The sequence below is a fragment of the Orycteropus afer genome, unplaced genomic scaffold (genome assembly GCF_000298275.1).
Source record: "Orycteropus afer afer isolate SDZICR_OR568_19922 unplaced genomic scaffold, OryAfe1.0 scaffold00001, whole genome shotgun sequence".
NCBI classification, from domain to species: domain Eukaryota; kingdom Metazoa; phylum Chordata; class Mammalia; order Tubulidentata; family Orycteropodidae; genus Orycteropus; species Orycteropus afer.
Window position 1 is genome coordinate 6,111,038 of NW_006921588.1, and position 72,089 is coordinate 6,183,126.

General features: G+C 37.6%; 1 protein-coding gene across 1 annotated transcript; it reads right to left on the reverse strand.

The window, feature by feature from the left end:
- Positions 1-760: 760 nt before the first annotated feature.
- WDR75 (WD repeat domain 75) lies at positions 761-31,376 on the reverse strand. The gene is made up of 21 exons (XM_007954670.2): positions 31,291-31,376; positions 26,638-26,767; positions 24,519-24,584; positions 23,573-23,663; positions 22,657-22,781; positions 20,724-20,794; positions 19,627-19,746; positions 17,999-18,087; positions 14,038-14,196; positions 13,101-13,160; positions 12,894-13,009; positions 11,277-11,452; positions 10,100-10,257; positions 9,453-9,633; positions 8,334-8,428; positions 6,946-7,041; positions 6,144-6,313; positions 5,110-5,169; positions 1,850-1,996; positions 1,373-1,464; positions 761-965 (listed from the first exon to the last, which is right to left on the reverse strand). The coding sequence occupies exons 1-21, from the start codon at positions 31,374-31,376 to the stop codon at positions 761-763; spliced, it is 2,493 nt and encodes an 830-aa protein (XP_007952861.1).
- Positions 31,377-72,089: the final 40,713 nt, after the last annotated feature.

The following is a 72,089-nucleotide window of genomic DNA, read 5'->3' on the forward strand; positions in this document are numbered from 1 at the left end:
ATCTATTAACAGTGCTATAACAAATAATCCCAATGTACCGACCTTAGGTGGACAGTGACTCAAAAGGCATTTACAGCAATTTTGTGAACATTCATTGAGCTGTATTCTTATCATTTGTGCACTTTACTGTCTGTGTTAACTGCTTAATATAAAATTTATAGAAGTATATCAGGCAACTGGAAAACGCAAAATGCTAATTAGTTAAGATACAACAACTTCACTACTTTAAAATAATATAGAAGGGATTTAGATTTCTTTCCAGTTGCAACAAGACTTTGACTTAGTATTAATAACCATAAAATGGAGAGTAACACTATTTCTTACCTCCTAAGGCTGCTGCAATCATTTTATTTACTAGTAGTTTATACAAGTCTATAAACAATTTCCTATCAAATTCCTGTCAAATTTTGGAAACTATTTGCTGTCAGATATCATCAAAAAAAAAGCTTTTGATTTTCAAAACTTCCCGTATCTCAGAATTGCAGATAACAGTACAGCAACTCTATTATATCATATATGAAAAAAATACCTATTTTATAAGATGATGTGTGATTCAAAATGAAAATGAGATGATGTATATATGAACACACCTACTAAACCGTGAAGCATGATTCAAAGGATAAGTTATTAAAAAAGTTAAGACTGTTGATAATATTTAATATTTTATATTGAGAACAGAAATAACATTAAAATAGATGTCTTTGGAGTATCAACACATAATAAAAAACAAAGTGCAAGACCCTCCCTTCATGAAAAATGCTTAAAGAGCTGCTATCCAGCTGTAGTCTACTTTCCTTAATTTTCTCAGTTCTTTTTCTTCTGATTTTGACAACTGATGTAAAATATCTTCACCCAAATCTATGGTATCTGTATCCTGGATCTTTTCAGTAAAATCATTTTCTTCATCTGAATCATCACTCTTTCTTTCTTCTTCCATATCTACATCATCAGGAATTTCTTCAGCACTTAGACAAAACAGAACAAAATTTAAGTATTTACTATTTAAAAATATATTTCTAAACAGCAAATTTCTAATTGAAGACACCTTGTGGAAATATAATCATGTAGACAAAGTATATGAAACATCTATTAAATGCTCTTTACAAACTATGGGTTATTATAAAGGAGTAGATGAATTTATAGGGAGTTTGAATTACAGACTGAATCCTTAGAACACATACACAAAAGACTGGATACTTATTTGCAATATATATTATTCTATTTAATACTTTTATATCCTTTAATTACATTTAAAAACTGGAATTAAAGAAAATATAGTGGGGAAAATATTCTAATAAAGGATAAGAAAACACACCTAAATCATCTTGTTTTCTAAACACAGAACATGTAAACATATTTTCAGATGTTTTACCTCTTAGTCTCCTTAGATAGCAGTAATGAGTTTATAAACATGGAACACAGAAAAGAAGCAGATGGCAGTACATGGGCTGGAGTGTGAAGAAGCTAGAATACAAATAGAAAAACAGGGTTGTATTTAAAAAGGTTGCCCTCAGCACAATCCGCTTCAAGTATCCTTACCAAGTACCTATTATTCTAAGTAACAAGAGCCAAACACAAAAGGCTTTCCCCAGAGAAAAACAAAATCAAAGACAAATTTCCACCTTCCTAAATTTATGAAAACAACTAACCCCTCCTCCTCACCCCAGGTCTAGGCCAAAACAACCCCCCAACTCTAGGGTTGCGCTATTTGCTTTGGGCATTAACGTTGCAAAGTATACAAATGAGCATTTCAGAGTTATCTGATTCAGACAGATTGTATAAAGACTAACTTAAAGGCGCTTTGATACATTAACTCTATTCTACACTGTTTGCCTTAATAGTTACTTACCTCACTAATTGCAGGTATGTTTTCTGTTAAGGGTAGCTGTACTAACTCATTCCCCGAAGAATCATTTAATGTTTCATCCTGCTGTTGTCTGTGCTTTCCCAATATGAAATAAAATGGGGTTGTTGGAAGACTTTCTTCTGCTAATAGCTGTAAGAATTAAGACAAAGGAAAATTATTTCAATACAAAGGTAGAACTTCTTTAAACAATATGTACTGTACAGCCATAAAATGTCAGGGATGGAAGGAACATTAGAAACTATCTAGTATCATCCTCTCATTTTATAGGTAAAAGAACTAAAGCCTAGCATCCTACTTAACTATGGGAAAAGCAATGCAGTGGACAGTTAGATAACAGAAAAATGTACGATATGCACGTATCACCACTTCCTTTGCAAATCCTACAAAATTACAGTAAAGGCTTTTCAAGAAGGAATAAAACCACAATGATAAAGAGAATGAGAGAAAGGCTTATACATAATTACCCCAGAGATGTTCTCAATAAAACAGCCCAGATAGATAATGGAGGCCAGAGGAGATATGTTTCATCTAGGCAAAAACTTCCAAAACTGCTTTTTGGGCTATTAAAAGACTAGGTAGCATAGTGCCTAAGGCACTTGACTGCTAACCAGAAGGCTGGCGGTTCAAACCCACCAGCCACTCCTCGGAAGGAAGGTTGGGCAATCCTACTTCCGTAGTGATACTGCCTCAGAAACCCAAGGAGGGGTCGCTATGAGTCGGGGCCGACTCGACGGCAAATAACAACAACAACAACAACAACAAAAGACTAGGTAGCCAAGAATCATCCAACTCTGATGAACATCCCTAATAATGGAAGACAAACATCAAGACAGACTGAAGACAAGCAAACACTAAAGTGATGGAAACGGATTATGTAAGGGGGGGGGAAACATACACACATATACACATACACACACAAAGACACATGTGTCTGTGTGTCGGTATAAGGAGCTCTGGAAGTGTAGTGGATAAGGCATTTGGCTGCTAACCAGAAAAGGTCAGTGGTTCAACTCCACCAGCCACTCCCTGGAGGAATACAGGGCAATCTACTTCCGTAAAGATTTACAGGCTTGGAAACCCAATGGAGGTTGCTGTGAGTCAGAACTGACTCATATCAGAACAATGACAATGAGTTTGGTTTGGTTCTTGGGGGATATGTGTATACACACATACATACATACAGTGATAAAAATTAGGAAATCTTCCAGAAAATAATCAGGGAGGACAAAAAAAGGAGGAAGAATAGTATTAGAGCACTACTCTAGGAGGTTTAACACTAAATAATAGGAAACAGATCAGAGAAAACATAGTCAAGGAAGTAACTTAAGAACTATTTCTAGAAAATTTTCTAAGACATGCACTTCCAGACAGAAAGGGCCCAATGAAGGCTCAGCACAACAGATGAAAAATAGTCACAAGGCAAACAATTATGAAATATCAGAACACCAAGAACAAAGAAAATTCTTCCTTACCTCTCTGCTCAAAACCGTCTAACAGGTTCCACATTTCACTTACAAGAAGTATTAGTCTTTTCAGCAGCCCTATCTTGACTATCCCCTCATTAAAATTATAAGCTGTACCCCCATATTCTCTTTTCCTTTACTTCCTACCTTCCATAATTATCACCTTCTAAAATATTACAAATTTTACTTATTATTTAATGCTTGGTGTTTACTGTCTGTATCTTTTGGCTAGACGGTAAACACAAGTTTACAGACTTGACTCTTTTATTTGTTGATGTACCTACGTGTCTAGAACAGTCCCTGGCATACAACAGCTGAGCAAACAAAGTAATTCTGAATGAATTCACCGAGTTTTAACAGGAAAACAAACATACCAGGTTATAAACAAAAAGATTAAGAATAAAATGGTATCAGACCTCCAGCAACATTGGAAGTGATAAAATAATGGGAAAAAACTTTCTAAGTTCTGAGAAAATTATTTTCATCCTAGAACTTTATACCCAACCAATCAAGTGGGAGAATAAAATAAAAACACTTCCAAACACGCCATGTCTTAAATTTACCTCCTATGCACTAAGAATGCTTCATCAAAGCAAGGGAGTATCTGGAAAAAGAGGAAAACTATGGGATCTAACACAATGGAGGTAAAATGAATGCTGAAGGTGCAGGCAGACCCTAAGGTGACTAATGTGTAGGTTGACAAAGAAACTAGTTTAGACTAAAAGAAGTCAGAGGGTTCTTGGAAATGTACATATATATATATACATACACGTATTTTTTACTTTTCTTGTGGTGAAAACATAAACACCAAAACATTCACCAATGTAACTTCCACATCTACTGGGAAGTATTTTTTTTAAAAGGAGATCTGGTGGCATAGTGCCTAAGGCATTTGGCTGCTAACCACAAGGCTGGCTGTTCAAATCCACCAGCCACTCCTTGGAAGGAAGACTGGGCAATCTACTTCCATAGAGGTACTGCCTCGGAAACCCGAGGAGAGGTTGCTATGAGTTGGGATTGACTTGACAGCAGTGAGTTTGAGAGTTGGTTTTGATATTTTTAAGACTTGAAAATACCTAACATGTTTGAAAATACTGAGAAGAGACTGACATAACTTGGGTAGAGTTTAGGGTTGAATTAGGTGAGAAGTACACAGAAAACTAAGTAAACGAAAAAATAAGATAATCATTAACTCCAGAGAAAGCAAAATGTTGGCTACAAAAGGAAAAATAATCTGTGTATTACTACATAACTCTGCTATGAACAGTGTTTACATGGTTTTAAGAAGTACTGACCTGAGATATATTTATATTAGAATGCTGGGGGCCAGGAAGGTATGCATGTGTCCTATGTGTGTGTGTTGTGTGTGGGGAAGTGTGTGATGGGGGGTATGGCGGTGATGGGGAAGGTGATGGTGTGTAAAACCTCAACTTTAATAGATGAAAAGTTAACATGTTTCTTAGTGATGGGGGAGTTAATTAAAAACTCTAACTGAAAGAGTGGAAAGGATTATTTTAATGCTAACTGAGGAGTGTTGGAACTGATGTTGGAGACAAGTTTTCCCTAAAAAGCCCTGTAGAATGATTTGACTCTAAATTACAAGCATATACTACTGATAAGGCAAATTAACAGGCGAGTCTATTTATCTAAGTATATGGATTTTAATTCCATTGTAGGGCCAGGTGAAACATTCTTCTCATAGTTGAGTTCTAAACAATATCCTTATCTTTGTGGGGAGGCAATGCAGTCTGCACCACTAGAGGCTGAAACACAGCATACCTGTTTGCTTGTTGGTGTGAGTTTCTCTTCTGGAGACTTTGCACTGAATGTCAATAAACTCTGAAAAGAGAGATCAAATAATGATGCAAAAGAAAAATTATAGATTGTAAATATAAAGGAAGTGTTTATAAGTTAGAAGTTAAGGTGGTCCCTTTTTCTTTTTGAGATGTATGTATACATATTTTTCCTACAGAAAAATAATAAAAATTTTAACACACAGTATTAACTACTGTGAAAGTTAAAAAGGAGCTCTGGTGGCACAGTGGTTAAAACACTGCTGCTAACCAAAAAGGTCAGCAGTTTGAACCCATGAGGTATTCTGTGGGAGAAAGATGAAGCAGTTTGCTTCCATAAAGATTTATAGCCTTGGAATCCCTATGGGGCAGTTCTACTCTGTCCTATAGAGTCACTAGGAGTTGGAATCAACTCGATGGCAGTGGTAAGAGTGAAAGGCTGTGTCCCGAGAAATCATATTTAGGAATGGGTAGTGAAATAAAATTTAATCCACCATTTTCTTTATGGTAAATCAAATACCAAAATAAATAAATAAAGAGATAAATAAATAAATAATAAGATCCACGCTACTGAATATAATTTTAAGTATATCTAGTTTTTTTTTTTTTTTTTGATGCCACTAGTGTAAGCAATACTTAAAGAGCCTCAAAAATGTGTCAGGGAAGTCCCCAGTATGACATAAATCGTTAATAAGCTTAGCTGCTGACACAAAGATTTGTGGTCCAAGTAGACCCAGAAGTGTCTCAGAAGCCAGCCCTGGTGATACACTTCTGAAAATCCACTGAAAGCCCTGGCGAGTGCATTCTTCTCTGATACACAGGGGTCCCCAAGAACTGGAATCAACCCCACAGCAACTGGCGATTACACCAGTACTGCTGCATAGCATACCTGACAACTTTTCTGTGTGTGAATCCTTTAATGAAGTCCTTCCACCTGTCATGGGACAACTAGTACCCCCCAATATGAAAGCAACTAAAAATTATACATACAGAGTGACTGCCTTAAGAGGACTAGGCTACCTGTGATTTTGTTAGGAAGTAAAACTGGGATCTGTTCAGCCACTGGTAAGCTTCTGAGGTGAATGATTCTGGGACATCTCGTGGAACAAACACTCCCCAGTGAACTTCCTCTCTGGAGATAGTCTTTTGAATATACAATGGTCTTGGCTCACTAGGTTTAAATACAAACACTGAAGGGAAAAACAAACATACATTTAATATTTTGCCTCCAAAGGTTAGTTCTAGTCTCAGATTAGCAGACAGCACTAATCCTAGGACTTACCCCATTGAGCAAACAGCCCAGGTCTTGATTGTTTTAGGTTTTGAGACAAGTATCTACAGGGTACCTACTATGTGCCAAGCAAGTTAGGTATGAGGGCTAGAAAGAAAAGAAGAATCTCTGCTCTAGAGATCAGGGCCCACTGCAGAAGACAGCCACTGAAACATAATAGTGTTTTCAAGTATCAGAACAGAGATATGAAGAAAGTGCTTCAAGAGCACAGAGAAGGAATGATTAACGTTTCTTGGGGAAACTGGGAATGTTTTAAAAATGAGAACATTCTCTTGGATTTTGAAGGCTAATTTGGAATTGACCTGTGGAAAAATAACAGATGTATTAGAGCTCTTCTAGAACCGGGTATAAATGTACACATAATAAGGTATTGGAGTAAGATATCAAAAAGGAAGGCAGTGCCTCAAGCAAAATGGCTTTAAATGAACATCTGATTTAAAAACCAGTTCCTCTTAAACTGTATTTAAGATTTTAAAAAGAAAATTTAGGTAACAGATCTCCTCTCGCTAACAAAGTATGGTCTGTACTTACAATCTGATCCCACTGAAGACTGAGCGATTGCAGCAATATTCTCTGAATTAGGATCAGTCTCCATCACTTTAACATTCAATTTTGTACTCCACTCCACTGGAAAAAGAAACGTGATTCTTCACTTTTAAGGAAAAGGCTTCCTAAAAGCTTTTCTAAGCTTGTCTTTTAAAGTGATAAAACTTCTTTACTCAATTTTTGCTATATATTGTTCCTGATATATCACTTAACTTTTAGACAGTCTGGAACGTTTATATGGAATCTTAAGGATCTCTGGTGATGCAGTGGTTAAGCACTCAGCTGGCAACCAAAAGATCAGCAGTTCCAACATACGAGCCGCTCCATGGGAGAAAGACACGGCGACTGCTCATGTAAAGATCTACAGCCTTGGAAACCCCATGGGGCAGTTCTACTCTATCCTATAGGTCTGCTATGAGTCAGAATTGAGTCGATGGCACTGGGCTTGGTTTTTCTTTTTTTTTTTTTGTATTCTGAATCTTTATTGGGATGATTATTTCTATTATTTCTAGGAAAAGAGAATATATATTTCCAATTAACACTTAGGAGCTCTGGTGGCATAGTGCCTAAGGCATTTGACCGCTAATTGGAAGGCTGGCCATTCAACCCACCAGCCACTCCGGGGAAGGAAGGTTGGGCAACCTACTTCCACAGGGATACTGCCTTGGAAACCCAAGGAGGGGTCACTATGAGTTGGGATTGACTTGACGGTAATGAGTGAACTAACACGTAGGGACACATTTAAATCACCCGTGGAAGGCTGTACTGAAGTGAGTGTCAGGAAAAAAAAAAATAAAGGGGAACTTTAGTACTCCTTCACACACAACTAACTAGTTATTTCACTGATACTACTGTGTGGTTTTACTATATGGCTGCTAAACGTGGGTAAAATGTTAAATAGTCACTGTACAGAACATAAAAAAGTTCTCGTAAATACCCATTACCATGCAACTACCATGTCTTCCAGATCAAATGAGTAAAAAGACGTTAAGTCCATCTTTGTTAGGACTGTGGCAGGCTACATTCAAGTTTTAAGCTGCTAAGGATACTGCAGGTTAATATGCATGATATATTAACAGAAGCATTTCCCAAAGTGTTATTTTGATCAAAGTGCCATCCACTATTCAGCTGTGTGACTTCAGAAAGGAAGGCAGATATGTAGGACAAAAAATAAAAAAGTCATGCATTGACAATTATGCCTTGTAGAAGTCTAGCATTTCAAACTCTGGTGGTATAATGTGTCATGTGAAAAACTACATACACTCTAGATGGAGATGTGAAGATGTATGATCTGGAAGCCTCGAAATACCAAAGTTTAACAGCAACCCTGTATGTGCTTTGCCAAGTTACTTTAGAGTAAAAAAATATCTTACATTCACAACTGAGCAGATTCCAACAGCAAAGGAAGTCATTCTCAGTAGCACCAAGAAGATATTTAGAGCACGTCAATCGCCCAAAGCAAAGGTGCCTAGATTAAAATCACAAAGTTAATAGTTCCAGCACTTTTAGTTAAAAAGAACTACAGATGATTATTTTGAGGAAAATAGATTTAATGATCAATTCTTTTCTCTAATGTTAGGGAATATACTGATTCAAAAACCAAACCAAACTCATTGCTGCTGAGTCGGATCTGACTCATAGAGATACCTCCCTTGGGTTTCTGAGGCGGCATCACTACAGAAGTAGATTGCCCAACCTTCCTTCTGCTTAGAAAATGAAATTGAGGTCACTTGACCAAAAGCCTGTATTATGCTTATTTATCCACAAAAGAAAAAATTTGTAACTTGGATTCTGAAGAAAATTTTACAAAGTAAATTCAGAATTCATCATTTGGGAATCAGAAATAATTTCAATAGCCACTTGCTTGAGGTCAGTTAGAAATGATTTCAAATGCCCAGTTATTTGTCGTAAGATGGAAGATGTTGGTGATACCTTTCTTTGCCCTTCACAGAGCTTATCATAGATATGCTTGACACATAGATGAGCATTATTTGGATCCACTGGGGCTTATATGGGAGCTCTGGTGGTGTAGTGCCTAAGGCATTTAACTGCTAACACAAAGTCTGGCGGTTTAAACTCACCAGCCACTCCTCAGAAGGAAGACTGGGCAAACTCCTCCATAGAGATACCATCTTGGAAACCCAAGGAGGGGTTGCTATGAGTTGGGACTGATTTGATGGCAGTGAATTTTTGAGTTCAAAAGCTATTATTATGCAGCATTATGGCAAAGCATCCACAGCCATAAAAATATTAACTGCAAAGAAAAAGTTCTGTTGATTAAGAATCAAAACGTTCATTCCAGTCTCAGAAATGGGTAAATCACAGCACATGGTTAATGTACCCAGAAATTTAAGCTTTCCAGCATTTTGGTTAGTTGTTTCCCTCACCAACCAATAGGTACTTTGGAGAAAGAATAAATTCTATTACTAAAGTTTATGTAGAAAGACTTTTGCTAAAAAAAAAGACTGCACATTTCCCAATTAGTCACCTACCTTATTTTCCCAGCTCGTTGGCAAAATGTACACTTAAGTTCCCATGTCTCTGAGTCCCATATTGTGACTATTTCCTCAAAACTAACCGCAAGTAAAGAGCCGTCCTCAGAGAAACAACAGTTAGTTGCTTGGTATTTGTGATAGCTGCCAACAAAGTCACAGGTCCAACCAAAAGCTTTTCCTGTGAAAATATAAACCATAAAGCTCAGAAACAGTGTCAGTATTAGACAATATTATAGGGAAGTTATAAGCAATAAGGATTAAGAAACAAAACCACAGAAGGCTACTCCCCAGAACTTCAAGTTAGAAAGCAAGTTTGATGAATTCGAGTTTCATGCCCTGTCCTGGAGACCTTGACCTCCCTCTAGTGGAATAGTGAAAAGATTAATGGCAAAAGCCCTTTTTACCAAACCCTCACAAACCGAGATAAGTGACACATGAGTGCCATTAAAAGTATAAATTTTTTTGGAAAATAAAGGTATATAAAAATGTAAACTCTTAATCTATTAAAATGAGACAGTATCTTACAGAATTAATTTTAGAAACTGTCCTTCCAGAATTGATACAATTTTTGAAAGAGATAAATACAAATCTATCAGTTCTTAAAACCATGTATCATTTACACATAGTATACTTAAATAACTTACTGTATATATCAGAATCATCTGTTAATATCCATACTTTGAAATGACCATCTTTACTAGCTGTAACCAAGGTGGGGTTCTCAGACTTTTCTGCCTTGCAGAAACAAAGAGCTGTGATGTGGTCTTCATGTGGCATGCCGACCCTTGTGTTAAGAACAAACCTAGTAAGAAGAAAAACACAAATTTATTCCTACGTCAGGTCAGCAGGACATACGGCCATATGTGTAAGCTTTATTGCTATCATCTGGAATGACAAGCAATTGAGTGCTCTATCTATAGTGGCCACAGAGCAGAGTTCTAATACATTATCTCTGTCCCCTTGAGATTGACAAAATCTCTCAAAGCTTATTTCTAGCTTAATAGGGCACAACAGTGAATGAGATTTGATCTATGCTAGCACTGTGTTCTTAAAAGGACAGTAGGGTAGGATAGTGAACCAATTTAGAAAAAGCAGACTATGGAGTCAGAATGACTTGGGTTCGAGTCCTTGCTCTACCACTTATAAGAGAGGTGATGTGAAAAATCACCTAATCTCTTTGGGCTAGTTGCCACCTGCAAAATATATATAATGGTGGTTATTTTACAGTGATCTTGTGAAGGTTAATAAGATAATGAGGACAAAAGCACTAGGCCTAGTTTTTGGCACATATCAAGAACATGATAAATGGTGACTAACCAGAAGGCTGGTGGTTCAAACCCACCAGCCACTCCTCGGAAGGAAGGTTGGGCAACCTACTTCTGTAGTGATGCTGCCTCAGAAATCCAAGGAGGGATCGCTATGAGTTGGATATGACTCTATGGCAATGGATTTGGTTTGGTTTTTATAGTCATGGTACAAAAAATCTAGTGGGTCCTTTGCTAACCAAAACATACTTAATACATCTACCTACCAGTCCTACTTTTCTACAGAAGAAAATATAACATTAGTAGAAGAGCAAGGGCATTAGCACATTTGAACTTTTCCATGTGAAGGAGATGACACAGTGGCCAGGAGAACACCAATGCATTCTCAGAGCAGAAAGCTTAAAGGATTTATGAGAAGAGTTCACATTTCCCCACTTCTCTGAATCTCAGACTTAACAATCTAAATGAAATGTCCTAAAAACTGACAACTAAAACCACAAAATAGAAAGTCAAATACTTCATACTTTGAAATTAGTATTTATAAAAGCAGGATTACCCTTGTGTTTTCTTATTATATGCCCACAGTTTCATTTGCAATTCAAGCTCAGTTTCCTTTTCTTGTCGTTGTTCCACCGTTGCAAGCCAGTTGCCTTGGCAGTCAAATGCTGCCTTTGTCAGCTCAATTTGGATCAGGTCAGAATCATTGATATATTCTTGCTGTATGATATCTAACTAATGATTAAAAACACAGAAACAAAATGCTTACTAATGTAAATACAAAAAGTGTCCAAGCAATAATTAAGCACATCCAAGAGAATTTCTAGAATCTATCATAATGTATTTTCCAAACTAGGAAAAAAATGAATGGTTCCTTATGACATTAAAATTGCCAATAAAAAAGCATATTATATAATATCAATCAGGTGGTGATTATTCTTCAACAACTTGGAGTTTGGTGGCATAGTGCCTAAGGCATCTGACTGCTAACCAGAAGGCTGGCGGTTCAAACCCACCAGCCACCACCCTCGGAAGGAAGACTGGGCAATCTACTTTCGTAGAAATACTGCCTCAGAAACCCAAGGAGGGGTTGCTATGAGTAGGAATCGACTCGAAGGCAGTGAGTCTGGTTTTTTATGACTCATTTATAAAGTAAATGAAATAGAAGCTTTCACTTATAATGTTTTCTTGATTCTCAGAACAAAGAACTTCATGTAAAATATCAAGGCTAGATTCTAGAAACAAAGGAGAAATAAAACCTACACTTTTTAACACATGAAAAAAATTGCTTATTGTTGTTAAGCAGGCCAGCGTTTTATTTATGGTTGTTTATCTTATTTCTTTAACTATCTATTAAACATATATTAGGGAGCTCTGGTAGCATAGTGGCTAAGACACTTGCCTGCTAACCAGACGGCTGGTGGTTCAAACCCACCAGCCACTCCTCGGAAGGAAGGTTGGGCAATCCTACTTCCGTAGTGATACTGCCTCGGAAACCCAAGGAGGGGTCGCTATGAGTCAGGTATGACTCGACGGCACATAACAACAACAACAACAAACATATATTAAGTGCCTATTATTTCCTGGCATTAAACTAGATGTGAGTGTATGAAGACCAGTAAGAAAAGCTTCCTGCTTTAAGGGGTTTAAAAATGATGGAAAGAGATAAAGTGTTACATTGCTATGACAGAAATATGGAAAGGGTACTGTTGGGTAGAAAGGAAAAAATGAGAATAGTATATTTATCAGGATTATAAAAGCATTCCTTTTTAATCTACATTGAAAATTCTATTTCCATTATGTGATAATGACACTGTTTCACCACAGAGAGTGGTGCTGCCAATTCATATTCTTACATCCTTATCTTTGTGACTCAAAGGCACAGATGTGTGTAACAACTAATAGTGCAGGCTAAAACAAAATACGTAGAAATAGAGAGTAAGTGCAGCAGCCTGAGAGAGACAGTGGCTAACATGTGTAGCCTAAACTGCAACCTTGGCCTCTTCAGCACTAGGCTGTGAACAACTGAATCTGTAAACAGATAACATTGATGATGATGAAATAAACATAGGCCAAGGTTCTTATTCTAGAAGCTACCAGATAAGTAACGTGACCCCAGCAGTGCTGTGAAGAACTTCCATTAGTTTTAAAGTTAGTCAAGCGATCAAAATCTTACATTGTATAACTGTTTATCACTCTGGAGAGAATAAAACTGCAGGTGGCCAGGTTTTCCATTCAAAACCAAAGCGCTAGTTCTTGGATCAATCAACAAACCGGTAAAGATATTCCTGTCTATAACAGAAATGACAAACAATAGTTGAAATCAGAGAAGGAGTCACTATTAAAATGTATGCGATACCAAATCCACTGGGTTCCATAATACCTTTCACTAGGCCTTGAATTATGGCGGAAGCCTCAAGGTTTCGGTGAATGACTATGATCTCTGCGGACAAAACAAAATATTTAAACATAAACAGGACAGAACCTCAAGAAGAAAACACCACTTGCATTTATGTCATTCCGAAATACACTATAATAAAAAACCACCCAGCAAGCTCAATTAACTGCGAGTGTTACTGGAAAATCAAGAACATATTTTGTGATTTGCTAGGTGTGGGGCTGCAGTGGAAGGGAGCCTTCTGTTGGGGTCTTTCACAGCTGCATTATTTATTATATTATTATATGTTATTATATATTTATTATATATTTTAGTGTTAATGCAGGAACTACACACCCTAAGAGAGGTGATTAGATAATTTACTTTGAGATGATTTATATCACTAATGTATTGTTCAGTTATTTTCTTTTTTGAACAGAAAGGAGGCAATGGGCTACGGTATTCACAAAGAGCCCTGGTCTAGGCTGACTAGTAACAAGATGAGCAAAGAGCTTCAGAGGAAAACACGACAGGTTCTATTTCTCCCAAAACCCACAGAATCCCCACACTGACAGCTAAGATAACACGCTTTGACAATATCTTGAAAATGTCATTATATTTACAAAAGCACAACTATCTACTTCAAAACCTTCTTTTTACTACCCCACACCATTCCAGATGAAGATTTAAAAAATCCAAGTGGTATAACAATAACTAAATGCACTTAGACCCACATTTGCATATAAACAATCTTGAAAATGTTCAGTTCTGGTGGCATTTGGGGATAGAAAAGGGTGGAGAAGAGAAAAGAGACAGAAGGAATAAAATCCATGCTGCTTTTTATTATTTTTAGATCTTTTTGTTTTCCATTCACTCTAGATGTTAACTAATGGCATGTGTACAACTGATACACTCTCACAATTTTTTAAAAAAGGAGACTTACTATTATCAGAGTGAGACGTGCAGAACAAATCCCCAGCAGGTGAGACTGAGATATGTTCAATAGTTGCTCCCAAACGGGGGAGAAACTCTTTATTTTTCTCTGTTGCGTCACGCCACTCTACCAGCACAGATTCACGGCCACCGCTCAGCAGACTGGTGCCTTCTCATCCATCAAAATGAATTAGAAGGACAGTGTTGGGGGAAAAAAAACAGAAAAACACAAAACAAAACAAAACAAAACACGATTAACACTTATTTTTATTACCATGTTAAAGAAAGAAACTATTCTGAAAAATAAGTAGTGGGCTCAGGTCTTTTCATATATTTCCATGACAAATAATTTCATGGGCTAAACAATAGAAAAATAATGCTGGGGCAGAAAATAAACAAAACCCCACCATATGCTGCTTATGAGAGAGACAGTTTAAATATAAGTATACAAAAAGGTCAAACGTGAAAGCATAGCGAGAACCATCACATCAACACCAAAGAAAAGGAGAATGGTTTGGCAAAATAGCACAGGCTTTAAAGCAAAAGGATTACTTGTGATGAAGGACAGTGTTTCATAACAATTATAATGACAGAGTCCATCTGTTGGAAAGAAACTACCTCTTTACACTTGCATGTACCTAATTGTATAAACTTAAAATATAGAAAACAAAAATGGATATAACTAAAGGGAGAAATACAAAAATACATAATCACAGTTGGAAATTTTAATATACCTTTCTCAGTAATAATTAGAACAAGAAGATTAAAAGACTAATAAAGATTTATAAGATCTGAACAACACAAGTTGTTAGAAAACCTAATTTTACACAAACATCAAACCCAAAATAAGAGAATACATTTTTTCTTCTTGTGTGCATATGGAAATTTACCAACCTTGACTATATGCTGGGCTAAAAGCACTTAAGTCTTAAAAGATTTCAAAAAACTCTGATTATACTGAGTATGTTCTTCAATCATGGAAGAATTCAGCTAGAGATCAGTAACAAAAAGATAATAAGGAACTCTCCAAATGTTTGGGAATTATGTAATGCACTTCTAAGCAACCTCTGAGCCCAAACAGAAAAGTACAATGAGATCACAAAATATTTTAAATTAAAAACATATGACAAAATTTGTGGAATGTAACTAAAGCTTTGTTTGGAGGGAAATTTAAAGCTTTAAAAGCAAAACAGAAAAGAACAAAGGCTGAAAATCAACGACATAAGTATCTCTCTTAAGTTAGAACAACAACAACAACAAAAACAAAACACAACAACAACAACAACAAAATTAAGTCCAGAAAAGTAATGGGAATAATTAAGGGTGAAATTAAAAAAAAAACAACAAAAATCATTAGTTAACATAGCCAAAAAGATGTCTCTGAAAAATCTAATAAAAAATTTCTGCCAGAAAACAGAGGATGCAAAAATAACAAGTATCAGGATTTCTACAAACACTATCATAAAGTCCTACAGATGACATACTGTAGAAAAACTGCAACTAATAAACACAGAAGGAACTAACTATAAAAACAGAAAATAACTTTTGCAACAAAGTTTTAATTAATTTGGATAAGAATCATCAATGGATGCTAAGATCACTGGGCTGGATATTAGGATATCAAGACAATCTCAAAGTATCACTCTATAAATTATTATTCAGGTAATAAGGTTACTTGTTAATTAAAGGAAAAAAAGGAACTTGTTTATTGGAGAAATCAGGCAGACATCACCTTAACTGAGTGATTGAACTTAACATGAGAATGATGGGACAAACTGATATGGGTTCCATTCTGGATGCACTGAGAAAGTCACATTATTATCTGTGTATGTAGTATTCCTCCCAAGACATGAAGTATCAATATACCTACAACTGATTCTCCCATAGTTCAGACAAAGGAGAGAAGTGGGAATGGAAAGAAAGAGAAGAAAGAAGGAAGAAAAGAGCATGCAAGCAAATGAACCAGAGAAACAGAGAAGTCAATCGTGACTTTAGATGAAGGCTACATGGGAAGGGCTTTTTCTTCTACTATCTGGAAGAGTGTACAATTGGTTTGTTTTTTCCTTAACTGTTTGGAAGAATTTGTCAGTGAAATCTATGGACCTAGAGGATGTTTATTTGTTTTGTGGAAAATTTTTAAATAAATGTTTCCAGATTTGTTTTTAACAGATACTGATTATATTTTCTATTATGCTTTGGATCTGTTTTGACAGGTCATGATTTTTCAGAAATTTGCCTATTTCATATAAATTATTGAGATAAAGTTGTTCATGTTATTCTTTTTTCCAATACAAGCCTTTATTTTGAAAATGTTCAAACATGCAACAATAGTACAATATGCATATCCGTATCTTTTTCTCTGCTGTGGCCTCTGCCAAATTAATGACTGAATTGATATCTATTATTTGACTATATCTTTCCGTGATTTGTTGTGCTTATCAGTCCTCACCGAGATGGACTGACACAGTGGCTGCGACGATGGGCTCAGGTATAGCAAGGATTGTGAGGCTGGCATAGGATCAGGCAGTGTTTCGCTCTGTTGTACATAGGGCTGCTATGAGTTGGAGCCGATTAGATGGCACCTAACAACAACAACATCAGTCTTGTCTACCTCTTCTCACACTATATAGTAGTCACAGCTTTCTGTAGCAACCTTACCTTTCAGCACTAGGATGTAAGACTGGAGAGGACAGAAGAAATGACCAAGGCTAGAAGAGAATGAAGATACTGCCTGGCACACCTATGTATGTACATATAGCAATGCACACACTCACAGTTTAATTTTTTTGAAGCAGAGAAGCTAAAAGAATAGTAGGCATGTTTTATTACCGAGATAATTCTCTTCATTCCCTTTCCATTCGTAATTCCCATATGCCACACTTACACTGTCACTCAACTCTTAGTTAGGCTGCGTCCCATCCTCACATACTTGTCATTGCTCCTCAAACCCAAAGCACAAGTAGGATGAAAATGCCTCCTATTTCCAAAGGTGCTAAGAAGTTAAACTCATGTAACACTGTCTAGAGCACATGGCACCATTTAAGACTTCTCCTGGCAATCTCTGGGAAGACAGAGAAAGAAAAACCACTTTTTTCTGCCTTCTCACTTAGACCAAGCACACAGTCTCTCTGGCATGTAGCTTCTTTTTTTTCAGAAGCTGCCATAGTATACCGATCTAATTCTCACCACCTGGCAGTGAGGGCGCTAAAAGAAGCACGTTTCCTTTGACTGTGTTCTCCCTGGCATTCAGAGGAGGGGGAGGAAGAGGAAGGAGGTAGGGAAACCTCCCGGAAGTCACCTCACCTATGCTTTTCTGCATTGTTCTGAGAATAAATTTCTGTTCAAACAATAAAAAAATAAAAAGACAAACTGTACTTCCTATTTTTGCTCAATACCACTGTTTTCAAGGATGCATTTTCACTCATGATAGCCAGCTTAAATGGATCAAAGGTCTAAATTAATTTAAAATACTCAGGGTTGGATATGGCAATCTAGCAGTCAAGAACATGAGTTCTGGATTCAGAAATCTACGTTCAAATCCTACTTACTAGCCATGTGATCTCAGCCAAGTGAGTCTCCAACTCCAAAGCTCACTTCCTTCTATAAAGTGAGAATGAGTCCTCTTTCATAGGTTCAAGGATTAAATGAGTTAATGGGTAAAGCACTAGCACAGTTCTTTGCCCCTGAGAGACCAGCTGCAATTATTAACAAGTACTCAGCAGGGGAGACACATTTAAAAAGTAATATAATTTAATTAGGTCCTTTATGTTAAAAGAGACTTTATCACAGGTGTACATTTTGCAACTTGAGCACTTCGAAACCTAAAGTACATGACATTTTGTACAACAAAGTCCAAAATACAGGGCTGATGTGTGCTTATAATTCATGTGGTCCATTCAACTCTAAATCCTTCAAACTGTAAACCCAGTGAATGAAAATATTTGATTCATATACTTTAAACCTGCACTTACCCGTTACTGAAAAAGCCAAATCCATGACCATATCGTGGTGCCAATGTAAACATGTATATGTGTATTTCTTGTCATCATCAAAATTCCTCCTAGTGGACAAAACCAAAATTTTTAATTAGACTAAACACGTAAGTTGGAACTCTGGGTAACATAGTGCCTAAGGCACTTGACTGCTAACCAGAAGGCTGGAGGTTCAAACCCACCAGCCACTCCTCAGAAGGAAGATGGGGCAATCGACTTCCATAGTGATACTGCCTCGGCAACCCAAGGAGGGGTCACCATGAGTCGGGTCCAACTTGATGGCACATAACAACAACAACAAAACAAAAGCATACCAAATACTGCAATAAACTATAGTATCAAGTTTACTGGTTTAAATGTGCTAGTTGTACATTTTCTATTTTAACCTCAGTCATTTCTACAAATAAACTATCTATGGTATACTTTGTTATGTTGTTAGAAGGGACCATTCCCTAGAGAAGGCTATCGTGCTTGGTAAAGGGGAGGGTCAATGAAAAAGGGGAAGGCCCTCAATGAAATGGATTGACACAGTGGCTGCAACGATGGGCTCAGGTACAATAAGAATTGTGAGGCTGGCACAGGACCACAAAGTGTTTTGTTCTGCTATGCATAGGGCTGCTATGAGTTGGAGACTACTCGATGGCACCTAACAACAATTGCATACTAGTCAGATATTCACTACAGTACTCTTTCCCTTTTAGTAAAGGCTGACAAACAGTCTCCTTCATTATAACGTTTACAGCAAAGTGATTGTTCACTTCCCCCCATGTTATGGATTGAACTGTGTCCCCTGGGGTTGTAATCCCACTTAGGAATGGGTTGTCTTTGCCATGTTCATGAGGCAGGATTAGTGCAGGGTATGCACTGAGTCAATCTCTTTTGAGATATAAAAGACATTATTGTATTTTATGCAAAAAACACATTACATGTGTTTTTTTGCAAACCACACAATTTTCTTCTACATTAATTTCCTACACCTTTGTTGTTGTTGTTATGTGCCATCAAGTCGGACCCGACTCATAGCGACCCCTCCTTGGGTTTCAGAGGCAGTATCACTACGGAAGTAGATTGTCCCATCTTCCTTCCGAGGAGTGGCTGTGACCTTTATGTTATAGGCATGTGCATGTTATTTATGCAGGCATGCTATATGTGAAAAAATATGGTAAACAAGCAAGCAGAAATGGGGGAAGGGAGAAGCTAAGTCACATGAAAACTGCTTAGGAGCAGAAACTCAGAAGAGAAAAGGACTTTTCTCCAGAACCCACAGAGACAGAAAGCCGCCCTCTAATGCTGGCACCCTGAATTCAGACTTCTAGCCTCCCACACTGTGAGAAAATGTTTGTTAAAGCCATTCCTCACGGTATTTCTATGCTAGGAGCACTAGATAACTAAGGCACTCCACAAGCCCAACTTAGAAAATAGTAACTACATGGAATGGACAACATAAACATAAAAGAAAGGCACGGTGCCAGCAAAGCCTAATTTCTATTTCCAAAGATGGCATTTCCGTACTCTCCTTTTCACTGCATCCAGAGGAAGCCCTGTACTGCAGGACTAAAATAAAACAGCATACAAATGATCACCACAGTCACCATGAATTAACTGACCAGAGACGAATTTTGCCGTCCCTGTGACCAGAGGCGATGCAGTCTTCCTTCGGGTGGCATGCTACACACGTAAAATCATTCTTTGCGTGTTTCTTGTTTTTTGATGATGATAAAGTAAACCTAGGAGACGGAAAAAAGTCCCTTCATTATCAGAGTCCCCTATAAGGGGTGATGTGGCTAAGGAAAAGGGAATTCTCATTCTTATCAATAAAAATGGGAGAGCTCTCAGAATTCACTAAACAGCTAACGTGGGATTTTTTAAAAAAGAAAACGTTGTTTAAAAATCAAAAAGTAACTGTAGAAACTGGCCTATGGAGGTCATTGACATTTAAGAACAAAAGAGAGAGAGAGAGAGAGAGAGAGAGAGAGAGAAAGAGTGCTTTAATGGTTTTTTGGGACAGGCAACATTTGTTCAAATTTCTTGTTGAAGTACATTTTACCATGAAATATGAACAAGCCTAAGAAATTGTATCTGAGACAACTAACTAACTGGCTAATATGTCTAAAACGAAGGAATGGACCCACTGCGATTATAATATCCAGACTATTTTTTATTCTTAGGCTAAGTACTTGGCAATCTTCTAACTCTGAAGAAGTCAGAATCCTTACACTGCAAAGAATACTGAATGCCCACGTTGGCAGCAGAACAGGGTGGAGACACAGGCTTAGCAGTAGTCTCTGTATACCATCTTCTTTAGCCTTACAACTCTACTCAAAAGCAGCTATTATCCCCACTTTAAATCTATTTGGAGGTACAGTGGAGTTCAAATGGACTAAATCACACTCATTTTGAACAGGTATCCAAAGGCCTGTATTAATTCCTATACCCATAAAAATGGGTATCAGAATTACCTGGAGAAGTCTTTTGAAACTATATCCAATTTTGACAGTAAGTATGTACACCAGGTACAGAGGGGCTGGGAAATGTTCCCATCTTTTTGTACCTAACGATTCCCCAACCTCTACCCACTGCAGATTAAAACTATACCTCTGCACCTCGAAGTGTCACAATCTTAACATGAAACTAGGAAACAGGTTGGATCACAAGTATGAAACAAACCTAAATACAATAAAGCTGAACAAAAAGGAATTCTTACCTTGATGTTGTTTTCTTTTTGAAAAAATAAACAGACAAGTAAAAGTCCCGTGCTGCTGCAACATACTCTCCCTGGTGTTCAAAGAGAAGATATTGGGACACTTGTTAAACTAGAGCTAAAAGAGGAACCACTATTACCACAAAAGGTAACAAAGTACTAGTACTAGTACTAGATTTAGCAGATTATAAATGATATATTATGGCTAGGAAAAGGATAATGTACTTTTAAAATGATAAAAAATCAAAAGGTGAACTTTGATTCTAAATCCTAAATTAAGCTCTAGCTTTAAGTATAATTTTAAACAAATTTTCATTAAGGTGTAATTTATATATATTAAAATGCAGTATTTGACATGTGTATACCCACACAGCCATCACTACGACCATGACTTCACCTAATAAAAGTTCCATGTGTCCCTTTCTAGTTTTCCCCTTGTGCACTTTCCCTTGCAACCATTATTATTATTATTATTATTATCACCACCATAGCTTATTATCTGTTCTTATGAACAGGGTGACATATTTTGTGTCTGGATTCTTTAGTTCAACATCATATTTTTGAGCTTCATCCATGCTATTGTATGTGTTGGCAGTTTGTTCCTTTTTATTGTTGAGCGGCATTCCACTGAATGAACGTGAATGATGATTTGTTTATTCTTATCATCATAAGAGTTATTCTCATTTTGGAGCTACTAGGAATAATAATCATTCTTGTTCAAGTCATTTTCTGGACATATTTTTATTTCTCTACCTAGGAATAGAACTGCTGAGTCATACAAAAGGGATACATTTTATGTTGCTCTATATCCTTGTCAACACTTGGTATTGTCAGTCTTTGTAATTTTAATTGTGCTAGTGGATATGACATGGTATTTCAATGTGGTTTTAATTTGAACTTACCTGATGACTCGTATACTGAAAAAAGATAATAATGTTTAAATGTTACTAATGTTAAACAGTCTTTGAGAAATTAACCCATTTTAGAACAAAGACAAACAATGCTATAAAACTTAAGACTAAACACATGGCACCACAATGATACGTGGGGACTTTTGATCACGTCTGATTTAAAAATAGTAAAATAAGTGATTATAGGGGATGGCTAAGTAAATCATGGTATGTTGATAAAATGGAACAGTACACAGTTATTATTTCTGAAGAACATTTAAGTATACACTTATATTGTAATTTTAAATAGAAAAAAACAAATCAGGGAAAAAAGCCTTCAGATCTTAATTCAGTTTGGGAAAAGTTATTTCACATATGTGTAAGAAAAAGACTCATGAGCTCTGGTGGCACAGTGGTTAAACACTTTAGCTAACCGACAGGTCAGCAATTTGAACCCAATAGCCACTTCGTGTGAGAAAGATGTGACAGGCAGCTTCTGTAAAGATTACAGCTTTGGAAATCACATGGGGTGGTACTCTGTCTTAAAAGGTTGCTGTGAGTAGGAACCAATGTGACAGCACTGAGTTTTAAGAAAAAGACTAGGAGATTCTTCATATATCATCACTGGTGAGACTACAGATTTTATTTCCTTACTATATTTTTCTGTAATCTCCGTATTTCTATAATAGGCATCTTACTCTGCATAAAGGGGCTGTATTTTCCAATGGCAAGTCGTCTAAAATAAAAAGACTGGGTTTTATGTGGGACAGGCTGAAAAATATAGTACAAATGCAAAAATACTGATTTTTGAAGGGGGGAAATTAGAGGGTTTAAAACTGAAATAGGCTAGAATATATAAAATTAGGATGGTCCTAGAAAATCTATACCATATATACATGCTAAAACAATGAAACAGATTTTTTAATTACTAACAAAAATACAGTAAATGAAGGAAATATTAAAAGAATTTAAATAAAATTCTCAGACGATGGACTGCAGGAAAGAGATTTTAAGAACAAAGAAGAAACCAACAAAACAAAATTTACCTCATTTCCAAAGGCAATGCACTTGGGTGACTGGTTTATATAATCCAAAACAAAGGATACCTCCTTAGCTTCTATTTCCTGGCTTGATGACTTTGGTAGCTTCACTGAAACCAACTGAAATACATCTAGCCAAAAGAAGCTATATTAATATAAATCTTCTTCCGAAAAAGTGAAAATATACATATACTTATAGAAATAAGTGTTATCAGTACTCTAAAATTCATTTAATGCCAGAATAATTCTAACCTATCTTAAACAAAAAGTGCCTAAAACTGGACTTTATATTTGAATATACTAGTTTCAAGCGGAAGTTTACTCTTACAACTCATTACAGACATACCCTATGCATATGTAGAAAGCAGCTTGTGCCTCACTGGTGTACTTGTACATTCTGAAGTACTAAACTGTGTATTAAAATGGAGATGGAACATGAGTACGGGTAAACTGAGCAACCAAAAGCAACCAATCACTTGACAACTTTTAGAAATACTCAAACAACATTCACAGATAAATCTCCTTTTCTATAATATTGACATGCTCTATTCTTTACATCCCTTAAAAAAATCTCTTCTTTGACTCCATAATGAATATAAATTTCTGTAAAACATTGATCTATTTTTTCCTGTTTTGTAACCTGGTTTTTATGTCCTCTAACTTACTGATTTTTCTAGTATTCTCACTCACATAAAAGTTACATGCCAAACTCTGAATTCTTGATTTTTCTCTTTAGTCTTTCCTCACTGTTGCCCACTGAAGTAATGACATGGCTATCTATCTCAATACTTAGAACAAATCCTTGAGTAATCTTTGATGCTTCTCAAATCTCACATCAAATCACCGGCAAATTCTGTTGGTTGTACTTTCAAAATTTATCTACTCAGTGACAATTAGAAAAAATAAGTTAATTATACTACACCTGGTTTTTCTTTATTTATTGTAACAAACACAGAATCCTCAGCATGAGCAACAGTAAAGAGGGCATGAAGTTTATGTCCAACGACGAAAGTCTGAAAGACAAGAAACCATCATCCTGATTATTGCTTGTTTCCTCCCACCCCCCACTAAATCATCCATTTCCCTAAGGGCAGTATTTTTGTTTTGCTCATGGCTGTATCCCCTATATCAGAATAGAGTCTGAAGACACTCAACAGATATTTATTGAATAACTGTTCCAGGTTAATACACATAGTCTGATTCTTTTAAATAGTTGTACAGTATTTTATTGAATGAATGTATCATATTTTTAACCAGTCTCCTACCAACTGACACCAAGGTTACATTTAATTTTTTTCTTCTATCATAGAGAATGTTGCAGGACTATATATATTTGCCATTATTTTAATGAGAGATTCTTATTAGTGAGCTTGCTGGAGCAAAAGGGTGGGTACTTAATTATACTTACTCTCATTGATTTTGGATGAAAGGGATTTATCTAGTGATTTAACCAATCACTAGATATTTTTTCAACCTGTGATTTGCCTAATCTGATAGAACGAAAGCTATGTCATTTATTTTATTTTACATTTCATTAATAAAATACTTCTTCATGTTATTGGCTATTTGTATTTTTTCCTGTGGATTATATATTCAAATCATATACTAAGTTTTCTACTAGGTTATTACTATTATTACTATTATTTTTTTAAAAGGCATAATAGCCCATGCAGATATTTTCATCTAGTTTTATTAACTGCCTTCTTCTGGTTAGAAGTTTTATATTTTTTCTTTATGGTGCTTAATTCACAGCGTGCTTAGGAAGGCTAGCCAGCGATTAGACATGATAGAAGGAAACAATGTGTCTGTTATTAAAGTACGCTGCCATTTCTTTTCACACAAGGAAAAGTGAAGATCAATCCACATACCTTTATCAAAATGCCATCTAAATAGTCCCACAGCTTAATTGTGCCATCCAAGGAACAAGAATACAGCTAAAAGGGTAAAAATGGTAAAAAATTAATAAAATAATAATAATAAACAGATTAATAAAATAGAAATCTAACATGCTATCAATTAATGATGATGTAGAATACATATTCTGCTCATGAATTCATTGTAGAGATTGAAGTTTTCTGCAAAATAATCTATCGCAACCCTCTGGAGAAAGCAGATTCATCAATTTCAAGCTTTTAACTAAAATTGAAGGGAAAAAAAAGTCAACCCTCTATCTTCAACAAAATGGTAAGGTATTAAATTATGAAAAGCATTCAACTATTGCTATTGCTCTCACAGCCCAGTCCCTTATCAGGGTTAGGGTTAGGGTTAGGATTAGGGAAATACTTTTCTCTTCCATGAGTATTAAAGGAATAGCTTCTCAAATGTCTGGGAAGGACTTTTTCAAAAACTTAATTTCTAATCCATCAAGGACCAAGATTTTCATAAAACAGGACAGAAACGACGATGTGGTTAGATGCTGTTATGGCAAAGCCAAAGTGCCATATAATTCAGGACACTCACTCTACACTTACCTCACCACAGGCCGATAACCAAAAGCTTGTAGCACTGTTCTAGGTACCACACTTCGGTAAAACCAGAAAGTCTTAGTAACATGTATTTTATTTTTGTCCCAGTGTATTTAGTTTAACTAAGGCCAGTCTAGATTTTGTTGCTGTTATTGGGAAAACACTTAGCTTATATTGTCCATAATAAATTTTAAGCTCTTTGAAGGAAAGTGACAGTTTTAAGATCTCTGCAAATGGTAACATGGCTTCAAAGTATAGAAATTAAAAATGCTGGAGTAAGAAAGTACTTATCCAAATAAAATAATTATATCACATAAAAAATATGTATCATAGTTACTAGATATAATAGGAGAAGAATCGACGTGGATCAGAAAAATATATAACCACTATCAAAACAATGGTTAATACACAAATAGTCCTAAATACATAGAATACCTGCTTCCGTCACCACTTTACCACTAAAACTGCTCTCCTATTTAGCTTTCAGGCAAATGAAACATATCTTTTATGCAACGTATATATGAGTTTTTTTGTTCTGCTACACAACTTGGTAACAGAGACTTCACAAATTTCAATTTTAACAATAGGGTATTTTTGCTATGAGAGTTTTATCAAACCCTCAGAGGACATCAAAGATAAAAAGGGTGCTCAGAACCTGTGAAGAGTTAGGTGAGTTTTTAATCATGTTAACTTATCTCCAAGAGTAATTTATTTAATTTTAGAAGGAAAAGCTCAGTGTCACTTTCTGCTCTATTTCCTCTGAGATAACACAATGCAAATCCAATCTTATGCTATAACTTCTAGGTTGGCTGCAACTTAGTCAAGAAATACGGGACTTAGTCAAAAACCAGAGCAAGAGCAAAAAATTGTTGAGATAACTCTTTTGTGGCCTTATGGAAACTTAAGAACAGAATTCTATTTCGTTATTCTTGAATTCTGAGAAGCAAGGGCTGCTTTGTGGAGGGGAGTGGGAAGATCTGGATAAAACTAGATCTCTAAGTTTGTCTTGATCCACTAACTGAAGAACTATCAACTAAAGGACACTTTCTTGTCCAGACAACGGCCTAAGATTAGGTAACATCTGAATTAACCCTAATGAGCCTCATCTCTAAAAGGCTAGATCTATCACATTAATAATCTAGGCCAACATATCATGAAATGTGTTCCTCAACTAATCCCTCAAGATACTCTGAAGAAATCAAAGAGTTCAGAAGTCAAGTAAGTTTCAGAAACACCAGTATCACTTTTAGATATTCACAATGCATATGAAGGGACCAGATAAATTCTGTAAGTAACAAATGTATTTAACTGTTCTTAACCTTAAATCTCAGAAACTCATACAGCCACAGATCCCTTCTTCCAAGTAATACTTATTAGCATAAGTGACTCAGAGAACACAACACGGGTAAAGGACTTCTAGGCTTTGACCTTATAAAAAATAAGTGAAAAACATCCTGACTCAGAAATCAACATGGTTATTTCCTTGCTCACCACCTGAGAAGTTCACCTCAAAGTATCACACCTGCAGATGGTTGTTGGGGTTGGGCTGGACCCCGGTCACCAGTTTGCTGTGTCCATGCAGTATGTGCACACATTCCTCTGTAGCTGTGCTATAGACTTTAACAAAGTCCCCAGAGACACAGAAGATGTACCTGGAAAACAGAAGGAAAAGTAAGGTTCATTTACACTACGGATACTATCATCTTTCTGTCTATGATAAAAAGGAAAACACGCAACAGAAGTTTCTTTCAAGCAATGAAAGGTTTATGTGCTGTTCCAGGCTGCGGGGATACCTGAGACTGATTATTTCACTGACCCAGAAGAGCAGTTTACAGGCACAGGCGGCAGAGAAACATCCTGCAAAAACAGCCAACTTAACCAAGTTTTCTGCTCACTGAATATATGCAGACACTGTGTTATGTGTTCACTGTGTTATGTGTGTTAGTATCAATTATTACTCTTCAGCGGTTCTGCCTCTAACAACAGTGTCTTCCCAGGTCCCCCAATTTGCCATTGATTATCAGAAACGTCAGCTAACAAACGCTAAGTCCGGGGCTCTGCTCGATTTGGCTCCCCCAGGTCTCTTTTGTACACAGAGTTCTGAGCAAGACCAGAAATAGGGTCAAGGTAATAATGTCATGGCAGCAGCACTTTAGAGAAATTATTACAGCAGCATTATCTAGAATTATCTGCAAAGGGAAAGTAGAGTTGGAGAAATTATCTTTGCAGTAATTTAGGAAGATAAAAAGGCAACATAGGAATTAAAAGGCAAGAACCACCCACTGTTTGAGTTTTCTATACTGTAGTAACCATAATGTTACAATGCATAAAACCATGTAACTCTGGGATGTGTAGGATGTGACGGGAGCAGTACTGGACTGGGGATCAGAAACACCTGCTAGGGAATGCCAGGGACTTCCCCGTACAACCACATCTCCACCCTCATCAAGCAGGCAAAAGAGAGTTTTAGGTCTAGTTCTAAAAGTACCTAGTGGCCAAGATGAAGCTGCTACAATTCCATAATTCTGTTGCTTTATTTACTATTTCAGCTTTCTGGATAAGCTCCTTGAGGTAAAATACAAAATTACCCTAAAGGTAGCCTAAGAGTTTTAGATAATGGATCTTTAAAAAATCCTTGATGACTTGACTACAACCCTGTGACTTTGCTCAAAGAATCTCTGGGTGGTAAAATGGTTACCATATGTGGATGCTAACTGAAAGGTTGGAGGTTATGAGTCCACCCAGAGGCTTTCCGGAAGGTGGCCCTGGTGACCTACTGCCGAAAAATCAGCCATTGAAAGTCATCTGGACACGGACCAAAGAAGAATGAAGAAAACCAAAGATGCAAGGAAATAATTAGTTCAAAGGACTGATGGACCATGTGAACCTCAGCCTCCATGACTCTGAAACCACAGAACTAGGTGGTGCCTGGCTGACACTTGCTGACCCCTCTGAGAGGTATCACCAATAGGAGGTCCTAGATAAGAGTGGGAGAAAAATGTGGAACAAAACTCAAAATCATTAAAAGGCTCTGAGACTGGTAGAACCCCTGAGACTATGGTCCTTAAATACCCTTCAAGCCTGGAACTGAACTCATCCATGACTCAACTTTCAGCCAAATGACAGACAGGCCTATAAGGTGAATAGTACCAAGGAGGTAGTCACTCAGAACAGTCGACCATATGAGATCAAACAAAAAGGCAGCATTTGCCCAGGAAGAAAGTTCAGAAGGCTGGAAGGGATAGGAAGTAAGGATGAAGGGAAAAGGGAAATGGTGAACACAGGTATAAAGTGGGAAGAGTGCTTTCACATTGTGGGGACTGCAATCAGTGTCACGAATCAAAATGTGTGTGAACTATTGAATGGAAAACCAATTTGCTCTGTAAACTGTCATGTAAATCACAAAAAGTTAAAAACAAACAACCAAAAAAACACAACCTTACAGAACACAGTTGTCTGAAACACATGAGGTTGCCATGTGTCAGCAAAAACTTGATGCTAAGTGGTTTAATTTGCTGGAGAACTGCTTTCATGATTTGTTCTATACAGGCAACAAAGGAGCCCTGGTGGCACAGTGGTTAAGTGCTTGGCTGCTAACCAAAAGGTTAGTGTTTGGAACTCACAAGCTCCTCTGGAGGACAACAATGTGGCCGTCTGTTTCCGTGAAGATTGCAGCCTTGGAAATCCTATGAGGCAGTTCCGCTCTGTTCTACTGGGCCATTATCAGTTGGAATTGACTCAAAGGCAATGGGTAAATAGATAACAACAAAAAATCTGTATCCCTAAATTTCTCCAACTTCAGTCCCGAATTTCTCCCTGATTACCAGCTATGCTGAAGGAACTCTGGTGGCATAGTGGGTAAGGCATTTGGCTGAGAACCAGAAGGTCAGCAGTTCAAGCCCACCAGCTGGTCTGTGGAAGGAAGATGGGGTGATCTACTTCTGTAAAGATTTACAGCCTTGAAAACCCAATGGGTGTCACTGTAACTCGGAATCGACTCCATGGCAGTGAGTTTGGTTTTTTCAGTTTTACTAATAGGCCCCAAACTGAGCTCAACATCTCTGTTAAACCTAATCACAGAATCACTCCAAAAACCTTTCTCTTCCCTCCATTCTCAATGATGTTATCTTAGTTCAGGCCAAAATGACTTTTTGCGTGGATGCCTGCGCTAGCCTTCTAACCCTTGGTCTTTACTCTTTCAGACTCTTCTTCTACCCTATACCCTATGCTGCAATTACACTGACAATACATGCATGACCTCCCATCCCCAAACCAAGCTCTTCCCTTTGTTGGAATGCCCTCCTCCAATGTCACTGGTGGGGCAAATGCCTGTCAGTCATGCAACATCTTATTACTTGAGGGGCACTTTCACATGACTCCTTCTTCTTGGCCATTCCTGTGCCTTGTCTATCCATCTCTCTACTCTCCAACACATATAGTGTAACATATAGTTTTCAAAGAAACACAATCATGTTACACTCCTCCCCTTTACTGATTAGAATGAAAAACAAAACAAAGAAATTCTGGTTTTGGACCAAACAACACCAACCAAGAACTGGCTCCAAGTTCTCTTTCCAACTTCATCATCTCCCACTGGTTCTCTTCACCACACCTACTAGCTACTTGCATCACAGGCTGTTCAACAAAAATATGCCTCTACCCTTCTTGCTTGTGCTGGTCCCTACTTGGTATTCCTTCTATCCATTCTTCAGTCTAAATACTACCCACCACTCCAGATCTAGCCTAAATGTCACCTCCTCAGGAACCACCATTTTCCCAGTATGAAGCACTCTCCCCTTCTTAGGAGCTTACACAGTACCACAGCATGAACTATCTCTTACTCATCATCCTTTTTCCTCACTCAACTGTAAGATCCCCGAGAGTTGGATCAATATTTGAACTCTCTTAGCTTTTGTCATCTCAGCCTGTTACAATAGTAACAGGAATAATTTTGTTATAATAGTAACAAATAATTTTGGAATAAGAACCAAAATATTAAAGTGAACTGTATGGCTTAGCGAATGAAATACACAACAGACCTCACAATAAGTAACCTGCAGAAACAGTACACCAGAGAACAAACTGGATTTCTGCATGTTAATCGAAAGTGGCAAAACTTTGGCAAGCTTGTAAAGCCTCAGTCTTCTAACTCATGAATATCGACAAAATCCTTTTGAACTTTAAAAAACAAGGATTCATTTTTGTTTTTACATTTTGAAGGGAATTCATAAAAGCTCCTTCAATCGTGATTCAACATCTATCTGCCATATACTCATATACAAGATATTGTGGGGGATACAAAATTTCCTAGTATACTATTTCTATTCTTCTAAGACAGGGCTTAGTGTCAAACTATCATTAAATTATTTGCAAAACTTTTTATTATTACAGTGTCACCTCTAGATGACGATAACATAACAATAATGATGATCGTAACTGACAGACATCAATCCATTATTAAATGCCAGGCACTGTTTTAGAAGCTTTACAAGTATTAAGGCATTCAATCCTCTCAATAACCCTATGAGATGGGTTAGTAAGTATTACTCGTTTTACAAACGAGGTGACTGAAGCAGGAATTATTAAACTTGTCAAGGTCACAGAATGGACGAACTGGTTTCACTCAGGCAGTTGTTGCGTTTAATTAATTTTTATTGCCGCACAGAATCTAACTAACAACAGTTTTCACACAAAGCTCTCAAAAGGTTGCCAAGGTACCTTATTATTTTTTCTTTATCCCGAGGTGACGCATGGGAAAATGGAATCTTTAAAGGTTCAGTAATCCCAAGACACGATTCTATCCCAAACAGTAAGAATACTCCTGGTGGCATAACAAGATCAGTGGCATGCATACACATCGAAGCCCTGACCATATTCCCGTCATCCTAACGTCGATTAACACGTGGGCCCGCCCTTGCACTTCTCAACCTACCCGCAAGCAAACTGTCCAGGAGTGGGAAGGCGTGCCCATGCCCGCAGTGCTACAAGACTTCTCGAGCCGCGCACCGGCACCAGCACCTGTACCTCTCGTTCGTGCCCTGGGGTCTCGCGTGCATGCGTCCCTTCCCCAGCGCGCCAATCAGTGGGCTGGCGAATTCAGATGCGCCTCTGATAGTTCTCTCCCCGCTACGCCCGCGGATTTACATCCCCCAACACTGCCGAAAAGGTCTCATACTTAGAATCTGCAGAGAACACCGCTCTTCTAAAGTTCAACTCGCTGCCGCCACAACGAACCACGCGGAGACTCTCCTCCTCCTCCATCTTAGCATCAGACGCCGGGTCTCCGGATCACCGGCCCCGCCCCAAACTTCCTGTTAGCAGCCGCCGGCTCCTATAGAGCTTCTCTAGGCCTGAACCTCTATGATTGCACCCAGCGCCTGTGTCGCCATCTTTTGTTTGGGCAAGGTCAAAGTAGGACATATGTAAGAAATGTAAAACACAGAGACAGACAATAAAATTATGTTAGATATTTCCACACTATTACTTAGTACAGACATATTTCTCTCCAGCCTTGTTAATCCGACTCTATAGCTTTCTCCGTTAGAAGGGAAATGTGGCGCACAATGCGTCGCGTGACCTGTAGTCTTCCCACCGTACCACTCTTTTTTGTAACTGTGACTTGGTCACTTGGAGATGATGCGATCGTCCTGTGCCACCTAGTTCTTGGCCGTGAGGTTGGACTCCTGGGTGGAAAAGTAGTTTTCTACTTCTTGTCCTCCTGTATGTGCCTGTCGTTAGCTGGCACTTTGTCATCTTCTCTGAGCACCGCTTACCTTTACAATTTCTACAGCTCCGAGGGTCTTGCTTTTACCTTTCCAAACCTCTGACTCGGAGATCTAGTGCATCACATCCTTTTCCTTCTCCATCACTGTAGCTACTGGAGCAGATCAGACCTGCCTCGCTCTGGCCAACCTCTTCGTTCACTGCTCGCTATTTGCTGTTGGCTATTTTGTAATCTCCCCCGTTAGTCCCAGGTGCCTATGGGTTAGGATCCGCTGTATCGGAGGATGTTGATTTTTCTCCAATTCCTTTTTCAGAAAAATTATAGTGAAAATATACAAACCATATGCTATCTCAACAATTTCTAATGTACAATTCAGTAACGCTGATTACATTCTTTAAGTTGTGCAATCATTCTCGCTATCTTTTTGCAAATCATTCCACCACTATTAATATAACCTCTGTGCCCCCTAAGCAAAAACTCCTTTCCTCCCTTCCACCCCTGGTAACCATTAAAACAAACAAACCCTTCCACCCCTGGTAACCATCAAAACAAGAAAACCAACCGAGCACATTGCAGTGGAGTGGATTCTGACTCATAGCCACTCCCATTGGGATTCTGAGACAGTAAGATCTTTAGGGAAATAGACTGCCATGTCTTCCTTCCGTGCAGTGGCTGGCAGGTTTGAACCACCAGCCTTCTGTTTAGCAGTCAAATGCCTTAGGCACTGTGCCACCAGAGCTCTTTACTACTACTACTACTAAGAAATAGGTTTCTGTATATTTGCTTATTTCAAATAAGTGAGATCATAAACTATTTGTCCCTTTGTGACTGACTTTTTTCACTCAGCATGATATTTTCAAGGTTCATTCATATTATGGCATGAATCAGGACCTCATTTCTCTTTATGTCTGATCAGTGTTCCTGTGTATATACCATATTGGTTTATCCATTTCCATCTTTTGGCTACTGTGAAAACTCTGCAAGAAACCTATAGTCCTGTACCAGTTTCTTTTGCGTTTCTGCCTTCATTTTTTTGGATATATACCTAGAATTACGATTGTGGTGTTGTTGTTAGGTGCCGTTGAGTCGTTTCCGACTCATAGTGACCCCATGCACAGCAGCATGAAACACCGCACAATCCTGCGCCAGCTCTATGATCCCTGCTATACTTGAGCCCATTGTCACAGCCACCATGTCAATCCAGCTCGTTGAAGGCCTTCCCCTCTTTCTCCACCCTCCACCTTACCAAGCATGACATCCTTCTCCAGGGAATGATCCCTTCCGACAACATGACCAAGTAGGTGAGAATTATGATTATCAGTCATATAATAACTCTATGCTCAACTTTTGAGGAACCGCCAAACTGTTTTCTACAATAACTACCATTTGACATTCTGACCAGCAACAGATGAAGGTTCAGTTCCTTTTTATAATGCTTTGTGTATCATTTTCATGGTGATTATGTTTGTGTGTCAACTTAGCTGGGCCTGGTTGAGTGGCTGGGCAGCTGGACATAGTGTTCCCCATGATGAGACTGGTCATCCACTCCATGGTGGAATCTACTGTGAGCAGCTGAGGAGCTGCCTTAGGGATGTGGTCAGTTTCCCATATATAAGTAGCAACTTCGAGAATGGTCTCTAGCTTATGGCATGCTTGAACCCTACACGTGGCCGTGTCATTACTCAGCAACCTGCTATGTCCTGCTGACCTTGGGACTTACAATGGACTTGAATTACTGTCCTGCCGTGTGGTTTGGTAACATCAGAACTGTGCCATTTTATTTGTCAACCTTGGGCTTGTTAGCCTCAGCAGCCAGTAGCTAGCTGCCTGAGTGAAGAGATGCCTGTAGCTTCAGTGGGCCGGGAGCAAGAGGCAGAGCTGAAGCCCAAGGTCGAGGGGCTTTCACACAGCCCCTAGAGCCTGGCATTGTGAAATTGGACTTAAAGTCTTCACGTTGTAAGAATAAACTCCTGTTTGTTAAGGCCATCCCATTCGTGGTATATTCTTGTCAGAGGGGCACTGGATATCCAGAACAATTTTCATGATCCCTATATTATGAGAGAATGCCTATCTCTAATCACTCATTTCTTCAGTAAATATTTACCAATCCGCTCTGTTCCAACTTGTGCTATTCCTAAGGGTAAGGAGCTACTGGCAGTTTAACTTGAACAGAAGTGGATAGCTGCCTTTACATTTCTTTCCTTGACATGGTGAAATTTGCTACCTCCCTTCAGTGTGTTTGGAGGCAAATAATTCTTTTAAGTGTCTTCTACGTGTGAAATACTACGCAAGACAGAAGTGATCCCTCTCCTGTATTATATACTGCAGTAGAGAAATAGATGATAATAATGTTTACAAATAAAATAATTACAGATTGTGTATCGAAGAAAAGAAAATAGTAATATGAGAGAACAGTTTTCCCGAGAGAGAGATTTACTTTAGGTTTAAAATAATGAATATGTGTTTGTTAAAGTTGTATAGATTCAAACCCAAACCCAAACTTTCTTCCGTTTAGTCAAGTTTGATTCATAGAATCCCTGTAGGACAGAGTAGAACTGCCTCAGGGTTTCCAAGGGTGGAAATCTTTATGGAAGCTTGCTGCCACATCTTTCCACCCCCACCCCCCCCGAGAGCCACTGGTGGGTTCAAACCACTGACCTTTTCGGTTAGCAGCCTAACATTTAACCACTGCACCACCAGGGCTCCTCACAGGTTTAAGAAATGCTGTTTTAAAGTCAATGTTAGTAAGGATTTTCTGTGAAATAATTCAAAACAGAGCTATGTAATTTGAATGGCCCCAGTGCATTCTATGCCCCAACTTAAGAGTTATTATCTCCTTACTTTTAACAGTTCAGTGAGCTTGAACTGTTTTTTCCAGATACTCTTCTAGGTCTACATAGACCTTAAAGTTATTTTTCAATGGAATGTATTACATTTTGCTTTCGTTCCATATATGTGCTTTCACTTCAGTACATGCAGAGCTTTTAAATGACTTTTAAATGACTTCATGGTATTCCATAGGGTAAATTTGCTATAATTTGTTAAATCATTCTCTCAAAGGTGTTCTTTCAGTCATTTCCAATTTTTGTTTTCAAGGTGGAAATAGTGCTATAGGACATAAATATTTGTGACAGCATTGCTGTAGGAGAGAGTTAAGGTACTGAGCTTAAAGGGGTCTGCATTTTTTTATTTCGAGATGATATTTTGTAGAATTGAGACACGTGTTACTATAGAAACCAGCAGGAATATCTATTGGCAGCCTAAAAAGGGAAATACTTACCTTAGTTCTTTCATCTAAAGTTTTTTTGAAAATTCATAGAGAGAGGAAGTATTATAATTAAGAAGACATCAGAAGGAAAAAGGATTTTTAGCATGTGATGAAATGGTATAAGGAAAGAGAAATTTAAGAGCAAGAATTGAGAGGTAGCAAGGGCTGGACAATCCAATTAAAATTTTTAGATTGTATTGTGGAAGTTTTGCTGTGTCAAGAATTATCAAGTATCTTGAATGATTTGCAATTTTTATTCCAAATAATGAATTTTGCTTCTTAAATCTACAATTGTCTTTCATGTACTCACATTGTACATCTATCTTTGTTGACTGGCACTTTGTTGATTAAAACACAAGCAAAATTTTCTAAATATTTTGAGAAGTGGTAATGATTGATATAACACTGAGGATTACAAAAGGTGGGTAGACGTTTTCTCTGCATATAGACTATAACATACCTCTGTAACCGTTCCACAGAAGAGAGTATGAAAAATTCGGCTTACCTCCTGAGAAGGGAAGCTGAGCATCCTTGGCAAGTTACTTTCTGGTGCTTTATTTGAGCAGAGAAGGCTTCTTGTTTGGGGATTCTAATTGTATCTTCAGAACCTCAGATCTCAATTTGAGAGGCTAGGCAATAGGGAATGACTTCATAAAGCTAAAAAAACAAACAAACAAAAACAAAGTGAAAATGACTTGCAGCACCTACTGATGAAGATTAAAGACTACAGTCTGCAGTACTGATTATGCCTCAGTATAAAGAAAATGAAGATTCTCACAACTGGACCAATAAGCAGCATCAGGATAAATGGAGAAAAGATTGAAGTTGTCGAAGATTTCTTATTACTTGTTTCCGTAATCAACACCGATAGAAACAGCAGTCAAGAAATCAGATGACATCTTGCACTGGGCAAATCTGCTGCAAAAGACCTCTTGAAAGTGCTGAAGAGCAAAGATGTCTCTTTGGAGACTAAGGTGTGCCTAACCCAAGCTGTGATCTTTTTAATTGCCTTGTATGCAAGTGAGAGCTGGACAATGAATAAGGAAGACCAAAGAAAAGTTGATGCTTTTGAGTTGTGTTGGTGAAGAATACTGAAAGTACCTTGGACTACCAGAAGAACTAACAAGTCTGTCCTGGAATAAGTGAAGCTGGAATGCTTCTTGGAAGTGAGTATGGCTAGACTTTGTCTCACCTACTTTGGTCATGTTTTCAGAAGGGACCATTTCTGGAGAAGGATATTATGCTTGGTAAAGTGGAGAGTCATTGTAAAAGGGGAAGGCCCTCAACGAGATGGATTGACACAGTAGCTGCAATAGTGGGTGCAGGTATAGAAAGGATTGTGTGGCTGACACCAGACTGGGCAGCATTTCATTTTGTTGTATATAGGGTCTTTATGAGTCAGAGTCAACTTGACAGCACCTAACAACACAACAGGATTAGGGGCAAAATGTTGGTTATTGTTTTACACCTCTAACTTTTAGGGAAATTTGTTATGCAGTATTGGATAATGGAATCAAGAATTGAAATAATTCTAAAAGACAAGGAAGTATTGGATCATAATTGATGGAGCATTTTTTTTAAATGCTATGTAAAGTAATGATATCACTACAGTTGACTTAAATGACTTAGAATCTATAAAATACATTTTTTCAATTTCCTCAGAGCAAAAATTTCCCTCAGACCTTTAAGCCAAAGGTCAGAAAGATGGCCAGAAGACATAGGCTTGTGGGTAAGGGACAGAAATCTTTAGGCTCAACACCAAGATCTTTGATTGTGATCACTACTCTGTATTGATTTTGGATCCTTTTCTTTAGCCAGTATTCCAAGACTTGTTGGGAAGAGGTCAGGAAAGCCTAACAGAGAGATTGTGTAATAACATATTTCCTCAGTGACTAGCAAGTTTCTATAATCAATCAAGTCCCTTGAGTGATAAAACTTTAACAGTATATGATACAGCTTTAATTTTTTTTTCTTCAAACCTGTTAAGTAAACTTGATGCTTATCTCACACACATTGTAGGCATTGTAGTTAAAACAAAACAAAAACAAAAACAAAACCCACTGCCATAGAATTGATTCCAGTTCATAGAGACCCTCATTGTGTTTCTGAGGCGGTAAATCTTTACGAAAGTAGATTGTCCAGCCTTCCCTCCTCGGAGTGGCTGGTGGGTTTGAACTGTCAGCCTCTGGCGAGCAGTCAAATGCCTTAGGCGTCACACCACCAGAGCTCCTTTGGCATTGTTCCCATATTTATAAACTTCTCTCCCCTTTTTGCATGTTTAATTTATGCATGATCTGAGATGCTTCACCTGAGTGAGCTTTGAGCCTAATTCCTTTAGTACCACTTTTGCATTCTGGAAATATGTACCTTTTTCATTATTCCCTGTTGCCACACTTGAAGTAGGCATTTGGGAGACTTCTCTTTAGGGGGCAATAGATCTTCAGCCATCAAGTCAAACCCGACTCATAGTGACCCCTCCTTGGGTTTCTGAGGCAGTATCACTACAGAAGTAGGATTGCCCAACCTTCCTTCCGAGGAGCTCTTTTAGCATAGTGGCTAAGTCACTTGCCTGCTAACCAGATGGCTGGCGGTTCAAACCCACCAGCCACTCCTTGGAAGGAAGGTTGGGCAATCCTACTTCAGTAGTGATACTGCCTCAGAAACCCAAGGAGGGGTCACTATGAGTTGGGGCCGACTCGACGGCACATAACAAACAATAAGATCTTCAGCAACTCACTTCAGGTTGGTATGGTTTCATTCAGGGACTTGGGGATTAGCTAAATGTTAAACTGTCATAGGCTGTTTTTGGCCAGGCTTAGATTTTTGTTTAACAAGACTCATAAACATTTAGAGCTTTTTAGACAATTTGCTCTTGGTCAGTTCCATGCTAAGGTAGTATGGGACACTGAAGATAAATCATCATGTTTATTGTAGTGCCTCAAAAATTTATTATCTGGTTACTATTTGCTGTGTAACAAATTACCTCAAAACTTAGTGGTATTAAACAACTACTATTTTATTTTAGGGAGCTCTGGTGGCGTAGTGCCTAAGGCATTTGACTGCTAACCAGAAGGCTGGCAGTTCAAACTCACCAGCCACTCCTCAGAAGGAAGGTTGGGCAATCTACTTCCATAGAGATACCACCTCGGAAACCCAAGGAGGGGTTGCTATGAGTTGAATTGACTCGATGGCAGCTAGTTTGTATTTTTTTTGTATTTTATTTTACTCATATTTTTTGAGGATCAGGAATTCAAGAAAGGCTTGACCAGATAATTCATACTTGGTATATTTCATGTCATTTTGAGGACTAAAATGTGCCTAATCCAAGCTTTGGTGTTTTCAGTTACCTCATATGCATGTGAAAGCTGGACAATGAATAAGGAAGATTGAAGAATTAATGCATTTGAACTATGATGTTGGTGAAGAATATTGAATATACCTTGGACTGCCAGAAGAATGAACACGTTTGTCTTGGAAGAACTATAGCCAGAATGCTCCTTAGAAGCGACGATGACAAGACTTTATTTTATGTGCTTTGGACATATTTTTCAGGAGGAATCAGTCCTTAGAGAAGGACATGATGCTTGGTAAAGTCAAGGATGAGGGAGAAAGAGGAAGATGCTCAACAAGATGAATTGATACACAGTGGCGTGAACAATGGACTCAAATTTAGCAATGATTGTGAGGATGGTGCAGGATTGGGCAGTGTTTTGTTGTTGTGCAAGGGGTTGTTATGATTTGAAACCGACTTGACAGCACCTAACAACAACATTTCATGCATTTGTTGTCATTTGTTGGCTGGGGCCGCAGTTATTTGAAGGCTTCACTTAACTGAACTTCCAAAATGGCTCACTCATGCTTGGCAGTTGATGCTAATTATCAGCTTCAAGCTCAGCTGGATTTATCAACCAGCGCTCTTGCACTTGGCCTTTCTAACATGGCTGTCGCAGGGTTGTTGGAATTCTTATATGGTGACTGACATCCCCCAGATAGAGTGTCTCAAGAGAATCAAACAAAAGGTTCATGGTCTTTTATGTTCTAGAGAAGTCGTGAGTTTCAAGAGAAGGGGTATATGACTCTTCCTCTCAACAAGAGGAGTGGTGAGATTACATCATGGAAGAGCATGTGGAATCAGAGATAATGTTGATACCATTTTTGGAAAATAAAGTCTTTCACAATCCACAACCTTACATAGAAAGCCTAATCTTTTACAAAGATTTTCCTCCTCATTTTGGAAAATTCTAATCTCATCACGTTATGTGTTGCTCGTAAGGTCACTTTTTGTCTGGAGTATACAGGACTAAGAAAAATGAAGGTTGGTATGAGTTGCAATAGACTTTTTAAAAATATATAAATTATATAAAAGACTCTACATTTTTAAGGTGTTTAATGGTATCTTCATACCAGAAGCCTGAGCTGATAATGGTTGCTTCAGAAATACGAAAAAATACTATTTTAAAACTTAAACTTCAACTGCAAAATTATGGACCTACCACATGGTGGTAGCAAAGGTACATTATTATTTTTGCAGTCTTTGACTTATATTTAAGGAGCCCTGGTTGGCCAATGCTTAAGCTAGGCTGCTAACCAAGAGGTTGGGGGTTTGGACTCACCAGCCTCTCTGCTACAAAAAGCTATGGTAGTCTACTTTCATAAAAGATGACAGCTTCTGTCTTATAGGATTGCTAAGGTGTCAGAAGTGACTTAATGGCAATGATTTTTTTTTTTTAAACCAGAAATTATAATGATTATGTTAACAGATTGATAATTACTTTTAATGTCAAATTAATAAGTAGTTTTGGTTAGCAGTATGTTGCAGAACAAGCATTTCTTAATATAAAGAATTGCAAAAATATCTATGGATCTTTGTCTTCATATACAAAAACTTCTCTTGAATCTCAAATTACTAGAACTTGTCTCTATTATTATTGTAATCAGATTCCTCTTTCTTCACTATTGTATCCCTTTCTACTATAAAAGTTTCATAAGTATTAGGATCCAGTTCTGTGACATTTGATTTTGAGACTTGGGTCACTGGTGGCTCGCAGGATATTATGCTGTGCAGAATGTGAACCTATACAAATTCCAACTGTTAAAAGGACACAGTCCTTTTGCAGACAGGCTTCTTCTTAGGCATGATGCCTAAATTTAATTTCCATGTGTAAAGTCATACTTAAAGTATGTAAACTGAAACAGATGTTGGGACTCTCAGAATGCATTTGGTGCACGAAGGAACAGTTCCCCAGCCTCGTCTTCCATCTCCTCTTTATTTTGAAAACCTTTCTGAATAGAAAGGGCCTCCGGAGAGCCCTGCAGTGTCTTTGACCCCATTAGCTTCTAGCAATTCACTCCTGGGAAACAGTTGCTTCAAATAAATGTTAGATTTTGCTTTAAACTTCTTCCTTAATGACCATATAACTTCTTTCATTTCCTGTAAGATCCAAGCTTTGGTTAACTATTCTTTAATTAGGAAGCTATTATCACTAATAATGCAAGTTTTCTTTTCTTCAATCTTACTGATACTATCATTTAAATAATAAGTCTAAACTTTTATTTTCTTATAGATTATCAGTAATAAAGCCAGATGTTTGTGCAACACCTATGTACCTTCTCATTGATGGGGTTCCAGATATTAGAGTACAATGTCAATATGTGATGTGGAATATTCTGAAAGTCTTCCAATACCTGAATCATGTTGGTGATAGTACATAGAGTTTTAATCATGTGAATATTTGTGCTTGCTATAATTTTCCTGCAAAAGAGAGGAAGATTTATTAGAATTAACATCTAACTACTTTGTTTTCTCCTTCTTTCCTCCCTTCCTTTCTCCTTTCAAAGATATTTGTTGAGGGCCTACCTCAGGTATTATAAAAATTCACTGCTATCAAGTTGATCACCAGTCATGGTGATCCCCATTGGGTTTCTGAGGCTGTAAATCTTTACGGATGTAGATTGGTTCATCTTCCTTCTGCAGAGAGAAAGAAAATTTCTCTGACAGCACACGAGAGCTAGCTCATAACTCTGAGGAGCTGAAGATTTTACAGAAGAGGTGGTGTTTGAACTAGCCTAGACTCTCTCAAGGAGCTCTGGTAGCATAGTGTCTAAGGCACTTGACTGCTAACCAGAAGGCTGGCGGTTCAAACCCACCAGCCACTCCTCGGAAGGAAGATGAGGCAATCTACTTCTGTAGTGATACTGCCTTGGAAACCCAAGGAGGGGTTGCTATGAGTCGGTCCGACTCGACGACATATAACAACAACAAACAACAGACTCTCTCGAGACAGTGAAGGGGAAGTCACATTTTCAAGGCAGCAGAATGGAATGAGCACAAACATGATGGGTTCGTGGCACATGAAAGGATATGGAATTGTTTTTTAACAGATATATGGAGGGGTAGTGATTAGATGATGTGAACAAGAAGGAGGGGTGAGGCCAGATTTAGTCATGCTTTAGGTTTTTGAAATATGAATGCACACATTTCTTTAAAAATTAATACTTACAGTTTTAAACTTCTTTGATTTATATTACTTCAATGAAATAGATGTATGACCATTTTCTTGCATAGTAAAAATTTAGCTCAATAAATAACTGATGTTTTTAAAGTAAGTGAGTTACTTTATGAATGTATTAGTATGATACATCAATTGACCAAAAATTTAGGCAATCCTATGCATTAGATACATAACTTTATACATAATTAGATACATAAATTTACTGTAGCGTAGTGCCTAAGGCACTTGACTGCTAACCAGAAGGCTAGTGGTTCAAACCCACCAGCCAGTCCTTGGAAGGAAGGTTGGGCAATCTATTTCCGTAGTGATACTGCCTCAGAAACTCAAGGTGGGGTCGCTATGAGTTGGGTCCAACTCGATGGCACATAACAACAACAATAAACATCAAAAAGTCAACTTGAATTTGTCTTTATATTTAATCCTTCAAGTCCATAGATATTTTAGTTTCTAGATTAAGAAGCAAAGCTTTAGTAAAAAATGCTACCAATATGTGATAATATTGTATTAGTCAAGGTTCTCTAGGGAAACAGAAATGTAAGTCTATCTACTGTCTGTCTATTTATCTAGACAAAGAGAGAAAGAGGGAGGGACAGAGAGAGAAAGAGAGAGAGAGTGAAAGAGAGATTGATTTTAAGCAATTGGCTCATATCAAAATCTGTCAGTCAGATGACAGGCTACAAATTCCTATGGTCTCTGTCCTCAAATCCCTAGATCAGGCAACAGGAAGAGTGAAGAGTAGAGGATTTCTGACAAGATGTCTATTTATATTCTAGAGGCAGGGATACACACTAGGGAAAACTTTTTTTTCCTTAGAGCTTTGATCTGATTGGCCAAACTCAACCTACATTATAGAGGGTAATCTTCTTTACTTAAGGCTAACTGATTTAATCACATATAATTTCTTCCTAGCAGCACCTAGACTAGTGTTTGATCAAACAACTGGGCATCTAAACTGAAAAACCAAACCTTGTTGCTGTCCAGTTGATTCTTACTCATAGCAACCCTGTAGGACAGAGTAAAACTGCCATATAGGGTTTCCAAGGTTGTAATTTTTATTCGTAAAGTGGATGGAAGAAATGACAAGATAAAAGACCTGAACAGAAGACTTCAAAGAGCAGCTTGAGAAGACAAAGTCAATTATTATGATGAAAAGTGTGAAGACCTGGAGTTAAAAAAAATGGAAGAACACACTCAGCAGTTCTCAAGCTGAAAGAACTGAAGAGAAAATTTAAGCCTCAAGTTGTAATATTGAAGGATTCTATGGACAAAATAGTGAATGATGCAGGAAACATCAAAAGAAGATGGAAAGAATACGTAGAGTCACTGTGCAAAAAAGAATCAATCGATCAATCGATGTTCATCTATTTCAGCAGGTGGCATATGATCAAGAACTAATGTTATTGAAGGAAGAAGTTGAAGCTGTGTTGAAGGATTTGGCAAAAAACAAGGCTCCAGGAATTGACAGAATACCCATTGAGATGTTTCAGCAAATGAATGCTGCAGTGGAGGCACTTACTTGTCTATGCCAAGTATTGGAAGACAGCTACCTGGTCAACTGACTGGAAGAGATCTGTATTTGTGCCCATTTCAAAGAAAGATGATCCATCAGAATGTGGAAATTATTGAGCAATATCATTAACATCACATGTAAGTATAATTTTGCTGAAGAAAATTCAAAAGTGGTTGCAGCAATATACTGACTGGGAACTTCCAGAAATGCAAGCTGGATTCAGAAGAGGATGTAGAATGGGGGATATCATTGCTGATATCAGACAGATCTTGGCCGAAAGCAGAGAATACCAGAAAGATGTTTACTTGTGTTTTATTGATTATGCAGAAGGAATTGACTATGTGGGTTATAACAAATTATTATTGTGAAGAATGGGAATTCCAGAACACTTCATTGTGCTCATGAGGAACCTGTGCATAGACCAGTAGGCTTTCATTCAAATAGAACAAGGAGATACTACATGGTTTAAAATCAGGAAGGGTATGCATTATGGTTGTATCCTTTCATCATACTTTTTCAATCTGTATGCTGAGCAAATAATCCAAGAAGTTGGACTCTATGAAGGACAATGTGGTACTGGGATTGGAGGAAGACTTATTAACAACCTGTGATATGCAGACAATGCAACCTTGCTTGCTGAAAGTGAAGATGACATGAAGTAATTATGGATGAAGATTAAAGACTACAGTCTGCCACATGGATTACACCTTGACATAAGGAAAATGAAAATCCTCTCAACTGGATCAATAAGCAGCATCACAATAGAGAAAAGATTGAAGCTGTCAAAGATTTCTTTTTACTTGCATCCACAATCAACACCAATGGAAGTAGCAGCAAAGAAACCAGACATTGTATTGCACTGGGCAAATCTGCTGCAAAATACTTCTTTAAAGTGTTGAAGAGCAAAGATGTCACTGTGAAGACTAAGGTGCATCTAACCCAAGCCATGGTATTTTCAATTGCTTCATATACATGCGAAAAGTGGACAATGAATAAAGAAGACTGAAGATTAGTTGATGCCTTTGAATTTTGTTAACAAAGAGAACCGAAAACACCATGAACTGCCAGAAGAACAAATAAATCTGTCTTGGATGAAGTGCAGCTGGAATGCTCCTTGGAAGCAAAAATGGCCAGACGTTGTCTCACCTACTTCAGTCATGGAGAAGAATATCATATTTGGTAAAGTGGAGGGTCAGCAAAAAAGGGGAAGACCCTCAACAAGATGGATTGACACAGTAGCTGCAATGATGGGCTCAGGTGTAGCAAGGATTGTGAGGCTGGCACAGGACCAGACAGTGTTTCTTTCTGTTGTATATATAAGGTTGTTATGAGTCAGAGCCTACTTGACAGCATCCAACAACAATAATCTTTATGGAAGAAGACTGTCACATCTTTCTCCATGGAGTGGCTGGTGTTTGAACTACTGACCTTTCAGTTAGCAGCTGAGTGCATAACAACCAGGCTCTGCAAATGACAGCTGTAGTTATTAAATTTAACAGAAATAATTCAATTATCTGGACAGCATTTTCCTTGCAAAGTGAAAACCAGCTTCGAAACATATTTGGAGAAACTTATGCCCAAAAAATAAATTATGAAATGGAACCACCAACAGGGAACTACCTACCACCTGTTTATGCAGGTAATGCATGCATTATACATTTTTTGCAAACCCTGCAACTTCCTCACATATTCTTTTCCTGTGCAGGGGTATACATATTACATGCATGTGTGCATTATTTACATAGGTGGATTATTTGAGGAAAATATGGTAATGAGAAAGTTTACACATTGTGAAGAATGGAACCAATGTCACTGAACAACTTGTGTAGAAATTGTTGAATGGAACCTAAACTGCTGTGTAAAACTTCACCAAAAACACAATAAAATATTGTTTGAAAAAGTTCTGTGTTGTTTTGTCTAGCTTTTAGAATCTCTGATGAATAAGTTTCAGTAACTCTCTTCTTTTATTTGAATACACAGTATCATTTTTCTGTTTTATAAATGTGAGTTAAATATCACTGCTTCTGGTTTTGATATTTGTTTTATTCTCAGGTAATATATCTTGCAGTTTTGACAGTAAAGTCTTGGTTATATGGAAAAAATGGTAAGTCATTTGTTGGGACATATGTGGATGTGTTCAAAAAATGTTGGAGCAGATTTGGCTTGGTGGTATTTTATATATCTTAAAAAATTGAGTCAGAATATAACATACTTCTAAATGAAAAGGAAAGCATTCATATTGCATTCTTCCATTTAATGCCTGATATTGAAGTACTAACTCTATTTTTTTCAGACTGAATTATAATTATAAAATGAACAGATTCTAGTGCTCTACTTTCCATTTTAAAGTTTCTATCAAACGGTGGTTTTGAGAATGTGTAGAAAACTATTATAACATTCTTTAGATTTTCTAGTCAGCCTGAGTGAGTTCATAAATAAACAACACAGCTTCAGTAATTTTATTTATGAAAACCACTTGAAAAAATCATTGGTTAATAATCATTTTACAAGTAATCCAATTTTATAAAGGGATATTATAAAGGTTGTGTTTTTTCAAAACATTAAGTATTATTCAGAATTAAATGAATAATTCTTAAGGAATTAAAAAGTAGTTTTAGCTTCAATATCTGAAATTATCGGAAGTTTTCCACATTCCCTCCCCAATTTGAAGTAGAAATTTAACTCTCCTTTTTAAGGTTTCTCAGAGAAAGTATACAGGAGAAACTAGATATAATTTTCTTGTTTCATTAACTCATAATGGAACACTGTAGAACAATGCTAATCGAGCAATCACAATTGCATTTCTGATTGACTAGGATTAAGACTATGTACAAATTAATAAATTGTGTTGATGTTTTTGTGTGCCATAGTTTATTTCAACTCCTAGAGACCCTATAGGACAGAGTAGAACTCCTCCTAGGGTTTCCAAAGCTATAATCTTTATGGAACCAGACTGAAAAAATTGGCCACTGAAAATATCATAAGTAGCAGTGAAACACTGTCTGATGCAGTGCCAGAAGATGAGCCTTTCAAGTTGGAAAGCATGAAAAATATGACTGGTGAAGGAATGCCTCCTCAAAGTAGAGTCTACCTTGGTGTAGATGGAATAAAGCTTGCAGGACTTTCATTTGCTGATGTGGCACAACTCAAAATGAGAAAAGCTGCAAACATCCATTAATAATCAGAATATGGAATGTATGAAATATGAATATGCAAAACTTGGAAGTGGTAATAAAGGAAATGAAATGCATAAAGATCAATGTCTTAAGTGTTCGTGAGCTGAAATGGACTGGTATTGACCATTTTGAATCAGACAGTCATAAGGTCTGCTATGCCAGCAATGACAAATTGAAGAGGAATGGCATCACATTCATAAACAAAAAGAATATTTCAGGATGTATCTTGAAGTACAATGCTATCAGTGATAGGATAATATCTACACACCTACAAAGAAGACCAGTTAATACTACTATTATTAAATTTATGCACCAGCTACTAAAGACAAAGATGAGGAAATTGAAGATTTTTACCAGCTTCTGCAGTCTGAAATAGACCAAATATGCTGTCAGGGTGCATTTTACTTTCCATTTTAAAGTTTCTATCAAACGGTGGTTTTGAGAATGCATAGAAAACTATTATAACATTCTTTAGATTTTCTAGTCAGCCTGAGTGATTTCATAAATAAACAACACAGCTTCAGTAATTTTATTTATGAAAACCACTTGAAAAAAATCATTGGTTAATAATCATTTTACAAGTAATCCAATTTTATAAAGAGATATTATATTGATAATTACTGGAGATTAGAATGTGAAAGTTAGAAACAAAGAAGAAGGATTGGTAGTGGGAAAATATGTCCTTGGTGTTAGAAATGACATGGGAGACCACATGACAGAATTTTGCAGGAGCAATGACTTATTCATTGCAATACTTTTTTCAACAACATAATGACAACTATACATGTGGACCTTAGCAGATGGAATATACAGAAATCAAATTGACTGCATCAGTGGAAGGAGGCAATGGAGAAGCTCAAAATCATCAGTCAGAACAGGGCCAGGAGTTGACTGTGGAACAGACCAGCAATTGCTTATATGCAAAATCAAGGTGAAGCTGAAGAAAATTAAAACAAATCCACAAGAGCCAAAATATGACCATGTGTATATCCTACCTGAATTTAGAGATCACATGAAGAATAGATTTGATGCATTGAACACTAATGACCGAAGACAAGACTAGTTGTGGGATGACATCAAGAACAACATAAATGAAAAAAGCAAAAGGTCATTGAGAAGACAGGAAAGGATGAAAAGACCAAAATGGATGTCAGAAGATACTCTGAAACTTGCCTTTGAATGAAGAGTAGCTAAAGTGAATGGAAGAAATGATGAAGTAAAAGAGCTGAACAGAAGAGTTCAAAGGGTGGCTTGAGCAGACAAAGTAAAGTATTATAATTAACTGTGCAAAGACCTGGAATTAGAAAACCAAAAGAAAGGCAAGAACATGCTTGGAATTTCTCAAGTTGAAAGAACTGAAGAAAAGAATTCAAGCCTTGAGTGGCAATATCCAAGGATTTCATGGGCAAAATTTTTAATGATGCAGGAATCATCAATAGAAGGTGGAAGGAATACACAGTCACTGTGCCAAAAGAATTGGTTGACGTTCAACATTTCAGGAGGTAGTATATGATCAAGAACCAATGGTATTGAAGTAAGATGTCCAAGCTGCACTGAAGAGAATGATGAAAAACAAAGCTTCAGGAACTGATGGAATACCCATTGAGATGTATAATAGTTAAATTTGTGTGTCAACTTGGTTGAGCCTGGTTGAGTGGCTGGGCAGCTGTATATAGTATTCCCATGATAAGACTGGTAATGAACTCCATGGTAGAATCTATTGTGAGCAGTTGAGTAGCTGCTTTATGAATGTGGTCTGCTTCCTGTATATAAGGAGAAGCTTTGGGGAAACGATCTCTAGCTTTTGGCACACTTGACTGCTGCATGTAGCCGTGTCGATGTTCAGCAGCCAGCCATGCTCTGTCGATCCTGGGACTTTCAATGGACTTGAATCAATGGCTTGCTGTGTGGTTTGGTTAACATCAGAACTGTGCCATTTTATTTGTCTACCTTGGGCTTGTTAGCCTCAGCATCCAGTAGCTGCCTGAGTGAAGAGTTGCCCCTAGCTTCAGTGGGCCAGGAGCAAGAGGCAGAGCTGAAGCCCAAGACTGAGGGGCTTTCACACAGCCCCTAGAGCCTGGTACTTTGAACTCAGACTTAAAGCCTCCAAACCGTAAGAGAATAAACTTCTGTTTCTTCAAGCCATCCCATTTGTGGTATATTCTTGTCAGAGTAGCACTAGGTAACCAGAGCAAGATATTTCAACAAACAGATGCAACATTAGGTGCTCACTTGTTTATGTTAAGAAACTTGGAAGACAGTTACATGACCAAACGACTGGAAGAGGTCCATATTTGCGCCCATTCCAAAAACTGGTGATCCAACAGAATATGGAAAGTTTCAAATAATATCATTAATATTACATGCAAGTAAAATTTTGCTGAGGATAATTCAAAAATAGTTGTAGCAGTACATTGATAGAGAACTGCCAGAAATTCAAGCCAGATTCAGAAGGGGGAGTGGAATAACAGATATCGATGCTGATGTCAGATCTATCCTGGCTGAAAGCAAAGAATACCAGAAAGATGTTTACCTGTGTTTTATTGACTAGGCAAAGTATTTGACTGTGTGGATCATAACAAATTATAGATCGCATTGCTAAAAATGGGACTTTCAGAGCACTTAATTGTGCTCATGAGGAATCTGTACATAGACCAAGAAGGAGTGGTTCGAACAGAACAAGGGGGATACTTCATGGTTTAAAACTAAGGAAGGTGTGTGTCAGGGTTTTATCCTTTTACCTTACTTATTCAATTTGTAAGCTGAGCAAATAATACAAGAAGTGGGACTATATGAAGAGAATGTGGCATCAGGGTTGGAGGAAGATTCATTAACAACCAGTGATAATACAGCCTTGGTTGCAGAAAGTGAAGATGACTTAAAGCACTTACTAATGAAGATCAAAGACTACAGTCTTCTGTATGGAATACACCTCAACATAAGGAAACAAAAATCTGCACAACTGAACCAATGAGCAATATCATGACGAATGGAGAAAAGTTTGAAGTTGTCAAGGATTTCATTTCATTGGATTCTATAATCAACACCCATGGAAATAGCTGTCAGGAAACCAGAGGACACATTGCATCAAGCAATCTGTTGAAAAAGACATCTTTAAAGTGTTAAAGAGCAAAGATGTCACTTTGAAGACTAAAGTGGTCTTTTCAATCACCTCATATGCATGTAAAAGCTGGACAATGAATAAGGAAGACAGAAGAATAATTGATATATTTGAATTGTGGTGTTGGCAAAGAATACTGAAAATATCATGGACTGCCAGAGAAAAGAACAAATCTGTCTTGGAAGAAGTACAGGCAGAATGGTTCTTATAAGTGAGAATGGCCAGATTTCGTCTCATGTACTTTGGTCCTATTGTCAGAAGGGACCAGTCCCTGGAGAAGGGTAACATGCTTGGTAAAGTAGAGGGTCAGTGAAAAGGAGAAGACATTTAATGAGAAGGCATTGTTTCATTCTGTTGTACATAGGTTCACTATAAGTCAAAGCCCACTTAGTGGCATCTAACAAGTCACAGATATTTTTTTAAGAGTCTGATATGAATGTAGGGTACCAACTTTATTTTCATATTAATGCTATTTATGCCTCTTTAACATCATACCATCTGAATGACAACAGGAAAAGTATGCATATGGCCTGACATTATAGTTTATATACAATGGGCAATATGTTAATATCTGGGAGATTGAATTAATTTACCTTCAGATTCAGCTATAGCATCTGATATCATTATAATTCAGTATTGTTTTTACTTAGGTTTATAAAACCATTGTCCTTTAGTTAGAACAATAGCTTTCAGACTTTGAAATGCATCCCCTGTGTTAAATAATTGGCTAAATAATACAGCAAAATTGCTTTACAACTCCAGACATTAGAGTGTATTAAGTCCTGGTCTATAAATCAAACACATGAATTTGGGTGAAGGTTGGCCAAGTAAACAGAGCAAGTCAACCCAATCTTGGTTCAAACAGCCTTAAATGATGCACTCTACTTTCACCATCAAAAATACTACATCCTCACATAGTACTGGATTGCCATGAACACCAAACACCAGGCTACAGATAAACGTATAAACACCTGAGAGGATCAGATGGGGGTCTGTGAACAGGAGTATATGCTAGACCAAGGATAGATTCAGCTGAGGCTAATCTTGCACAGATACCGGTGATACAAAATACCTGCAATCCTTACAGAAACAATAGAAGACAGACATAGAGTGATTCCTCATCCTACATTGGTGAGTAGTGACTGGGGTCTTAAAAGCTTTCAAGCGACCATCTAAGATGCAGCTAATGGTCTCCTGTCATCAGAAGGGAAGAAGAGTTAAAAAAAAAAACCCTAAGAGCATTTGGAAGCAATCAGCCCTAGGACATGATGGCCCTTGAGACCAGAAGAACTAGATGGTTCCCAGCTACCAATGCCAACCACTCAGGAAAGAATCACATCTGGAGATCTTGGCCAGAGTGGGAGGAAAAACGTGGAACAAAATCCCAAAACTCAATAATGACCAGAATCACAGGTTAGATGGAGTCTGGTGAGACCTCCCAATACTATGGTCCTGGGATACATTCTGGGCCTGGAATAAAGCTCACTCCCAGGGGCTGGCTCTCAGCCCAATAGAAAACAAGATGTATATGCAGACCACTCAACCCAGGGTGACGCACCCAGATACTCTATGGAAATGCATCCCTTGGAGCAATCGACCACGGGGCACCGGAGAGGCAACATTCGCATGGAGGAAATGCAGGACAAACAGGAGTGTACAACTATGAGGGGCATGGGGTGTGGGGAGGGTTACTAGGCAGGGAGGGGAGGAGACTGGGATAGGGCTGGGCATGGTAAATAGGGAGTGAAACTAAATGTACATGTGTTGTTGAATGTAAAACAAATTCTTAAAAAAAAGTACTACATCTTCAGTAAAAGAGCTTTAATCTGCCACAAGATCTGGAGTTTAAATTGCTATAGTACTGGAAAGGCAACCGTAATATTTTTCTTTTCCCAGAAAATGAAAAACAGAGAAATCCTCATTTCCTGACTACATGTCAATTGTTCCAAATGCCTTAAAGTAAAGAAAATGGAGCCTGGATTTGTTCAGTTCAATAGTACTGGTAAACACATGTCTTGCTGCAGTATTTCTGCAAGTTAATTTATTTGTTGCTTTAGAAAGAAGTTGTTTCCATCAAAACTATGTCTCCTGGTAGGTGATTCATAAACAAGGGAGCTGGAAAGGGAATCAGTCTCTTGTGCCTATTTACATTCTTAATCATACACAGCTGCTGAGTTGATAGAGGATTTTGGATTTTCAAGGCAGGAAGAGTCTTATCGTTTGGTATTAAAACATTAGATCACGGTCACATTAAGCAATGCCAAGTACCACAATGATTTAGAAAACTAAGTTTTCTAAAGAAGAAGGTGGATATCTCTTTCAATGCACGGTGAACCTCTTTTTAGGTATTGGGAACTCAGCTTTTAGCACGTTTTTAAAACATTACTTTTGATGGAAACCAGCTGTAGCTATGTTTTAAGTGATATAAACACTCCCTTCCTCCTCCTTCTTATTCTTACACTTTCCAGGCTCAAAGTAAAAGATTTAAACTTTGAAGTTTCTTCTTGTGCACTTCCTACAACCATTTACCTTTTTAACTAAATAGCACTTTATAAGAAAACTTTTTCAGAGATGGAGTTTGAACATTTATTTGAAGCAAAGACTCTAAACATGGTTGAAAAAAAATAACCTTTTTTTTTTTTTTTTAAAAAAAATTGTATAAGCTTAAAAAACCCTATTATAGTATAGCTAAAAACTCTTCAAATCAGGAAATGCATTTCCTGCTTGGGAAGAACTTGGCCACAGACAGTATAAATCGTTGTAGTTAGGTGCCGTTGAGTGGTCTCCATCCCAGCAACCCTCCGTACAGCAGAACGAACACTACCCAGTCCTGTGCCAGCCTCACAATCCTTGCTATACTTGAGCCCATTGTTGTAGCCACTGTGTCAATCCATCTTGTTGAGGGCCGTCCCCTTTTTCATTGACCATCTGCTTTACCAAGCATGATATCTTTCTCCAGGGAATGGTCCCTTCTGACAACATGACCAAAGTAGGTAAGATGAAGTTTGGCCATTCCTGCCTCCAAGGAGCATTCTGGCTACACTTTGTCCAGGACAGATTTGTTAGTTCTTTTAGCAGTCCATGGTACTTTCAGCTTTCTTTGCCAACACCACAACTCAAAAGCATCAACTCTTCTTCAGTCTTCCTTATTCATTGTCCAGTTCTCACATGCATATGATGCAATTTAAAATACCATGGCTTATGTCAGGCATACCTTAGTCTTCAAGGAGACATCTTTGCTCTTTAAGACTTGAAAGAGGTCTTTTGCAGCAGATTTGCCCAATGCTATGTTGTTGTTGTTTGCTGTCAAGTCGGATCCAACTCATAGTGACCTCACCTTGGGTCTCCGAGGTGGTATCACTATGGAAGTAGATTGCCCAACCTTCCTTCCGAGGAGTGGCTGGTGGGTTTGAACTGCCAACCTTCTGGTTAGCAATCAAGTGCCTTCGGCACTATGCTACCAGAGCTCCCACCCAATGCTATACATCATTCCATATCTTTACTGCTGCTTCCACTGGTGTTGGCTGTAGAACCAAGTAATACGAAGTCTTTGACAACTTCAATCTTTTCTCCATTTGTGAGGATTTTTATTTTCTTTATATTGAGGTGTAATCCATACTGCAGACTGTGGTCTTCAATCTTCACCAGTAAGTGTTTCAAGTCATCCTCACTTTCAGCAAGCCAAATAGTGTCATCTGCATATCGCAGGTGGTTAATGAGTCTTCCTCCAATCCTGATGCCATGCTCTCCTTCATATAGTCCAGCTTCTCAGATTATCTGCTCAGCATACAGATTGAATTAGTATGGTGAAAGGCCACAACCTGACACACTCCCTTTTGGTTTAAACTATGCAGTGTTCCCATATTCTGTTCGAACGACAGGCTCTTGGTCTATGTACAGGTTCCTCATGGGTACAATTAAATGTTTTGGAATTCCTATTCTTCTCAATGTTATCCATAATTTGTTATGATTCACACAATTGAATGCTTTTGCATAGGCATTATAACTTAATAAATGTTTAATAGATATCTGGTTAAACTAGGTAAGCTGATTACAGTTCTGTTCTTTTATTTTACGAAAAGTAATCCTTCCAGTTTCTTCAGTGCCTATAAATTAGAGCTTCATCTTTCTCAATAATTTTGTGATGATTTGTCTATGAGGCTCTTTGTCTCAGCAATATTAAAACCAGATCATCTTGCATCATCATTGGTGAATTTCCCACACCTTAGAAAACTGTATTAACAAATTAATAGCTGTGTCTTGGCATCTTCTGTTTGAATAACATCATGCTCTAGTGGCTTTTAAAATATAAATAACTCAATTTAACCCAATTTCCAAATAATTTTCCTATTTACCTGGCTAGATAGAGGTCAGAGCTGGGTCGACCATGTCTAGCTACAGAAATTTTCCACATAGAAGTTTTCTTGTAAGAGTTTAAGGAATGTATTTTCTGATGGAGGGTAGCAGAAAGAATAACTTGATTTTGGATTAAGGAGAGGCATAAGGATAAGATTATAATTTGTGACAGGAAAAATACACTAAAAGTAATTGGTTTTATTTTTGCATTGTATGCATTTCTATGGTCTTACATATTTCTGAACATAGTCAACTGTTAGTAGGGTCTGCAATAGTATTATCCTAGAGACTGAATCCACTTCCTCTTCATTTTTTTGGTGGGATATTTCCATGTTTTCAGAAATGTAGCATAAAAATTAAAATGGGATAGAAATCAAAATTGGCTCTTTCAACAGTGCCTAAGACATTTGACTGCTGATGAGAAGGCTGGCAGTTCAAATCCACCAGCCACTTCTTGGAAGGAAGGTTGGGCCATCTACTTCTGTAGTGATACTGCCTCGGAAACCCAAGGAGGGGTTGCTATGAGTTGGATTCGACTGGATAGCAGTGTGTTGTGTTTGTTGTTGTATTTTCAACACATTTTTTGTAATAGATTTTCTACCACCTTGAACTTACTCTGTTTTACTTGTTTAATTTTATTAGACATTCACTTACTAAAACAAATTGATATTAGCATTTTTAAATATGAAAATTAATTACTATTTGTGAATGTGCTTTGATCTCAGGTGAAATATGCTATCTGTATATTTTTCCCTAATTATTCTTTGAAGTAGTTATAAATCCTCCAGAAAAAACTAAGCTACTCATTCGTTCCTTCAAATAGAAATTAAGTAAGGATTTTAAACATGAAACATGAATTCATTCACCCCAAAAATAGTTTCTAAAGAATCACAAATGTTTACCAAGTTTTGATGTGGATTTTAAAAATTTTCAGAAGAACTCAGGAACAACATAGTTTTATGACTGAATTATATTATGATTCCATATTGAGTTCATTCTTACAGACACCCATCTGGTCTTACACGTATTTTCCACTGTGAACATGAAATAAATGGCATGCAAGTTTGTCTTTGTAATGTAGCACAGTATTACGTTACATGCCTCTGCTTTGTAATTTTAATCTACTTCCCTTGAATCTATATTTTCAGCATCTTCCCCAGTGCCCAGTATATAGAATGTTCTGTAGAATAGGACAAGCTTAAGCAAGTTTGGTGACATTAAACTTTGTTAAAAGGATAATTTAATTATAAATGGTTATCCTATAGTTGTTTTTTCTTTTTGAATGTTTCTATTTATTTTCGGTCAATTCTAATATTTTCCAGTTAGCAACAATACTAACAATGGCTAACACCTATGGAAACTTCCTATGTGTCCAAAAAATTAAAAAAACAAACTCATTGCATCTAGTCAATTCCGACTCACTGCAACTCTGGTAGCGTAGTGCCTGAGGCACTTGACTGCTAACCAGAAGGCTGGCGGTTCAAATCCACCAGCCACTCTCCGGAAGGAAGATGGGGCAATCTACTTCCGTAGCGATACTGCCTCAGAAACCCAAGGAGGGGTCGCTATGGGTCGGGTCTGACTCAATGGCACATAACAACAACAACAACAAGCAACCCCTAATGGGTTTCCAAGGCTGCAAATCTTTATGGAAGCAGAGTGCCTCATCTTTCTTCCATCAAGCAGCTGGTGGGTATGAACCGCCATCCTTTTGGTTAGCAACCAAATGCTTTAACCACTACACCACCAGACTCCTTCCTATGTGTTTGCTAATGCTAAGTACTTTTCCTAGATTATTTCATTTGTTTCTTACAGCTACTCTGTAAGGTAGGCAAAATTATTATACCTTTCCAGATGAAGAAACTGAGTCATGTAGATATTAAGAAATTTGTCCAAAATCACATAGCTAGAAAATGGAAAAACCAGTATTTGTATCCAGACAATCCATTTCCAGAGTGCCTGCTTTTTCCACAGCTTCCCTCAACAGGAAAAAATTGGAAGAATGTAAATATTGATAGTGGAATTAGTATAAGCAATCTAAGTCTTCTTATGCACAAAACATAGTTAAATAAGAAAAGCAAGTCAAATTGACTTAAAATAAAAATTTTGTTTTAAAAGATGAAGTTCCAAGTCTCACTTTCCTTTCTTAAAAGTTCTTTTGACTAAAGAAGTCAGTATATGCTCATAAATAAAAAATTAGATATTTGAAAAAACAAAAATGTACAAGATGCCCATGTTATAGTCATATTATTAAATATCAACACAATGCTATATTTTTCTGCCTTATATGTATATATTGCATATATTGATATTTACAAAAATAGAATATTACCATGTATGTTTTGTAATTCATAATGATTTTTCAAGTAATGCATAAATTATTAGACAGGGTTTTATTTCTAGTACAGCTCTATGAACTAAGTTTTTCAATTTTACAGTATTGGCAAAAAAGAAATAGGATTAATTTACTAAAAATTACCTATATAAAACTAAAAAATGAGAAAAACTCTAAACATCTGAAAAAGTACAAAACATTATAAGATGCCTAAAACAAAAACCAAACCAAATCCACTGCCATCGAGTCAATTCTGAGCCACAAAGACCCCCACTGGGTGTCCGAAGCAGTAAATATTTATGGATGTAGATTGCCCTGTCTTCTGTCTGCTGAGTGGCCTGTGGGTTTGAACCACCAACCTTCTGGTTAGCAGTGCAATGCCTTATGCACTACACCACCAGAGTTCCTTCAGTTGCTTAAAGTAGTATAAAAACTATTACAAAGTTACAAATATCCCAAGAAGCAGTGTTTGAGGATCTTTATTTTAGACAAAACAGTTGTTTTATGAGTTTTCCTACCAAAACAATCTTATTTTTGAAGTTGTAGGTTGCTGTTAGGGATCTTCTATCAATCAATCACATATTCATGGGAAAAAAACAAAAAACAAAAACAAAAACAAATTGGGTTAGTGTTTGTCAACTTTGACTGCATATTGGTAGCACCTGCAGAACTTTAAAAATACTAATGCTAGAGGTTCTGATTAAATTGTTCTAGGCTGTGGCCTGGGCATCAAGATTTAAAAAAACTTCTCAGATATTGACAATACCAAATACTAATGAAAATATGGAAATTTCAAACATTGCAAGTGGTCATTAAAATGGTAAAATTACTTTCAAAAACAGTTTGGCTACTTTTAATATAAAGTTAAATATAAACTCCTCACATAACCCAACAATTTCTCTCCTAATTATTTACTTAGGAGGTATGGAAAAGTATGACCACATGAAAACTTCTTAACAAATATTCTTATTAGTTTTTTTTTTTTTTTTTTTTTTATTAGGATTTGACTGAAGATTGAGTAACCAATAGCCAAAAACTTGCAACATTCCAAATATTCTTCAACAGGAAAATGGATAAAGACATTATGGCATAGTCTTACAATGGAAAATTACCAAGTAATAAAAAAGAATGAACCAATTATATATCAACAACATGGATGTGGCGGCAGGATCCTAAGATAACGCTTAGGATTTTTACCCCCTGGTATACATGCCCTGTATAATTCTTTTGAGTCTAGGTGGAATCTATGAATATGATGAAATATCATTCCATGATTATTCTGGTTGGACCTGAACTAATCAAGTGAGTTCTTTAAAAGCATAGACTTTTCCCCAACTGGTCACACAAAAGGAAGTCTGAAATGTCCGTAACTCTATAAAAACCTAACACATCTATATAAAGAAATAAGTGACTGTGTTAGTTAAGGTTGTTTGTCAACTTGACTAGGCCGTGATTCTGAGTGTTTTAGGAGTTAAATGTTATTCCCCCATGATAAGATTTTATATAATGCAATCACTTCCATGGTGAGATCTGCTATGAGCAGTCAATCAGTTAAAAGTGAATTTCTTTGGGGTTTGGCCTGATTCCAATACACATGGAAAGGCTCTGGCAAAGCTCTCTGGCTTTTTGCTTGAGATTCTGCATCTGGGTTGTTATCATCTGGCCTTGAACCAGCGGCCTGCCATGTTGACTGCTAATGTTGGAACGTTGTCTTCATAGCCTGTGAGCCAACAGCCTGGCATTTTACCTGCTCGTCTTGGATCCTTCAGCCTCTGAAGTCAGCAGCCTGCTGTATTGCCTGTTGATCTTGAGTCCAGCAGCTCCTGCAGCTATGTGAGTCAGGAGAAATCTACAGCTTGACGTCTGACCCATGGACTTGAGACTTGCCAGCCTTTACATCTGCATAAGCCATTTCCTTGAAATAAATCTCTCTATATATACATATGTATAAGCTTCACTGAGGTTGGGCAATCTACTTCCGTAGTGATACCGCCTCGGCAACCCAAGGAAGGGTCACTATGAGTTGGGTCCAACTTGACGGCACATAACAAAACAAAACAACAAGCTTCACTAATTTTGCTTCTCTAGAGAACTCAGCCTAAGACAGTGAACAAAACCAAGAGAAAAATGGATGAGGGACACATACTCTGAGAAGAGCCAGACACTAGAGTTAATCAAAATAGACTTTAAAATAACTGATTAGTAGTCAAGGACAAACCAGAACTGTAAAAATCAAGTGGACATTTTACAACTCAAATTTAAATGTTGTTGTTGTTATACGCCGTGGAGTCAGACCCAACTCATAGGACCCCTCCTTGGGTTTCCGAGGTAGTATCACTACAGAAGTAGATTGCCCAACCTTCCTTCCAAGGAGTGGCTGGTGGGTTTGAACCTCCCAGACTTCTGGTTAGCAGTCAATGCCTTAGGCACTAGGTGAAATAAATAACTTAATGGATAGTTTAACAGCAGATTGGATACAGTGAAAGAGAGAATTGGTGACCTTGTACTCAGAGAATAAGAAACTATTCAGACAGAAGCACAGAGAATAAAGGATGGAAGATAAAGAAAGGAAACTGAAAAGACATCTGAGACAAAGAACAAAGATCTAACATAAATGTAGATGGATTTCCAGAAGACAGAAACAGTCCAAATCAATGTTTGAGGAGATAAAGATTGGAAAATCTACTTCCATAGAGATACTGCTTCAGAAACCCAAGGAGGGATTGCTATGAGTCAAATAGACTCAGTCGCAATGAGAATGGCTGAGAATTCCCAAAACCATTTAAAGAAGTCAAGCCATATTTTCAAGAAATGCCCTAAACGCTGAGCAGGATAAATTTGAATAAAACTATACCTAGATAAACCACTGTAAAATGGCTGAAAACTACTGTGTGTATGCAAGCTCACAGGCACACACATACACAATTATAAAAGCAGACCAATAACGAACATCACACTCTTAGGAAATAACACAATAAAACAAGTTCATTTCATTTCATGAAAAGAGAAATCTAAAATATATGACCAAACAACATGTCGATGTTAAGACCAGTAATTGCTAGTTAAGAGCATTTATGTTTCCAGAATCTAATGTAAGCAAAATGTGACTCTTCGGGACAAGAATGATTTCAATTAGGTAGAATTAGCCTTCAGTAATCTTTCCTTCCTTTTATTGTACACATCTTTCCTATTCTATGTCACCTCTCAAACTTTGCAATTATGAGTCTGTTGTTGCTATTAGGTACTGTTGTGTCAGTTCTGACTCATGGTGACTCATAGTACAACAGAATGCAACACTGCCTGGACTGCACCATCCTCACAATCGTTGCTGTGCTTGAGCCCATCTATGCAGCCGTTGTGTCAATCCATCTTGTTGAGGGTCTTCCCCTTTTTTTAGTGACCCTCTACTTTACCAAGTGGGATATCCTTCTCCAGGGACTGGTCCGTTCTGATAACAGGAGCAAAGTATGAGAGACAAAGTTTGGCCATTCTTACTTCTAAGGATCATTCTAGCTGTACTTCCTCCAAGACAGATTTTTTTCGTTCTTCTGGCATTCCATGGTACATTCTTTCCCAACACCACAATTCAAATGCATCAATTCTTATTCAGTAGTACTTATTCGTTGTCCAGCTCTCACATGCATATGATATGAGTCTATTGAAAATACCATAGTTTGGGTCAGATGCCCCTTAGTCTTAAAAATGACAGCTTTGCTCTTTAACATTTTAAAGAAGTCTTTGAGATCTTTTGCAGAATATTTACCCAATGCAACATGTCATTGGATTTCTTGACTGCTGCTTCCATGGGCATTGATTGTGGACCCAAGTAAAATGAATATCTTGACAACTTTAATCTTTTCTCCATTTATCATGATGTTGCTTATTGGTCAATTTGTAAGGATTTTTGTTACTTTATGTTGAGATGTAATCCATACTGAAGGCTATAATTTTTGTTCTTCATCAACAAGTGCTTTAAGTGTTCTTCACTTTCAGCAAACAAGGTTGTGTAATTTGCATATTCCAGGTTGTTTATGAGTCTTCCTCTAATCCTGATGCTAAATTCTTTTCCATGTAGTCCACCTTCTCAGATTATTTGCTCAGATTACATTGAATAAGTATGTTGAAAGGATACAACCCCAATGTATGTCTTTCCTTATTTGAAACCAATATTCCCTTCTTCTATTTGAATGACCACCTCTTGGGCTATGTACCGGTTTCTTATGAACATAGCTAAGGGTTCTGAATTTCCACTCTTTACAATGTTATCCATAATTTGTTATGATCCACACAATAAAATGCCTTTGCATAGTAAATAAAATAGATAAATATCTTTCTGGTATTCTTTGCTTTCAGCCAAGATCCATATGTCATCAGCAATGATATCCCTTATTCTACATCCTCTTCTGAATCTGGCTTGAATTTCTGGCAGTACCCTATTAATTTACTGCTGCAACCATTTTTGAATTATTTTCAGCAAGATTTTACCTCCTGTTATATTAATATTGCTTGATAATTTATGCATTCTGTTGGATCGCCTTTTTTTTTTTTTGGAAGGGGCACAAATATGATTTCTTCCAGTCATCTGACTAGGTAGCTGTCTTTCAAACTTCTTGGCATAAACAAGTGAGTGCCTCTAGAATTGCATCTGTTTGTTGAAACATCTCAATGGGTATCCCCTCATTTCTGGGGCCTTGTTTTTCACCAATGCCTTCAGTGCACCTTGGACTTCTTCCTTCAATACTATCAGTTCTTGATCATATGCTCCCTCCTGAAATGGTTGAATGTCGACCAATTCTTTTTGGTACGGTGACTCTGTATCTCTTCCATTTTCTTTTGATGCTTCCTGCGTCATTCAATATTTTGCCCATAGAATCCTTCAGTATTGCAACTCAAGGCTTGAATTTTTTCTTTGGTTCTTTCAGCTTGAGAAATTCATAGAGTCTTCTTCCTTTTTGGTTTTCTAATTCCAAGTCTTTGCACATTTCATTCTAAAACTTTACTTTGTCTTCTCAGTCTGACCTTTGAAATCTTCTGTTCAGCTCTTTTACTTCCTGACTTCTTCCATTTGTTTTAGCTACTCTGCTTTCAAGATCAATTTTCAGAGTCTCTTCTAACATCCATTTTGGTCTTTTCTTCCTTTACTGTCTTTATAAGTCTATAGAGACTTATATGTCTTTATAAATCTTTGTCTTTGCCATGTAATTAATTTACTGATTAACCTTCCAAGAGTATTCATATTTTAAAATGAAACCCAAAGGATTGGTTTTGTCAAATTTTCTTAATATTCTTCTACTCATATCAATGTGGTTGTCTGTCTCAGCACATTACCTACTCCAACTAGGAACAACATAACTTTTCTGCTAGGGGTGTAGGCCTTTGTAAAAAACAGTTTTTAAGCAGTTGTACAGGATTGGGAGTCATGGGGATTTCTTATCAAGAGGTGTGCCTAAGGTGAAGTTTCTGGTTGATAATGTTAAACGGAGGTAAATGATTTACAAAGAATAGAGGATAAAGAATAAAAAGTGTGGCTGAGAAGGAGTGAAAATTTGGTAGACAGTGTGCCTTTTGTGGTGGCACAGTGTTTAAGCACTCAGCTGCTAACCAATGATCAGTGGTTGCAATTCACCAGCTGTTCAGCAGGAGAAAGTTGTGGCAATTTGCTTCTGTAAAAATTTGCAGCCTTGGAAATCCTATGGGTTAAATATTAGTCAGTATCCCACTGGATGGGAATGGCAGGTAGGTGGCAGGAAGCTAGCATGGTGAAGGCTCTGCATGCCATGAGAAGCCAGACATTATGTGCTGCCACTGTAACTGGAAAATATTGAGGGAGTTTTGGCATAAACAGAGGTACAGTGGAGGGGGTGGGGCAGAGGGGAACACTTGCCCTCTGGGGCACAAGCTCAAGGGGCCACCAGATGAGTGGGGAGGCACAAACTTAGAGATTTCCCCCATTACCCTCACTATGACTCTGGGGTCGGGGAGCACAAAGTAAAAGTAGAAATTCTTAAAGATAAGAACCAGTTATTGAAAAATTTAGTTATAATTTTATGACATATATATATATATATATAGATAGATAGATAGATAGATAGATAGATTAGGGAAGTGTTTGTGCTACTGTGTTCTGTTGTAATTCAACTTTAAATCTCTCTGTTATAAACAGCATTCCTCATACCGCAAACCTATCCCATCAGCCACCAGACATTATACAGATACTATTTAAAAAGTGACTCACATTCTCTCTGTAGAAATGAGAGTTTCATAAAGTTTTGAAGTAGAGATGTTAGTTAGACTATAGGAATATATAAAAGGTCTGTGTAATTCTAGACAGTATTTAAGTTGATAAAAATATTTAGAAATAAATTAATTGTTATGTGTGAAAATCATTAATATGAGGTTTTCCAACTATTACATAGTGGGACACAGTCTAATTCCATTAAGTAGTTAGTTTTCTTTATTTTGCAGTTACTTTTGTTTTTAAACTGTTGGACTAAAGGATAAACATAGATGTTCCCAAACTCAGGACCAAGAAATCATACTACCTTTGTGTTGCTGTTAGGTGCTGTCGAATCACTTCTGAGTCCGGGTGACCTATGTACAACAGAACGACACACTGCCCTGCCCTGTGCCAGCCTCACAACCTTTGCTGGTGGAGCCCGTTGTTGCAGCCACTTTGTCAGTCCATCTCATTGAGGGTCCTCCTCTTTTTTGCTGACGCTCTACTTTATCAAGCATGATGTCCTTCTCCAGGCACTGGTCCCTCCTAATAACATGACCACAGTATGAGAGACAAAGTGTCAGCATCCTCACTTGTAAGGAGCATTCGGGCTGTACTTTTATTAAGAAGGTTTGTTCATTCTTCTGGCAGTCCATGGTAAATTCAATATTCTTCACCAACACCATAATTCAAAGGCATCAATTCTGCTTTGCTTTTCCTTATCCATTGTCCAGCCATTTGTATGCATATTAGGCAATTGAAACTACCATGGCTTGGTTCAAGTGCACCTTAGTCTTCAAAGTGACTTTTTTTTTTTTTTTAAAAAAAAAAAAAAAAAACACTTTACAGAAGTCTTTTGCAGCAGATCTGCCCACTATATACATCATTTGATTTATTGACTGTTGCTTCCTTGGGTGTTGATTGTAGATCCAAGTAAATGAAATACTTGACAACTTCAGTATTTTCTCTATTTATCATGATGTTGCTTATTGGTCCATTTGTGAAAATTTTTGCTTTCTTTATATGAGTGTAACCCATACGAAGACTTTGATCTTTATCACTAAGTGCTTCAAGTCCTCTGTGCTTTCAGCAAGCAAGGTTGTGTTAGATAGACAGAATGAAGTCCCAGAGAGAGCCATCTTTTTTTGTGTTTTTCTGTGAAAAGGATTTAAATTCAATTAAAAAATAAGTCAAGAAAGTGGGAGACTATGAGTTCAGAGGGCACTCATATGATGCTAAATTAGCATTGCTAATTAGGAGCAAGTTGGCAGAGTTTATTATAATCTGTTCTACACAAAAGTTTTACATTTGTTGATTGACTTGTGTGCGGTAAACAGGGGTAATTAGACACAAAGGTGAGGGAAGACTAGATATAACCAGTATTATAGTCTTTTTATCTTACATATGGATGTGATATCTCTCAATTAATTCCCCTTTCCTGGTCACAGTACCCTCACGGTAGATAGTTAAGCTGCCCAGATCATTAGATAATCACTATATTCAGTCCAAGAACAGATGCTTAACAAGGATTTTAGGCAGGGTTAGAAAATAGATGGTCCATCAAATGATTACCTGCACCTTAGGCCTTGTGGTGATTGTGATTTACTGTGCCTATCACTCCTATAGAGAGTCCTAGTGCACAGTAGTTAAAGCACTTGGCTGATAACCAAAAGGTTAGCAGTTTGAATCTATCAGCTGCTGTGCAGGGGAAAAATGTGGCAGTCTGCTTCTGTCAACATTTACAATGTTGGAAACCCTATGGGGCAGTTCTACTCTGTCCTATAAGGTTGCTATGAGTCAGAATTGACTCGATGGCAGTGGATTGGGTTTATCACTCCTATAGGAGCCCTGATAGTGCAGTGGTTAAAGCTCTTGGCTGCCAACCAAAAGATCAGCAGTTCAAACTTGCCAGCCTACCACTCTGGAGAAAGCTGTGGCAGTCTGCTTCCATAAAGATTTATAGCCCTGGAAACACTATAGGGCAGTTCTACCCTGTCCTATTGCATTGCTGTAAGTCAGAATTGACTTGACGGCAGTGACTTTGGTTGGCTTGGTTTTGGATCACTCCTATCACCACTGCAGGTAAAATTATCCTGTCTTCCTTCTGCCCTCTCCACTGGCTTCAAGGCTTGGTCCGATACGTTTACATTCTGGGAGTTGATGGAGTGAAGAGAAGCCATTTCTACTGGCTAAAGTAGAATAATGTGCTTTTTTAGATCAAGTGATGTGGAAGTACATTTGCTTTATAAAGTGATTGGAAGAAGTAAGGGACATTCTTTACTGCTTCTTATTGTTAGTTGTTGTTGAGTCAGATCTGACTCACGGAGACCCCATATACTAAGGACACAATGTTGCCTGGTCCTGTACCATCTTCATGATCATTGCTATGCACAAGTCTAATGTTGTGGTCACTGTATATTCTGAGTGCCTTTTAATCTGGGGGGCTTAGCTTCTAGCACTTGTATCCAACAATATTCTGTTGTGATCCATAGAGCTCTCATTAGCTAATTTGCAGTAGTTGATTGTCAGGCCTTCTCACTACTCTGATTTTGTTTTGAGAATTAAGGAAAAGAGACAGATACAGATGTCCCTGGGTTATGAATGAGATAAATTCTTAACTGTGTCTTTAAGAATTTTTCAGGGATTGAACCAGTTCTGTCTGACTAGGTCCAAATTTTTAAAGTTACATTGAATTGGAAAGATAACCAGGATGAGAACAATTATGGATTGAAGTCTTACTAGAAATTTAATCTACCTCTTGTAGAAGAAGGACAGTGTTAACATTACATAGCAACCAAATATCTTGCTGTGAGATTTTGGGCACAGTGTGAACCAGTGCTGCCCTGTTCAAAGATGGTGGTGCCCACTCAAAGATGGCAGTACCCTGCTCAGAGATGGTGGTTGACTGTGCTGCTTTGAATGTGTTGATCTCCTACAGTCCTGCCAATAATCCAGTTTCATACATCAGACTCCTGAAAAGGTTCACTGCACCTGTTCTTAAGGAGCCCTGGTGGTGCAGTGTTTAAGGCATTTGACTGTTAATCAGAAGGTTGGTGGTTCAAACCCACCAGCTGCTCCGTGGAAGGAAGACAATCAATCTGCTTATGTAAAGATTTACTACCTTGGAAACCCAGTGGGGGTCACTATGAGTTGGAATTGACTTGATGGCAATTTTTTTTTTTTTTTAAACACCTCTTCTGAATCTCCCATTCTAGAGCTGCATCCTGTAATTTTTCCTGTTCTGGGTACCCTGCCGAATCTGCCAAACTGTACAATTTTGGGCCTACTCTTGTGTCACTTCATAGGCCATGACAGAATCAGTTTAAAGGTAAAAGAAGGAATTGTCTGAAAGTTGGATGCTTGTAACCCGGGAATTGCCTATAATGATATGATGTAAATGAATGAAAGATTGGGGCAACAGAGAAAACAAGAGGATGTAACTTCCCCAAGTAGAGGATAAGTTCAAAGTCAGTATGACATTTTTGAGAAAGTATTGCCTGAATATTGTATGTATTCCTAGTTCTGCTCAACTCCAATATCTATTAGCCAAGTTGTAGAGATACCCGTTCCTAGGATTGCATTGGTAATTTTTCATATCCCCAAAATATGCTTTCAGGGTTCATGTGGCACTTTGGGTGGTTGAGTCAAACCCAAAGGTCCAAACTTTTGAAGACATTTTGTATCTGGATTTATAAAGGTTAAAGTATTATTTACATTCTAATATCAAAGTAGCTCAAATTAACTTTATTTTTATAAATAGTGGGAATAAAGGTATATTATCATGCTTTAACATGGCAAAGGAATGTTTTAATCAAAGATAAATTAATGTTTCAGCTGAACATTAATAAATTACATAGACTGATAACTTAAACACCATTTCAATATAATGTCAATTTAGTAATTTTGATATGCACAGTTCATATAAGTAAAATACTGCTATTTAAAAGGAAACAACTAGTGACTAATTATAATATTAACAAAAAAAAAAAAATCAAACAATTTTAGCCTGTAGAGTGAGCTAAATGTGAGCTAAGTATTTTTTTTTTAGCAAGTTTTAATATTGCTCTTTTTATGTTCCAGAAATAAGAAAGAAGATAGTTTTTGAGCATACCTGGAAATGTCTTATAAAATCATCTTTATCAAATGAGCAACACTGTGCCTTATAACCCTTTTAACCAGTTCATTCTGGTTTGATCCCCTGCTGAGAATTTGCATTTCCACCCCAGACAAACTGAATCAGAATCTACATTTTAACAAGATCTCTCACTTGGGATGTAAAATGTAGATTCTGATTCAGTCTGTCTGGGGTGGAAATGCAAATTATCAGCAGGGGTCAAACCGGAATGAACTGATTCAAAGCCCTGGCTTATACTAGTGGGAAAAATCTGGTGGATGCCCTGAGAACAGCCATATTTAACGTATTTGATAATTATTTTCTGTTCCCAAAAGGGAAACTAACGTAAATTATATCTTGCACATCATCTTTTTGCAGACATTAGATTGTTCATATGTTACCTTGTCCATTCCCTCATTCTGCTGCTTAGCCCCAAACAATCAGCCTTTGTCAAAGGAGCTTGCAAATTAATTTCTGTTATTTAATGGGAGCAATAGGTTCTCATTTTAAATTTGTCAGCATCAATGAGCCATAGCCACAAGTCAGATGTTCTCTAATTCCTACTGGAGTACAACTTGTGCCACTCAAGCATTAAAGTGAATTCACCATATAACATTTCAGTCCAATGCTGTATATGAAACACAGGGGTAGGAGGCATGCTACTATCCTATTTCCATTTCACATCAAAACCTCAAATACCATCTTAAAAGATCTAGCCAAATTTAGATCTCAGAGCATCTGTTACTTTGAAAGTAGGTGTATTGCTTTGGATATATTTTCAAAAAAGAAGTTTTTGAAAATAGCAATCACCAATTTCCCTGATGATTTACCTTTTAAGCAAACTTTAATAAATCCACAGTAAACTAAACAAACCTGATGGCCAAATGGAAGACTATTATTTTAAGGAATTAGCTTCTATTATTATGGTTAGTACATCACCTGCAAGTAGTCTCAGAGTATGAAAATAGTTGCATTTTAGTGAACCCCTAATTTAATTACTGAGGCTTTATTAATTTTTTATAAGCTGCTCAATTTGCTAAATAAATCACAGAAAGGGCTTTTAACGACTACTGCCTATCTTTACTTTCTGTTTTTTATTTTCTTATGTTCAGTGAGAGTGTATAATGAAGGCCACAGATGGGAACTGATTATTAACATCATTAAACAACATCAGGACATAGATGAACATAGTTCATCCTGCTTATCTCTGTGATCTTTGAGGGCAGGGAGCCAAGGTGTTAAATATCTTCATATCTAACTTTTCTGCTCAATTTTTCTTCATTTTGACTGCTAACCAGAAGGCTGGCAGTTCAAACCCACCAGCGACTCCTGGGAAGGAAGGTTGGGCAATCTACTTCCGTAGTGATACTGCCTCAGAAACCCAAGGAGGGGTCGCTGTGAATCAGATCTGAATTGACAGCAGTGAGTTTGGTTTTGGTTTTAGCCCTTACCTCATTTCTCTCTTCTAGCTCTTCTAACCCTAATAGCCATGTCTTATTAGGCAGCAGCAGCCATGCTTGACCTGGCTCTGTGGATCATATAAATTATATATAACATTGCAAAGAAAGGAAATCAAGAACAATTAAATATACATGAGGAACTACACATTGACTAATAGGCAGTTGTTCAAAATGAAAAAGAGGATCCTGCGTCATTTAAAATCAGGAAAGATGTGCATCAGGTCTGTATCCTTTCAGCATACTTATTCAATCTTATGGTGAGCAAATCTTCCAAGAATCTTGACTATATGAAGAAGAATATGACATGAAGATTAAAGGAAGACTTATTAACAACATGTGATCTGCAGAGGACACAACCTTGCTTGTGGAAATGGAGGAAGACTTGAAGTACTTACTGATGAAGATCAAAGACTAGTCTTCAGTATGGATTACATATCAACATAAAGCAAGCAAAAATTCTCATGATTGGACTGATGAACAATAGCATGATAAATGGAGAAAAGATTGAAGTTGTAAAGGATTCCATTTTACTGGGATCCACAATCATTGTTCTTGGAAGCAGCAGTCAAGCAATCAATGATGTATTACTTTGGGCAAATATGCTGTACAAGACTTCTTTAAAGTGTTAAAGAGCATAGTTGTCACTTTGAAGACTAAGGTGCATTTTCAAAGGTCTGTATTTTCAATAGTCTCACATAAATGTAAGAGTTGGACAATGAATAAAGAAGCCCACAGAAGAATTGATGTATCTGAGTTGTGGTGTTGGCAAAGAATATTGAATGCACCATGGACTGCTAGAAGAACAAACAAATCTGTCTTAAAAGTACAGCCGGAATGCTCCTTAAAAGAGACAACAGCTAGACTTTCTCTCTCATACTTTCGTCTTGTTATCAGAAGAGACCAGTCTCTGGAGAACAATTTCATGCTTGGTAAAGTAGAAAACAAAAACCAAACTCACTGCCATCTAGTTGGATCAGACTCATGGTGACCCCTCTTTGGGTTTCTGAGGCAGTATCACCACGAAAGTAGATTGCCCAACATTCCTTCCAAGGAGTGGCTGGTGGGTTTGAACTGCCAGCCTTCTGGTTAGCAGTCAAATGCTTTAGGCACTAGAGTTGTTGTTGTTGTTGTTTGCCGTCGAGTCGGCCCCGACTCATAGCGACCCCTCCTTGGGTTTCCAACGCAGTATCACTACGGAAGTAGGATTGCCCAACCTTCCTTCCAAGGAGTGGCTGGTGGGTTTGAATCGCCAGCCTTCTGGTGAGCAGTCAAGTGCCTTAGGCACTATGCTACCAGAGCTCCTAGAGGGTCAGTGAAAAAGGGGAAGACCATCAATGAGAGTGATTAACACAGTAGTTGCAATGATGGGCTCTAGTATAACAATGATTTTGAGGATGGCGAAGTACCAGGCGATGCTTCCTTCTATTGTACATGGAATTGCTATGAGGTAAAACCAAGTTGATGGCACCTAACAACAGCAACAAAATTCCTTGTTACTGTGTTGATACTTTGTACAATTTGTAAAGTAGAGCATAATACCTTTTTATTCCCTTATGGATAATTGTGTATTACTTTAAATAATTCAGGTAGATATCATTATTGCCTGTGATAGAAATTACAATGGAAAAGTAACATTTTTTTCCTAGTATTTAGTCCACTTAAACTAAGAACTGCTAAATTTTATATCTCTAGGACTGCAAGGAAATATACATTCAAAATCGAATGAACATTTTTATACCAAACCAAAAAAAAAAAAATAAAAAGAACCAAACTCACTGCTGTGGAGTTGGATCCGACTCATAATGACTCCTCCTTGGGTTTCCCAGGTGGTATCACTAGGGAAGTAGATTGCCCAACCTTCCTTCCGAGGAGTGGCTGGTGGGTTTGAACAGCCAGGCTTCTGGTTAACTGTCAAATGCCTTAGGCACTACGCCACCAGAGTTCCCATTTATGTAAATACATATATTTTTATACCAGAGAACGAAAATAAGTTTAAACACCTTTATCAATATTTATGTTGTTGTTAGGTGCCATCAAGTTGGCTTCGATTCTTGGTGACCTCACGCACAACAGAACGAAACACTGCCTGGTTGTGTGCCATCCTCACAATCCTTGATGCACTTGAGCCCTTCATCACAGCCACTGTGTCAATCCATGCTGTGGAGGGTTTCTCCTTTTTTACTGATCCTTCACTTTACCAAACATGATATTCTTCTCCAAGGAATGGTCCCTTCTGTCAACATGATCAAAGTAGGTGAGATGAAGTCTGGCCGTTCCCAGCCAATATTTATAGAGTACCTATAAAAAACCAAACCAAATGCACTACCATCAAGTCAGATCTGACTCCTAGAAACCCTTCCCTGGGTTTCCAAGGCAGTATCACTAGGGAAGTAGATTGCCCACTCTTGGGAAGTAGGTTGCCCAGTGTTCCTTCCAAGGAGTGGCTGGTGGGTTTGAACCTCCAGCCTTCTGGTTAGCAGTCAAATGCCACACTATGCCACCAGAGCTCCCAGAGTACCTATAGAGTACTTACTCATAATGCGTCAAGGAGCTCTGATGGTGTAGTGCCTAAGACATGTGACTGCTAACCAGAAGGCTGGCGGTTCTAACCCCCCAGCCACTTCTCGGAAGGAAGATTGGGCAATCTACTTCCATAGAGATACCACCTCGGAAACCAAGGAGGGGTCACTCTGAGTCGGATCTGACTGGACTGCTGTGAGTTAGAGTTTTAGTTTTCAGAAAGTTGGTGGTTCAAACCCACCAGCCACTCCACAGAAGGAAGACTGGGCAATCTACTTCTCTAAAAATTTACTGCCTTGGAAACCCAAAGAGGGTTGATATGAGTTGGAATCCAGTGGATAGCAGTGAGTTTTTTTTTTTTTTTTTTTTTTAATAATGCGTTGGTGGTTCAGAGACAGATTTTTTTGCCTCCCATGCAAGAGACCGGGGTTTGAATTCCAGCCAATGCACTTATGCGCAGCCACCATGGATCTGTCAGTGGAGGCTTGCTGATTCTTAGGATACTGAATAAATTTCAGTGGCGCTTTCAAACTAAGATGGACTAAGGAGAAAGTCCTGAAAATCTGCTTCCCAGACAGCCAATGAAAACCCTGGGGATCACAAGAGTCTGATCCACACCAATCATGAGCACGGTGCAATGACTGGCATTGTTTCATTCTGTTGCCCATAGGGCCTTCAAGATGTGGGGAGCTACTCGAGGTCAGCTAACAACAACAGTGGTCGCCTGGAGTGCTATTTTGACAAGGATTCTAAGGCTGCATCTGGGTGAGATTGATTAGTCTGCTATGAAAAAGATAGGTGCAGTGTGCTTGCCACATTTTTGTTATCCTTGTTATACACTTTGCAGTATAAGTCAAGATATAATACTTACACCATAAATATGTTCTTCTTTTGTTTTTAAAACACTTCAAGAATATGGTCACAAGTTAGCCAACTGAAGTAGCCTGCAGGACGCATTCTCTTAAATCTTATGCAAGGTTAACTATGCAAGGATGCAGTATACTTGGTGATTACCTAAGTTCTTCATTATTGATAGTAAAGCAATGACGAACAAATAAAGGTAAGAATTTAAAATACAATTTGATAGAATTTTATAACAGCACAAAATGTAAAGATTATAAGTATAAAATTATCCATGGGCAGAAGTATCCAGAAAAGGAGAGTCAAAGAATAAGGTGTAATTTTTGACTGAGGTCTTAATGTTAGCATTTGCTTACACGTATTGTGGAAAAACTAGATTTATCAAGTCACACAGCAGGGACTGTGTGTGCCAGAAAAACAGAAACGAGGAGAGATCTTGCTCTCCCTGTGGAGAGTGGAGACCAGTGAGGTGAGTTTAAGTTTGGATCGAGTCTAATGCTTCCTCAGGAAGGGTTGGAGATTTCTTCCCACTCTCCTGACCTCTGATAACCTTGGAACTTAATTAACATGCTAGTAGAAAGAGTCATCCAAAGTAGAACCAATTTTTTCTCTTTTACTCATTTTCTGCTGAATTCCAGATATCTAGTAATTATTTTCAAAAATAACAATTTTTGTTAATATGTGTTGCTTATTAATCACTGTTGGAAGGAAGGTTTTGTAGTGATACTGCCTCGGCAACCCAAGGAGGGTTGTTGTTATGTGTTGCTATAAGTCAGGTCCGACTCAACGGCACATAACAA

Excerpts from the sequence above, each read along its gene's own strand:
- WDR75 (XM_007954670.2), bottom strand. The coding sequence starts at position 31,376 with ATGGAGGAGGAGGAGAGTCTCCGCGTGGTTCGTTGTGGCGGCAGCGAG. Across the intron at positions 24,585-26,637 it reads ACCCCAACAACCATCTGCAG|CTGTATTCTTGTTCCTTGGA; the intron begins GTGTGATACTTT and ends TTACCCTTTTAG. Across the intron at positions 13,161-14,037 it reads CACGTCTCACTCTGATAATA|AGATCATAGTCATTCACCGA; the intron begins GTAAGTCTCCTT and ends TTTTGTCCGCAG.